General features: G+C 33.4%; 3 protein-coding genes across 4 annotated transcripts; 2 read left to right on the top strand and 1 right to left on the bottom strand.

Annotated features, from left to right (window-relative positions):
• Nucleotides 1-15,735: 15,735 nt before the first annotated feature.
• On the top strand, nucleotides 15,736-25,061 carry LOC111698353 (60S ribosomal protein L12-1). Its single transcript, XM_023468667.1, has 7 exons — nucleotides 15,736-15,745; nucleotides 17,214-17,278; nucleotides 17,664-17,780; nucleotides 18,501-18,548; nucleotides 18,826-18,908; nucleotides 23,552-23,657; nucleotides 24,975-25,061. Exons 1-7 carry the CDS (start codon nucleotides 15,736-15,738, stop codon nucleotides 25,023-25,025), a joined length of 480 nt encoding a protein of 159 aa, XP_023324435.1. The 3' UTR covers nucleotides 25,026-25,061.
• A 3,003-nt stretch (nucleotides 25,062-28,064) lies between these two features.
• LOC111698348 (epididymal sperm-binding protein 1) lies at nucleotides 28,065-29,333 on the bottom strand. Its single transcript, XM_023468662.1, has one exon. It carries the CDS (start codon nucleotides 29,156-29,158, stop codon nucleotides 28,106-28,108), a length of 1,053 nt encoding a protein of 350 aa, XP_023324430.1. The 5' UTR covers nucleotides 29,159-29,333; the 3' UTR covers nucleotides 28,065-28,105.
• A 19,984-nt stretch (nucleotides 29,334-49,317) lies between these two features.
• Nucleotides 49,318-68,914, top strand: LOC111698352 (collagen alpha-1(I) chain). Of its 2 annotated transcripts, XM_023468664.1 has the most exons (10): nucleotides 49,318-49,382; nucleotides 52,242-52,288; nucleotides 52,767-52,839; nucleotides 53,772-53,870; nucleotides 57,239-57,350; nucleotides 59,587-59,637; nucleotides 61,077-61,174; nucleotides 61,398-61,661; nucleotides 62,989-66,826; nucleotides 68,382-68,395. In XM_023468664.1, the coding sequence occupies exons 3-9, from the start codon at nucleotides 52,837-52,839 to the stop codon at nucleotides 66,823-66,825; spliced, it is 4,464 nt and encodes a 1,487-aa protein (XP_023324432.1). In that variant the 5' UTR covers nucleotides 49,318-49,382; nucleotides 52,242-52,288; nucleotides 52,767-52,836; the 3' UTR covers nucleotide 66,826; nucleotides 68,382-68,395. The 2 variants fall into 2 exon arrangements, with proteins under 2 accessions (XP_023324432.1, XP_023324433.1); XM_023468665.1 differs by lacking the exons at nucleotides 49,318-49,382; nucleotides 52,242-52,288; nucleotides 52,767-52,839 and adding an exon at nucleotides 53,095-53,112 and having other exon boundaries at nucleotides 68,382-68,914.
• Nucleotides 68,915-72,089: the final 3,175 nt, after the last annotated feature.

Below are 72,089 nucleotides of genomic sequence, written 5' to 3'. Positions count from 1 at the left end.
CGTTTTACAATTATGAATGTACGTTCATAATTACATGTACTGCATTCTTAAGGGGGACTTGAGCGTTATTTCAAGTAACCCTCACAAAGTTCACTAAGTGTCTATTTTACTTTTCTAATTACACTAAATCCTACCATTGCCTTATAGTCCAATAACCCCCTATCCCCGGCCTCAACCTCCCCCTTCTTGCCTAACAGTCCATTAACCCTATCTCTGCTGGGGTACTTGAAAACCAGGATATGCTGAGGGGGGGGGGCAATTTGACCCCCCCCCCTCTAANTAACCCCCCTTCTCTTTACTTTACAGTCCAATAACTCCCTTCCCTTGACTTTAAAGTCCAATAACTCCCTTCCCTTGACTTTACAGTCCAATAACTCCCTTCCCTTGACTTTACAGACCAATAACCCCCCTTCCCTTGACTTTACAGACCTATAACCCCCCTTCCCTTCCCTTAACTTTACAGTCCAATAACCTCCTTCCCTTAAGACTTTACGGTCCAATAACTCCCCCTTGACTTTGATATACTGCAGGTGTAGATTTAATGATAGCATGCATTGAGTTTCCTTAAATTTATTCTTTTTATCTCTTTCCTTCTTTTCAGTTTTTCCGACAGTTGTATTGCAGATAATAAATATATATTTATATAAATTACAAACAGGTTTATGTGGATAGATAGATAGATAAAACATATTATGCTCATATAAAGAAAAATGTGTATCACACCAAAAATTTTATAAATTGCACTTAAAGTTGAAATCCTTTATTTTTTCAATCATAATTCCTTGGATTATATAGAGTTATTTAGAGGAACAAAATTGGTTTAAATTTCTAATATGTAACCAAATAAATTTACTTTGACATACTTGTTCAACAAAAACAAAATGGAGGAGCTACGAGGTCACAAACTTTTACCGGTAATGTCGCCTTAATTTTACTTTCTCCTTGTGTCTTGTTTGCCGTGTTATATCATGTAAAACATTTAAAATTGCGTTTACCTTTTTGTTAGAAGTTGGGTCAAGTTATTTATTCCACTTTCGTGAGTCCATTATGGCTGATTAAGTTTATTTTGACCATAGTTTGACCTTAGTTTGACCTTAGTTTGACCTTAGTTTGACCTCAGTTTGACATTAGTTTGACCTCATTTTGAGCTTAGTTTGAGCTTAGTTTGACCATAGTTTGACCTTAGTTTGACCTTAGTTTGACCTTAGTTTAACCTTTGTTTTGGCCATATTTTGGCCTTGGATTTACCTTAGTTTAACCTTAGTTTGACCTTGGTTTGACTTTTGTTTGACCATTTTTTGACCTTTGTTTTGATCTTAGTTTGACCTTAGTTTAACCTTAGTTTGACCTTCTTCGACTTTGATTAGACCTTACTAAACATCCAGGAATGACAGTTTTAAACCTAAAAAACGTCGATATCATTCACATTTTTCATCAGACAAAGGTGTCAAAGGTACCCTGTCTCACTTAAAACTACGCTTACAGTCCCTTTAATATTGAAGGAGTATTTTTCCAAATCCTGAATCGTGCAGAATGTTTTTGGTTTAGTTGCCAGTGGTTTCTATATGTATAAAAATTCCTCCTCATTCTCTTGTACATTGCTAAATGAATATTCACCAGGGAAATCCTCAAAGGAAAATTTCTATTAAAGAAATTGGACTAATACAGGTTTATCCCCTACAGAGTAACAGAATAAGCCATGGGCAATGTAATTGTAAACATTTGTAGTAAAAAAATTCGCAGAGCTCTTCAAAACTATTTATCTTAATTGTACACTCAAGATGAATAGCGGGGCAGGCAGTTAACTACCAACCCATGATTACTGGCAAGTTTTTAAGAGATTGTCAAAAGTAGTTCGAGAGCAGGCCCATCATAAAAATCATAAGAATCATCAAATGGAAGCAGCGCTGACCAGAATTAAATTGAGAAAACATTAAGCTGGAAAAAAAACTAATTAAAATAGGTTCAAATCAAGATTCAGCATCCTTGAGCAGTTAAAAATCGTCATCGCAATTCGCAGAGCTAATGCTGCAAAAAGAAAGACGATTGATGGGACTCTATCCAAAGAAGCTGGAGGTAATCAGGAGGGTTGGAGTCAATATCCCTATTGTATTTATGTATTTTTAATATGAATTAATAATTACAATTAACAATAATTTATTTAATACCCTGGTCAATTTAAATGCCGGTTTCTGATTTCAGTATAGTTCAAGCCAATTTAAACAATCTATTTCTACATAAATAGATTTATCAATGTATTTCATAATATTGCTCACATCAACTAAACAAATGTTCTATTATATGTTTTGTTGCATTTTGCATTTTTATGCATTTTGCTAAAGTTTGTTAAAGTGTTAAATTCCTCATTCGGAGATAAGATTAAACTTTGATGAATTAATTCTTTTAGAAAAAGAAAATAAAATTTTTAGAGAAAATTAATTTTGAAAAGAAATTTTATTTTTGCTTTAACCCTAAACAGGCTGGGAGGGGGGGTTTGTCCTAGTACTCTCATTTTTGACACTATCTTAGTGAAACTTTGTGACTTTTAATGAATAAAGGATTTTTGTTAATTTTTTTTTAATGCAAAGGGTTGGGTACAGCGCGGAAAAAGTCCGGTCTTTAGATAAAAATATGAAGTAGGCCATACCTTTTTTGGGACTAAAGCTACATACCTGAAAACTATATTTCTGAAAAGCCCTTGAAAAATGGATAGAGAAACATGTGTCACACTTTCATATTTGTTTAAAACAAAAAAAATTTTTTTTTAATTTTTCTGACCCTTTTTTACGTTTTTTCAACCCTCCCTAGCACCCAAACTATTAAAGTTATCGGTCTAATTTTATTTTTCAATGAGCTGGCCTTGAAAAATTGGGCTATGAACATTCATTTCAACCCTATACATATTTTCTAGGGGGGCGCCAAACGCCCCCCCCAGGCCATGCATAGATTTAGCCCCCCAGCCTTTGTGGGGTTAAGAAGGAGGGACTTGCATTGGTTTTAAAGATTATTTTTATCGTAATAAGTGTTCTTAACTTTCAGTATTTTCAGCTCTATTTGGTCAAATGCCAAAAAGGCTTTATTTAAGACTCTTTTTAATCTGTTTTCCTTGTGCAAAAATGAAGAAAAAAGTTTTGTTGAAAAGTTCCAAGAGAAGCAGAAGAGTTTTATTGTTTAAACAGAATATAGAAAACTCTCAAAGACTTCACGAATTATATTAGAGTTTATAGAATTGATAAAACAACTCCTAATACTTGTCGTTTTGACGTCATCAGGAATTTAAAGGGACTGTAAGCAGTAACCTTCCATTTGAAAAGGGGCAACCACGATTCACAACAACAACAACAACAACAAACATTTGGCTGATTTAGGTTGGCACAAATAGATTTAGTACAATAGATGGCAATGAAGAATTTGTACACTCTCAGTACACTGTATTCTGACGTCACAAGTGTCAACAGATTAAAGTTATTAATAATAGTGATGATTTTAGAATAACGTTCTTATCTTACAGTAAAATAAGTGCTTTTTTATGTGATCTTTAACTTCTGTTTTTACACTTTTTTATTTAATCTTGGACAATAGTTCAACTAATTTTAGGACATTTCGTTTTTCTAGTTATATTTGACACTTGTGACGTCATATATAATTGGTCCATTTCTCTGTTGCCACCTATTATACTTTATAGTTTATTTGGGATGACAGGCTTTTCCTAGTTTATCTATAGACACGCTGGTGACTATAACCTTCAGTTCATTTTAAGTCCCCGGACCAACTTTTAACCAGCTAAAGCAGACTGTACAGTACAATTACAGACTATGTAAGGGAAACCAGAGATGAGATTTTAAAAGCTTAAACCCGACTAAAACCCAAACTCGGGCTTAGATAGAACCCAAGTCAGGATTGGTTCTGATTCGACCAATGAGAGACTGTTTTGCAAGCTTTCTCTCTGTAGCAGGCAGAATGCCGTTAGATCAGCTGTGACAAGGAGATGTAAATTTCGATAATTTCGATAATCATCAGCTGCTGAAGACTCGAGCCTTAGAGAGAGTAAAACCCAAGAGGGTTGGTTCTTACTAAACTCAAGGCCATCCAAAACCCGGGTCTTGACTTGAGCTTTACTTGGGTCTAAGCAGACGCAAAGACCGGGTTTTAGTCGGGTTTAAGCTTTTAAAATCTCATCTCAGGATAGTACGTAAAATTATTAATCCCCGTCTAGTGAAATTTGTGTGTTTTGTCTGTTGAAAACTTTGTTTAAATCTAAAGAATGATTAATCTCAGTTTAAGTTAGAAAACCAGTCTTCAAGCAATCTACCTGGATGATAATCAAGCTAGGCACACAAAGAGATTGAGGATTTATTTCTCTTCTTAGGATTAAAGCTAGCTACAAGATTTGCCTCAGCTAGCAAAGTACTTTAAAGTGCTCTAACCTAAATCTTATACAGACAATATTTATGTATTACAAATATTTTCGTTAATTGTATTCATCATAATTGTAAATCAGATAGATGTGAGAGAGATAAGAAGTTAATTCATGCAATCAAGTGGCCGCCTATTTTAAAACATACCGCCGAAAAAAAATATAACTGCCGGCCACATATCAAAATTTATCCACAATTGGTGCATGAATCTTAAATATTTATCCATATTTTATTCACTTTTTCTAATTCTTTTAAAGAACATATTCAAAATATATGTTGGAAGTTCTGAAAAAAGTCTCTAAAAATTGAATCAAAAGTTAGTTAAATTTGAGACGGTTTTGTTATATTTGAATAAAAGAGAACTGAAGGTAAACTGAAGGATTTTGAAATATCACAATTTTCTTTTATCTTAATTATGATTGCTCAATTGTCAGTCAAAATGTCAGAAATTTTTAATAATTAAAATTTTCTAGTTCTGGCTGTCAAACAAAAGCTGATGCAATTGTATATTTGTACATAATTACTATTTGGCTCAGAGTTAGTCAGATTTCAAATATTTAAAAGTTATAGCTCGGACAAAAAGGTAGACCTACGTGCAAAACCGTTAAAATGTTTTTAAAAGTTAAAGGGAGTGACCGGCTATGTAAGTTAGTCAAACTGAGTATTCAGTGTTGTGGAAAACTTCTTTCGGATTCATTTGAGACATATTAAACTTTTTAAAGATTTGTAAATCCTGAGTTTGAGCGCAAATTCGACGTTCAAAACTCCTACTTTGGGGGTCGATACGTTTACAGAATTAGTTTTTTTTCTAATTATTAAATAGCAACAACGAAAAATAAAGTAAAAATTATACAGTAATCTAATTAGATGGTTATGAATATATTTCTCAAAAGAAATTTGTCAATAAATCAATGCTAAAATCGATTATTTCGTTTTTTATTATTATATTGAATTTCTTATTTTCCTTGAATTTATTCGCAGATTTCTTCAAATTCTTCAAATGTCGTCTTTTCAAAAATAATTGTAGAAAATCTGCGAAAACCTTTGTGAATAATGAGAATCCAGAATAATGAGAAAATAGAAACTAATAATTGAACAAGATTACCAACTTTCGTTGATAATTTAAATTTTTATTTTCTCAACATATTCCTATACATGACGTCTGTAGTTTATTGTAGAACTTTTTTACATTTTATGTCGTTTTATTTTCAAATTCCTTACATAGCTGGTCACTCCCTTTAACTCTCTTTTTGGATCACCCTCTTGACTAACCTGGGCTAGATGCGTTCAGTTTCTTAAATTCAAATCTAAACGCTTTATTTCGTCTTCGAAAAATCGTTAATTTTACAGAATTGTGCTTTAATTTTTTCCCCCTATAAAACGCTTATATGCCAACATAAAATATAACAAAGAAGAGGTGAAGAATTTATGTTTGATAGGCCGGTCAAATTGTTTGATAGGCCGGTCAAATTGTTTGATAGGCCGGTCAAATTTTTTGATAGGCCGGTCAAATTTTTTGATAGGCCGGTCAAATTGTTTGATAGGCCGGTCAAATTGTTTGATAGGCCGGTCAAATTGTTTTATAGGCCGGTCAAATTGTTTGATAGGCCGGTCAAATTGTGACCCAAAGTCCGAATCTCTTTAAAAAGTAAACAAAAACAGATATACTAGTTTGGGAAATAAGCGTTGCACAGGGGAGTCATGGTTAGTCCGATCAATTACCCGCGCTTTGTCGTAAATTACGATTTATCTACACATTTTTCGCGATAAAACTCAACTTAGAATCTCAAAACCAAGCTAAGAACATTTCCATGGCTCTCAAATAAAAAAATGAGGCAAATCGGTTTATGGGTTTCTGAGCTATGATCGGACAAACGAACAAACGACTTTATATTTATAGATACCTAGAGTGGCACTGCCCACTAATCTGCAATGAGAGACTCTATTTTCGTAAATACAATGAAGTTAGAGAGGGTATACAATAGGGAATAGGAATAAAGGGAAAGGAAATGGAGCTGGTCTGGCATGAGAAAGCCAGTCGCACTGCTTAGCAGATAAGTTCGTTAAACTTTACACACACTCTTTTGGTTCAGACACACAACATGACCACAGTCAATGAAATTGCAGAACAATGTTGTCAATGAAAATTAAGCTTAAATAACGGCTAATTTATTGTAAACTTTAATCAAATTATATTCTTTGCGTAAAAAAATTGGCTTATAGTGTTGTTGACTTAAATATATAAAGAATATAATACATGTATATTAAACTTATTTTTAAGTACACAACTAACAATAAACAAATGTACTCTCCTAGACTGTACAAATACCGAGATTCGTAAGTACTGTATATACCTACAGTACACACCTTCTGTTCGGTAAACTTTATACACACCGTACTCTTTTGGTACAGACATACACACATTGACGTTTCGGCCCCCTGGTTTACAATTACATGTGTCTAAATTTCATGAGCTATTTAATAGATGTCATGTCCCTCTTTGAGTATCCTAAGACATCCTAATTCCCCCCCCCCTGTTTGTATTTCCTCATGTTAATTTATTACATCTGCATATATCTATAGACTAGAGTGCACTGCAATACATTCAGGTAAAAGTCCCATTGAAACTTTGTTTACTAACAATTTAACTTTAGCAGAACACTGCACCTCAAAGGACAATAAAGAGATTGTTCATGATTATTCAATAATACATACAGCACTGAAAACTCCTGGTTATTTGATGCACATGACCGATTTTCATGGTGCTAGAGCAAGTTGTACACTATGTACAGTATACATAGGTACTCACACTAAACGCAAATAGATTATCAAGCACAATAGGTCTTATTTTGCTGTAAGATAAGAACTTTATTCTAAAATCATCACTATTATTATTAACTTTGTCGGTTACATAAATCTGTTGACACGTGTGACGTCAGAATACAGTGTACTGAAAATGTACAAATTTTACGTTGCCATCTATTGTACTAAAATCTATTTGCACTAAACTAATAGACAAAAGGAGAATGTCAATTTTATGCCGCGTTACTGGTTCAACGTTGTGACCTCATAGACCCTCTAGTTTTAATTTTATACACATTTTCCGGTTACATATCATAAATAAAATCCTTTTTATTCTTCTCGATTGTTCTTAAATGAGATTATTTAAGTCTTTGGTCAGTGTACTGCAAATTACTACAGAACGCACTGACAGCTTAGTCAAGGGTGAAGTGCAATTTACTTTAGCTTGGCGTGTACTGTACAAATGACAAACCAGGAAAGTACATTAAATGATTTTAACTGAATCCGCCCCATCTAATTATATTACACGGGAAGCCGTAGTACATTTGAATTTCCTAGCCGGGTCAACCTTTCCGGTGCCAGTTTGTACTGTATCGCCCGGACATTGGGTATGTAAAGCAGACATTCAATAGGACTAGCCGGTGCAACAAGGTTGATGCGGTCAGACTTTAGATGCACTTTTACTTTCAATGTATTACTTTATATAAAATAAAATAAGATAATTAATTATGGACATCGGACAAATATTTTAGTGAAAAGAATGGTTTTGTGCTTTTCCAAGTACAATATATTTAAGTATTTTCCAAGTACAATATATTTAAGTATTTTCCAAGTACAATATATTTAAGTATTTTCTAAGTACAATATATTTATATATTTTCTTAGTACAATATATTTAAGTATTTTCCAAGTACAATATATTTAAGATTTTCCATGTACAATATATTTAAGTATTTTTCAAGTACAATATATTTAAGATTTTCCACGTACAACATATTTAGGATTTTCCAAGTACAATATATTTAAGATTTTCCAAGTACAACATATTTAAGATTTTCCAAGTACAAAATATGTAAGATTTTCCCAGTACAATATGTTTAAGTATTTTCCAAGTACAACATATTTAAGATTTTCCAAATAAAACATATTTAAGTATTTTCCAAGTACAACATATTTAAGATTTTCCAAGTACAATATATTTAAGATTTTCCAAGTACAATATTTAAGATTTTCCAAGTACAATATATTTAAGATTTTCCAAGTACAATATATTTAAGATTTTCCAAGTACAATATATTTAAGTATTTTCCAAGTACAATATATTTAAGATTTTCCAAGTACAATATATTTAAGTATTTTCCAAGTACAATATATTTAAGATTTTCCAAGTACAATATATTTAAGATTTTCCGAATACAATATATTAAGGATTTTCCGAATACAACATATTTATGATTTTCCGAATACAATATATTTAAGATTTTCCATGTACAATATAGTTAAGATTTTCCGAATACAATATATTTAGGATTTTCCGAATACAACATATTTAAGATTTTCCGAATACAACATATTTAAGATTTTCCGAATACAACATATTTAAGATTTTCCTAAAACAACATATTTAAGATTTTCCGAATACAACATATTTAAGATTTCCCGAATACAACATATTTAAGATTTTCACAACATATTTAAGATTTTCCGAATACAACATATTTAAGATTTTCCGAATACAACATACTTAAGATTTTCCGAATACTACATATTGAAGATTTTCCGAATACAACATATTTAAGATTTTCCAAGTACAACATATTTAAGATTTTCCAAGTACAATATATTTAAGATTTTCTTAGTATTTTTAGAAGGATGAACCTTTCATTTTACAAAAAATCTAGAAATGTTTGATTTTAAAATAGGATAAAATATGAATAAGCTTGAAAATCTACTATTACTCCTACCAGAGAAACCCCTAGCAAAGTTTTAAGTGTATTTTCTAACTTTGATTCTAAACTTTTCTCTGATAAAGTAGAGAAAATAAACTATAGAACAGAGTTTACTAAAAGAAGCATCTATCTAATAAAACAAAATTGGCATCTTTTTTTAATCTATTTTTAAAGCATTATTTTGGCTTCTAGGAGGCTTTATAAAATTTTTTTAAGATTGTTTGCTCTGAGCTGAAAACTTTAGAATGCGATATCCTTAATCCCGATTACTTAATCTGAGTATCCACTGAACACACTTTTGATTTTCTTCTTAAACCGTTCTTTCTTGGACAGAGTAGAGAAAAATCAAAAACCGGTTTTAAGAAAAAGAGAGTCCCTCCCGTTTCTGGAATGATATATACTTTGGAGAAAAAAACTCAGCGGGAGCGGTTGAACCAGCGGTTGAGATCTAGCCTAGACTCTACGCAGTTTAGAATAAGAAATTAAGAAGAAATTTACAATTTGCTCACTAAATCGCACTTTTTCAACAAATGAAATCTAATTTTTCATCAATAATGTTTTCAGCTTTTTAGCAACTTTTTTCCTTTCTCCCAGCGGTTGAAAGCAAAAAAGTGTGTTTAACTTCTAAAAAGTTTTAAAAAGTGAATAAAAATGTGAATGAAAAAAGCACGAATTTATTGATTGAACAAATTTTAAATTTGAGAAAAAAAGGCGCATTTCTTATTCTGAACTGCGTAGAGTCTAGGCTAGATCTCAACCGCTGGTTCAACCGCTCCCGCTGAGTTTTTTTCTCCAAAGTATATATCATTCCCGTTTCTGTATATTAATTTTAAATGGCGCGCAAAATTTCAAATTTATCGGCGACTCTGATTGTTTGAACTTTATACACTTTTCAGGATACAAGTTACAAGATTAGGTTAGTCTCGATATTAAGAACAAGAGAGGATCAAGCTTTAATCTTTATATCCACCATTCTAAAGTTTTGAGCTCTGAATGATTGATTTAATGAAATTATGCAAAATGAAAAAAAGCATTGAGCTCAACGAATTTTTAACACTACCTTTATCTATATTTCATAAACTTGTTAAATTCAATTTATTTGTTTGCCATCAAAGTAACTATTCTGGATCCATCGCGCCATGGAGAAAATACTTCTAATTTAATTGTATTGTATTTGACACAATGCAACCTGATAAGAACTCGATTGTCACATTAAATTCACAAGAAGGGGTTGATTTATTTGGTGTACCGTCCCCGTCTGCCAAATATCGTTCGTGTGTACACTTAAAAGTCTGACCGGTACTTGAAATGAATTCAAAATATGTTTCTAGTAAGCGTCAGCTTAATTGTTAAAATTCCCTGGTGTTGTAAAATGGAATATTTGAAATTCTGATTTAATTAATCTTTTCACTGTAATTAATCAACATTAAAACAGAATTGAATCAAAACATAATCATTCATAGTTTAATATCCTGGTATACTGGTTTTCTGGTATCCTGGTATCCTGGTATTCTGGTATCCTGGAATCCTGGTATACTGGTATCCTGGTATCCTAATATACTGGAAACCTGGTATCCTGGTATCCTGGATATCCTGGTATCCTGGTATCCTGGTATCCTGGTATCCTGGTATACTGGTATCCTGGTATCCTAATATACTGGTATCCTGGTATCCTGGTATCCATGGTATCCTGGTATCCTGGTATCCCGGTATCCTGGTATTCTGGTATCCTGATATCCTGGTATCCTGGTATCCTGGTATTCTGGTATCCTGGTATCCTGGTTCCTGGTATCCTGGTATCCTGGTGTCCTGGTATCCTGGTATCCTGGTATCCCGGTATCCTGGTATCCTGGTATCCTGGTATCCTGGTATTTGGTATCCTGGTGTCCTGGTATACTGGTATCCTGGTATCCCGGTATCCTGGTATCCTGGTATCCTGGTATCCTGGTATCCTGGTATCCTGGTATCCTGGTATCCCGGTATCCTGGTATCCTGGTATCCTGGTACCCTGGTATCCTGGTATCCTGGTATCCTGGTATTAACGGTATATTGGTATCCTGGTATTCTGGTATCCTGGCATCCTGGTATCCTGGTATCCCGGTATCCTGGTATCCTGTTATCCTGGTATTCTGGTATCCTGGTATCCTAGTATACTGGTATTCCGGTATCCTGGTATCCTGATATCCTGGTATCCTGGTATCCTGATTCCTGGTATTCTGGTATTCTGGTATCCTGGTATCCTGGTATCCTGGTATCCTGGTATCCCGGTATCCTAGTATACTGGTATTCTGGTATTCTGGTATCCTAGTATCCTGGTATCCTGATTCCTGGTATTCTGGTATCCTGGTATCCTGGTATTCTGGTATCCTGGTATCCTGGTATCCTGGTATCGTGGTATCCTGGTATCCTAGTATCCTAGTATCCTGGTATCCTGGTATCCTGGTATCCTGGTATTCTGGTATCCTGGTATCCTAGTATACTGGTATTCTGGTATCCTGGTATCCTGGTATCCTGGTATCCTAGTATCCTGGTATCCTGGTATCCTGGTATCCTGGTATCCTGGTATTCTGGTATCCTGGTCTTATCTATTTTCTAGATGATAGAATTGTATGTTTTATAAAGTTGTATAAAATGTAAGACAGCGACTAATGTGACAACATTTGTCTATAGGATGCAGTCAATAAACTAGTAGTGTACAGTGTGTGAGAAACTAGATCTTATTTAATGGGATCTGAGATATCATCAATTCTGCGGACTCTGGTATCTTATTACACGCAGAATAGGTTTTTCATTGTAAATTGGTTTCTCAGATCCATTAGATAGTTATTGATGTTTCTATAGATATATACCTGCACCGCGATCTATACATACTTAGATTATGATAAATTAATAATACGATATTTTTAATTTTTTACGTTTGGATTTTTAAATTTTTTAACAGTGCTGTATTTTTTATATTTACTAGCTTGGGAACCCGGTTTATCCGCACGTAAACGATTTTACCTGGAAATTTGGCCCAAAGTTGAGGCAAATTGGTATACAGGGGTTCCTGCGCGCCGTTGTGATCGGAAAAACAAACAGACAAACAAACAGAGTTTAAAACTTTATATATAAAGAAGAAATATATACGCAAAGTAGTAATAATCTTCGTTTATCTTATTGTCTCTGGGTTGGTTCGGATGACCTAAAATACTCATGAACTTATTTGATACAGAAATGACTTTACAATAAATCTAAAAATATTTGTTTGGTATTGTTTCATAATTCAAGAAGGAAAAATGTTCAAATATATCAAAAATTAGAGTTTAAAACTGAAGATGAATCCCCCTGGTCTCATAAAAAACTATGTTATCGAAAAATATGTAAATTTCCCCCAATTCCATTAATAATTATCCTTAAACTTTTAAGCGAGGAAAGTTCAAGATGGATCGGTTGAGAAGGCTTTTTAGATTCAATAGTTGATGATTGATATAGAGGATTAAATATAAAATATTTTAATCCCATTGACTGATATTTGATATACAGGGTTGCCCACCAAAGATTAAACTTTAATTACGACTTGAATTTTGGTAAATTTTGGTCTCTGCTGGTCTTTAGTTTGGTCTTTTTACAATGGGTATGCTTTAGAGTATCCTCAGGAAATTTCATTTCCGTTTCCGCGCCGGAAATTTGATTATTTTTTTCCGTCAGAAAAGAGTGCCGGAAACCCCTTTCCGAAAGAAATTCCGGACGAGTTTGAGTATCCTAGTTTCATCGATGATCTGTGGCGTTGCCATATATGAGAAATGTATCGAACATCCTATCAATAATATATGGTTTCTTTTATATCAAGCCTGAATCTTTCAATGGCCCTAGCGTGTAAAGGATAAAAAATGTAGTTAATTCTAAAAACAGATTTTATTATTCTTTATTTACAAATTTTTTTTTGTTTGATTATAGCAATTGTTAACCCTTTTTATAGACCGAATTTAGCTAAACAATGAATTAAAAAAATTTAGATTTAAAATTTTATAAAATTGTTCACGTTATTTTTTATTTTAAATTATTAAACATACACGTTTTAAATAACTATTTATAAAACTGTTATTTTGGTTCGCAGTGTTAGAAAGTTTTTGGACAGAAATTTTCTTCTTATCGAGAAGGTTCAAGCCTTTTTAGATTTGATTTTGTCCCTAGCTAAGGCGAGAACCTTCGAGATGTAGAGAAAATTTAAGTCCAAAAACTGTAAAGCTCGTCGTGCCAAAATAATAGTGTTATAGGTAATTTTAAAACAAAAGACCAAACAAAAGATGAAACAAAAGACGAAACAAAAGAAGAATCAAAAGACGAAACAAAAAACGAAACAAAAGACGAAACAAAAGACGAAACAAAAGACGAAACAAAAGACGAAACAAAAGACGAAACAAAAGACGAAACAAAAGACGAAACAAAAGAAGAAACAAAAGACGAAACAAAAACTAAACAAAAGACAAAACAAAAGACGAAACACAAGATGAAACAAAAGATGAAACAAAAGACGAATCAAAAGACGAAACAAAAGACGAAACAAAAGATGAAACAAAAGATGAAACAAAAGACGAAACAAAGGATGAAACAAAAGACGAAACAAAAGACGAATCAAAAGATGAAACAAAAGACGAAAAAAAGATGAAACAAAAGACGAAACAAAAGATGAAACAAAAGACGAAACAAAAGATGAAACAAAAGACTAAACAAAAGACGAAGCTAAAGATAAAACAAAAGATGAAACAAAAGATGAAACAAAAGATGAAACAAAAGACGAAACAAAAGACGAAACAAAAGATGAAACAAAAGACGAAACAAAAGAAGAAACAAAGTATGAAACAAAAGATGAAACAAAAGAAAAAACAAAATATGAAACAAAAGAAGAAACAAAAGACGAAACAAAATACGAAAGACCGATAGTTTTTTCAAATTTTTCCAAAGAAAATTTTAACGTAAATTAACACGGGTTTACCCGCGATTGGACGAATCTTTTACTTTAACAATTAGAGCAGTGCACTGGGCAGAAATCACATAACTTTATACCTACGTGTATTAGAATTTGTTTTTATGCCTCTTCTCAGGTAGGTTTTTAATGCAGCTGGATTTTTAACGATTGTTTACGACGTTACAATCGTTAACGAGCGTGGTAATTGTAAACATAACTTTGTGAACGAAATGACGATTAAAAATAGCTGCAACTTGATTTTTTATTTTAAAAAAAACATTCTTTTAAAAAAGATAATTTTTATTTGTTTTCGTCATCAAATGATCAATTTGTTTTCCCTTTGAATTCCTACATGCCCGTATTACTGCATTTAACTTCAGCGAAAATACGAAAATTAAGGCAGTGTTTCGACAGTTCCAAGAACTTTAAATTAATTTAATTTCGTTAGAATCCCTAGATTATATTAAACCATTTTTGACAAAGAGAGGGATATATTTATTTTGATAATTTAGTAAAATTCTTATAATTCTCTAATTTGACATTAAAGACCCTTAAATTTAAAGTTTGTTAATTTGTTAATGTGAATTTAACTGAACTTGACAACTCTCTCGTCTCCACATCCCCTGGAGGCAAAGTCAAATATATGCACACCTTACAGGGAGTGTCTGGCTAGACTTTGTAGTTAAGCTAAGAGTGCAGTAGTGTAGATCATTTTTTTAGAAATCATTTAAGACCCTTGATATGTTTGTTCGGTGAATAATTACTATAGTAAGAGCGCAAAATTGATCTTTAAAATCTACTTTGGCGCTCACCCCTTGGCAGGTTGTGACGCAGGTGTCCCACGAAACATGACAATTGAGAGAAAGAACAATGTGATCTTTGAAATTATTTCCGGCATTCATTTGGCAACATGATTTACCCTTTATAAATCTTGGAATAATAATAAAAATTAACTTAATCCTTGCATTTCCCAAAATACTTTTTGTGCTTTATTATTATTGGAGATTTTCAGAATTATTTTCAAATTTAAATTTATCAAATAAAACAAAAATTATTTAAAGTTCAAAGACGTGCTTTAAGTCGTCTATCAACTGTCATGTATCGTGGGACACCCTGTATAATCTTTTTCTACAAAAAAGAAATCATTAAAAGGGGTTATGTATTTTGTGCAGAAAGGAAAATACTTAATCCTATTTACTTTGTCTTTTTGCGTAGCGGACATCAAATAGAACAGTGCAGTAATAACCAGAAAACAATAGGAAGACGACTTTTAGAATCAACATATTAATTCAAAAAGTACAATTTGAGCATGAGAAACGTCAGTGTCTATGTAAACACACCCATTTCACAAAATTAGTGATTCAGTAAGGGTCTAGTAAAACATTTTCTGCCTAACAACATTAAATACACTGAAATACTGCTATAATGTCGTCTTCCTATTCCATAGTTTTCTGGTTATCACTGTATAGAAATTTATTAAAGAAATATCAGATGAAACTGCATTCACTGCATGTTATTTACTTTGTCTAACATCAACATTATTCAATATTGTGTCTGACATTAAAAATTGATATGTCACAAATGACGTAAATACCTACAGGGTTTCCAACGAAACATGACAGTTGGTAAATATTTTTGAATGTCGCCTTCCATACACTGTATTACATAGTAAACGCTTTATGCAGTTCATTTCGTTTAAAAATCTTTTGCTAGAATATATTTTACTTTGAGATTAACTTTACGATAATATGACTCCTACTTAACAAATTATGGAAGAAAACATTCTAAACTATTTACCAACTGTTATATTTCATGGGACACCCTGTAGCTGATTAAATGTTGCAAATTTTTCTCTTATTGTATATATATGTATAAGTAGTAATCTCTGTTTTTCTGCTTAATTTTTTTTATGTACAATCATAGCTCAGGAAACCCCTAACCAATTTGCTTTACATTTTGATTGGAAAGCTTGATTGAACCAAGTTCTTTGCTGGTTTTCACATTTTAAGTTGAATGGGCTGCCTTCTATAGAGAAAGTTTAATTTACAGGCAAGGCAAGGCAACTTCCTTATATGATTTTGTATAAAATTGCTAATTTTTAACAAAAAAACTATCTCAATGTTGTCTTCAAATTTCCATGTTTAATAGAAATCCTGTGTTTATTTTAACATTAAGGGAAACCTGCAAAAGCGAATTAATATATAATATTAACTTTTATACGTTTTCTATTTCCAAGAAAATAAAAATTGGATGCTAAAATAAAAATGATAATACAAGGGTTGGGTTATATTCAACCCAATAAAGACTTAGGGGTCTGAAACTATTTATAGAGGGGGGGGAGGTTATGGACTGACCCCCCCTTCGATCAAAAGGTATGGAGTTAAAAACTTGCAATACATGTTCAGCCCGGTAATTTAAAACGATTAGACAGCTAACTTTCGATGTTCAGGTGTTATGGTGGTATAAAAAAATAGTTTTTATCGGAGACTCCAGATTTTTATTGGAGATTGCAAGCTATTCATCGGAGACTCCAGATTTTCATTGGTTAACCATAGATAAAAATCTGGGGGTCTCCGATTAGATGAACTTGGAGGTCTCCGATGAAAGAGGGTCTCGAATAGTACTTAAATGATGATTATTTCTTCCCAAAGTGACGATGTAAAAAATAAAACGTATACATCACGTTGTAAACTTGTAAGTACAAAATACAAAATGTTTTGTGATACTTTTTACATTTTATTAAAAATATTAATACAGAATATTAGTAATATAAAACGACTAACGAGTATTCAGAAGTAAGTTTGTAACTTATTAAATATCTTTTCCTTACTTCGTTTCCGCCGACCTACCTCCTCCCTTAAACAAAGTTTGGCTTAAAGAAGATCTCTATTTCTAGGTTTTAAGTCTCCAAAGAAAATGACTTTCTTTAGGTTGCCGTTGGTCCCTTAACATATTATTTTGCTAAGATTGGTTCACTAGAACTCTCTCCTAAGATATTTATCTCTAGGTTGGTCCCTAAGGTCTACCCCCTGGAACTGCGTCATATGTTTAGGTTGGTCCCCTATGATTACTATGTATAGATTGGTCCCCTAGGTGTCCCCTATGATTACTTTGTTTTGGTTGGTCCCCTAGGTGTTCCCCATGATTACTATGTTAAGGTTGGTATCCTAAGTGTTCACTATGATCACTATGTTTAGGTTGGTCCCCTAAGTTTGTCCCCTATGATTACTATGTTTAGGTTGGTCCCCTAAGTTTTTTCCCTATGATTACCATGTTTAGGTTGGTCCCCTAGGTGTCTCCTAAGATTACAATGTTTAGGTTGGTCCCCTAAGATTACTATGTTTAAGTTGGTCCCCTAGGTGTCCTCTAAGATTACTATGTTTAGATTGGTCCCCTAGGTGTCCCCTAAGATTACTATGTTTAGGTTAGTCCCCTAGGTGTCCCCTCAGATTACTATTTTTAGGTTGGTCCCCTAGGTTTTTCCCCTAAGATTACTATGTTTAGGTTGGTCCCCTAGGTGTCCCCTAAGATTACTATATTTAGGTTGGTCCCCTAGGTTTGTCCCCTAAGAAGATTGGAGAAGATATTGCCAAAGCTACTCAAGAATGGAAAGGATTAAAAGTTACAGTTCAGCTCACTGTACAGAACAGACAGGCAACGGTAAGAGATTTTGTTAATTATTTGCTTAATTCTTTAATTTATTCCATTTTCTGTGATTTGTTGTTTTTTCTGTGATGTATTGCTCTTTCTGTGATTTATTGCTTTTTCTGAGATTTATTGCTTTTTCTGTGATTTATTGCTTTTTCTGTGATTTATTGCTGTTTCTGTGATTTATTGCTTTTTCTGTAATTTATTGCTCTTTCTGTGACTTACTGCTTTTTCTGTAATTTATTGTTATTTTCTGTAATTTATTGTTATTTCCTGTAATTTACTGTTATTTTCTGTAATTTATTGTTATTGTCTGTAATTTATTGTTATTTTCTGAGATGCATTTCTTTTTTTGTGATTAAAAATATTTTTGAGATTATCTTGAAATTAAAAATCCGACGTTAATTTTTACTTTTGTATGAATTATTTTTCAATAAATTTATGATCCTAATATTTTAACCAGACTGCATTTTTAAAGAGTATAGCTTTGCTCAATTACAGGTTTTTCATTTATTTACAAAAAAAAAATAAAAAACAATCTCAGAAATATTTATGAAAAAAATGAGATAACATTCTTATATAAGAAAAACTTCAAATTATATTTTAAACAATTAAAGTTTTTTTTTACAGCTAAAAAAGTAAATGCAAACTTCTGCACTTTTAGGTCTACTACCTATTTCAAAGTCTGGTTCCATTGTCTTTTTTTTTAGATTTTGATTTTTATAATTTTAGGTCTGTGTTGTACCTTCTGCAGCTGCTCTTATCATTAGGGCACTCAAGGCAGGCCAAATCAAAATTCTCATTATTTGGATTCTAAGACTGATTCAACTGTCGTCTTTGACACCTTGCAAATAGCGGATTCTCAATAAGCAGAATAAACATGAGGACAATGTTCTGGCAACTTGACTTTTCTAGGGCAGCAAGAGATTGATGCAAGGGTTGAAATTTTCTGTGAAATCTAAAAGATTATTTAAGGCCTTTTAAGTAGATGTCAAAAATATATTTGAAATTAAAATTTAAGATTTTTGAAATATTTTGAATATTTGGTTTGGTGTAGGAGCCTCCTAGGGACAGGAAGAAAGTGAAAAATATTAAACACAACGGTAACATCACCATGAACGATATCTATGCTGCCGCCAGGTTTAATCATAATAATAATAATAATAATAATAATACCTGCAAGCTTACAACCTTTTCATCTTTTTAACCCCTGACTTTCCTCCGTAAAGCGTGTGTATAGAGAATGTAGAAAGCTTGGCATGACTCCAGATTCAGCTGTGAATTGCTTTCCCCACGTGTAATCCTACTCTCTCTCCCTGCTGACCCTCCCGGCTAGTCTCACCATACAGTTCACTAGCTCTACCTTCATAACTTCAGATATTCTTATTGTCTTATTGTTGAATTATAAATTGAATGAATAAAAGGGCGATTCAACCTAAACCCAATACCCTCACATTTAAATTTTTTTCTTCAAAAATTGCATTTTTCAAAGTAATCTTATACAATTAAAGTCTTATAATTTGATAAACCTTAAATGAGACTGATCTCACAACTGATTTTATTGGTTGATTGAAAAAAGTTCATATATTTTATCCCAAATTAAAAACTGTATCAATCAAAATATTTCTAAAGAAAACTTTGTGACTTTGCCATTAAGCTGAACTTTTTAAATACGAATAAATTAAGGTATTTTTTGTGCTTTGGAAAAATTTCTTTTGGGGGTCTATTTCATGATTTTGTAAAGCAAAAAATACTAACAAATCTTTGGGGAGCCATACATGGAAGGCTGAAGTCTTATACTTAAACATGGATAACAAGGAGATCGACGATAAAAAATGATTAAACACATTATAACAATTTCAGAGAAGATGCCTCCTAAATTCGACCCATCCGAGGTTAAGGTGATTAAACTGAGAGCAGTTGGAGGAGAAGTTGGAGCAACTTCATCTCTTGCTCCTAAGGTAACAATTTAAATTCCCGACTCCCGTCCCTTTCTTTTATGGCCTAAAGGGAGGGCTTTGGGTATGTAGGAAAAGTTAGAAAATTACAACAGCCTCAGACCAATACTTTTTGAGTTATGTAAAAAAAACTACATGACCCCCCCCAGCAGGAATAGGGTTAATAATTAATAAAACAATGCAATGTTTAGCCGGTTTCAAATATCATGGTCAAGGTCTGTTCATAACTATTTAAACTATCATTATTAACAACTTTTTTGCAACAATTTTAACAATAGTTACAAAACTAAGTTTTTACAATTCTTATAATTTCAAAAAAATTTTAATTTTTCTTTTTGAAATTTATTTTTATTTTTGTTAATTTCTTTGATTGTTTTTTAGGGATGAGTGCTGGTCATTTTCATGTTCTTTATTGAATAATTTTGCTTGTTATTCTTTAACAATAGTTTGCTTTTTTTGTTGACATTTTTTGTGTCCCTCCTCTGCCAACCAACGGCCCAGAGAAAGATGAGCTCTAGAAGAATGTATGTCTAAAAGTTTAAATAAAATGACGAGAATGAGGGCTTTCAGTTTAACTTTCAAACAAAAATACTAAAGTCAAACAGAACAAGAATATAAATGGTGTTGAAACTGTTTAATAAATAATGTTTAAATACACATTTCCATTTAACAGTTATAGAATAAAAACAAAACTATATAACTCAACAGAAATAAAGAAAATTGAATGAATGATTGTGAAACTATATTGAACACAATTTATTGTATATTTTTTTATTACTAAATATTTAAAGACAAAAAACTTTGTAAAAATATTAAATATATTTATTTATATACTAGCTTGGGACTCTAGCTCTGCCTGGAATATAAGTCGACCAACTCAACTGAAAATTGTTGAATCAACGTACAAGATTCCTCTAGTTAAAGGGACAGACCGGCTATGTATGGTAGTTGAACAGAGTATGCAGTGTTGTGGTAAGCTTCTTTAGGATTCATTTGAGACATATAAAACTTTTTAAAGATCTGTATATTCTGAGTTTGAGCGCAAATTCGACGTTCAAAACTCCTACTTGGGGGTGGAACTATTAAATTCCTAAACAAATAATTAATTTACTGTAGAGCTTTGTTTTCATTTTTTGTCGTCGTTATTTAATAGCTTAAAAAAAGTGATTCTGAATACGTATCCACCCCCAAAGTAGAAGTTTTGAACGTCGAATTTGCGCTCAAACTCAGGATTTACAGATCTTTCAAAAGTTTTATAGTCTCAAATGAATCCTAAAGAAGCTTTCCACAACACTGCATATCAGTTATTTTACCTTACATAGCCGGTCTGTCCCTTTAAGCCGAGTTTTCCAATCCAAATTTGAGAAAATCGGCTCAACGGTCTATGAGTTATGATGGGACCTCCAAACAGACAGACAATTAATAAAGTATACTGCTTTATAGATGTGGAAATTCTAAATACTTATAGAACTTGAAATACATAAAAAATAATGGAATTTCATATTTTTTTGGGGGGGAAGCTATAATACATAGATAATCATACTGCGTAAATGTTCTTAATTTCAACCCTTATGAAAACGTTCCTTATGTGTTTCTGAGATGTTCTTTTACATAATTACCATACTGTCGATGTTAATGAAACCAGCTTTTATTTATTAAACAAAGCAGCTTAGAGTAAAACATCAAAGAACTTTATAAATAAATAAAGAAGTATTGATTTAATTATTCATTTATTCATTTCAATATCTTATTCTTTCTAAAGATTGAAAATACAAATATTTAACAACGGGGAAAGGGGAATATAAAACAGTATGAAATGAACTAATCTATGTATAAAGAGGGGGTAAAACATTTAATAAAGCAGGACAAAATATTAGAAAACATATTTATTTAATTTAAAGATTTTATCAAATTAAGAAGGTTGACTTTCTTCATCCATGAAAATAATTGCTGGGTCTTCTATCTCTACATTAAAAACTATTTTAGTTTCAGTTTCTTCAACTCCGGCCTGGTTTTCCTTTGTGCCAAATCTAGGATCAATATCAAAATCAAAATCATCATCACTATTGATGCAAGAACTTGGACAGAACCCGTAGTAGCCACCACCGTTGACATGGTTTCCATTGATATCAGTTCTTGTACTGCACCATAGTTTTCCTTCATTTTCTCCAGACCAAATCCATGCAGCACAGTTTTTATACTCTTGTCCAGCCCATCGGAATGGAAAAACACAGGTTTGACCAGAAGCCGGGCCTGATGTTGTTTTACAAGATGGTAAGCATGCCTTTTCGGTACATGCCGGAAATCCAAGCTCTGAACATGTACATGTGTTACATCCATCCCTCCAAGTTTGACCACGAGTACATGTTCCACAGTTCTGAATTACTGTACAAGTAACCTTGCCTTCTGAACAGATGCAAGAATTGCATCCTTGAATGAAGGTTTCTCCTTCATTACAGGTTTGATTTAATGTTCTCTCTACTCCAGGGCAAGAAAGTGGGCAAATCCCGTACTTTCCTTTCCCACTAACATGGTCTCCACCAGATGTTGTCAGTGTAGAACACCAGGGTTGGTCTAGTCCTACAGTTGTACACTTGTTGTACACAACACCAGCATGGCGGAACGGGAAAATACATTGCTTAAACGGGTCTGGACCGGATACCGTTGTGCAGGATGGTACATTTATGTTCTCGATGGGGCAGCTAAATGGATCACAGTCCTCCCACTGATTGGTTATAACTGTGTCATCAGTGTCTACCCTTGTAGCGCACCAAGGTGTAGGAGACTCCGTGTAAGTACACTCTGTATACCGTTTTCCTTTGAAAATGAATGGGAACCTGCACAGAGAACCGGAAGTGGTTAAACAAAGATTGGGTATCCTCACCCCGATTTCTTGTGGAAAAGACATGATTCCCGGTAGAAGGCTAATAAGTACGAATCCTAGTGTCATCATTATTTCTGACATTTCAATCAGAAAGAGTTCTATTCAGCTGTCTTCTTTTATATAATTGTGTTTTCTTTCAGATGTCCACTCTCTCAGAAGTTGCAGAATTGACTCAATGCACAAACTTTGATTGAATGTCTAAAATTGTTTGATTTGGAAATACCAAAGATGCAGGGAGGTGGAACCCAGGCCTGAGATGTTTTACGGTTTATGGTTGAAATTTATTATTCAAGATTCTGGAATTTCTATCCAATCCTCCGCATTAATTAATTATGCAATCAATCAGTCTGTGTTTAATTTAACAAGCAAGCTCCCTACCATCGTAAATGGAGTGTTCACAACAACAGAACATAAAATAATGAATCGTGACATTATATATTTTTAATATCTGTCAAATGTGTCAGTAAAATATAAATATCAAATCAAATTGTATGCTGTCCTACCGTTGTAATGTTTTGAGAAACTTCCTGTATCTCCATTTCTCACTTGTAAAGTAAAAATACACTTTTCTTGTTAGATGCAACGTAATTGTTTATAGGGTATATAGCACTAGCTCTCCTGACACTTTATTGATATTTGTGTCGATATTTCTATTTGAGAAGGAATACTTCTTTCAGGGTCCAGCTCACACCAACCAACCAAGGATTGTAAAATCAAGGATAGAACTATACTTCTTTCAGAGTCCAGCTCACACCAACCAACCAAGGATTGTAAAATCAAGGATAGAACTATCAAATAAAGACTTAAAAATTGTACAGCTGCACGTGCGCCAACAGAGAGAAAAAAGTCGGAAAGGTCCCATTACTGTGACGGGACTAATTATGGTCTGTTTTTAAACTTTTCAGAGGCCCCATTTGAATATGATAATAATAATCTTGTAGAGTAATGCGTCCAAGATCTTTGGCGAAAGATTTCTCAGGAACTGTGCGCGAAGTTTTGGGAACAGCGCAGTCCGTTGGCTGCACCATTGACGGAGAAACACCACAGGTAATGTTAAAATGATTTCATCATTTTGTGAAGTTTCCCTCGGAAAATGAAAAAAAGTTTTAAATGTTTTCTTGTAAGTCTTACAGATATATTTTTTTGGGAAATGATTTTTTTCATGTTTGGAGAAAAATTACTTTAATTGTGAAAGGCCAGGTGTCTTTTACTATTGAATATTTAAAATGATGAAGATTCGACAATTCTACCCTCACAGACATATTTGAGCATATATTGCCTTTGTTATGCTGCTAACTCCAAAATGGGAAACATTGTAGATTTCGAATTTGAAATCTATTCCTTTAAAATCAAAATAATCCTATTGCTGAGTAAAAGATGAAAGAGTATACAAAAATAATCAAATTTTCTAAGGAGCCGCAATTGAAAAAGTAATGGTCTCCAGATTTTCTTTAGAAACTACAAATTATTCATCTCAATAGAAAACCTGAATGCATTTCTTCCAAAGAGTAGATTAGTATCCAAATTAGTTTAAATACAGAGAGAACCAGAACACTGTGAAATAGGCATTTAAAGCATCTTTAATGTTGTTACAGTGCAAATTGTCGTCGTATATATCAATACACTCAAGACGAATTTCAACTTCAAATTTAGAATCAAGCTTTCAAACAGCATGGATACACGTAAACATGGAAACAAAGAGAAGCTGTCAATAACAGCTTCAAATTAGTTTGCTTGTAAACTATTGATTTGAATATAGCTTTCAAGCAGCATGGATACACGTAAACATGGAAACAAAGAGAAGCTGCCAATTAAAAGCTTCAAATTAGTTTGCTTGTAAATTATTGATTTGAAAAAGTTTGATGGTAAACAAAACTGAAATAAAAAAGTCATCCTTATTGTATTGATACAAAAGCCGACCACTCTAGTAACTTATATATCAATTAATAAGTGAAATGGGTCTGTTTGCACTGCACAATTGCAGAATCTCATATTCATTCGGACTATTCAAAGTATAAAAGCCGTCTTCCTATTCCAACGTTTCCTTGTTATGACTGTTTTTGATCATAACTAGTTCTCAATGGGACCTATTATTTGAAGATTTACATATTCGATTCTTACAGGTTCCCTAAATAGCTTGGTATGATCAGGAATGAATGAGCGATTCATAATTTTCTCTCTGAGAATCGTTAATGTTGAATTGTAGTTTATATGCAAAAGTGTCTTTTGAATTATTGATTCTAAAACAAAAAACGTTTTCAAACATGGGTCACTTACAAATAAAAGGACAGTCCTTTAGGAAACCAAAAATAGATAGAAGTTAACTTATCATTATTTTATTTTTCATTGAAATTATTATTTTAGGATTTGATTCAGCAGATCAAGGATGGAGAATACGAATGTCCATCAGAATAGATAAATTAATGAAATATATTTCAAGCAAACCGTTTATACATATTTTTTTTATTAAGTACAGTTTTTAAGTCAGTTTTAAAGTCAAAAAGTAGGTACAGTGTGTCCCTAAAATACTTTGGAATATATTTACGACTTTCGTGTTTTTCGTTTTATTGTCCAACGGAACTATAAAGTCTTTGCGTTTCAAAATGGTACCTCTGCCATGTCAAAATGGATTCTCTGCCATGTCAAAATGGACGCAAAATTTAATGTATTCTAGAGATCGCTGAACTTCCAACCACCGGTTTAAATCCTTAAACTTCGATTCACTCGCTAATTTATTAACAAAACCTACCCTCATAAATTTTTAACTCAGAATTGGTGATTCAGAATTTCAATCGGTGGTAGTTTACTAAATCAGATTGTAAATGATGAAAAAATATAAAAATTATCTAAACTTCTAATATCTCAGATAAATTAGTCTATTTATTAAATATGAAAAATATGTTAAAACAAATAAATTTTTCACGATCAAACTGTTAAACCGTTTTGTCACCTTTTTAAGTAAAATCAAAAGAGGTTTTAATTCCTTTATTAAAGGACAAGTAGGGATGGGCAATTTTCACTTTGAGCATTTAAACACCGAGGAACAAGACGCAAAACGAAACAATTAAAAATAGATCAGAGACAGTTTTAAAAGTTAAAGATGGAACGATCGTTTTCAAAAGATGGGGGGGGGTCAATTTGGCCCCCCCCCCTCTAAATCCCATGTTTGATGTCCAAATATGACATATGATATATCATTGGAAAGCTCTTGTGCTCTACATTTAGAATCTGCAAAAAAATTGCAAATTTGCAAAAATTGAATTTTTTATCGCAAAATCCAGTTATACAGTAAAAATGTTAGCAAAAAAGAAATTTGTCCAAAAAATGAAAAATTATATATTTTTGAAAATATGCAAAAATTTGTGCAAAATTTTAAATAACCTGATTTTTAATCAAGAAAAACTAAAAATGTGCAAATTTCCTTAGACAGGTTGTTTGCAAAAAATTTGCAATTTTTTTTTCGCTATTCGTTTCCTTATGTCAAAGGCTTTCCAAAAAGCTAAATTTTATCAAAATCTGACAAGTGGAAGTGGGTCAAAACAAAGATTTAGTTTGTTACAGTAAAAAGCAGTCATTCAGGCAGTGTGCCTGAGGACTCAGGCAGTTAGTATTAAAGCCCGGCTTTAGGCCTAAAGGGAGGGCTTTGGGTATGTAGGAAAAGTTAGAAAATTACAACAGCCTCAGACCAATACTTTTTGAGTTATGTAAAAAAAACTACATGACCCCCCCCAGCAGGAATAGGGTTAATAATTAATAAAACAATGCAATGTTTAGCCGGTTTCAAATATCATGGTCAAGGTCTGTTCATAACTATTTAAACTATCATTATTAACAACTTTTTTGCAACAATTTTAACAATAGTTACAAAACTAAGTTTTTACAATTCTTATAATTTCAAAAAAATTTTAATTTTTCTTTTTGAAATTTATTTTTATTTTTGTTAATTTCTTTGATTGTTTTTTAGGGATGAGTGCTGGTCATTTTCATGTTCTTTATTGAATAATTTTGCTTGTTATTCTTTAACAATAGTTTGCTTTTTTTGTTGACATTTTTTGTGTCCCTCCTCTGCCAACCAACGGCCCAGAGAAAGATGAGCTCTAGAAGAATGTATGTCTAAAAGTTTAAATAAAATGACGAGAATGAGGGCTTTCAGTTTAACTTTCAAACAAAAATACTAAAGTCAAACAGAACAAGAATATAAATGGTGTTGAAACTGTTTAATAAATAATGTTTAAATACACATTTCCATTTAACAGTTATAGAATAAAAACAAAACTATATAACTCAACAGAAATAAAGAAAATTGAATGAATGATTGTGAAACTATATTGAACACAATTTATTGTATATTTTTTTATTACTAAATATTTAAAGACAAAAAACTTTGTAAAAATATTAAATATATTTATTTATATACTAGCTTGGGACTCTAGCTCTGCCTGGAATATAAGTCGACCAACTCAACTGAAAATTGTTGAATCAACGTACAAGATTCCTCTAGTTAAAGGGACAGACCGGCTATGTATGGTAGTTGAACAGAGTATGCAGTGTTGTGGTAAGCTTCTTTAGGATTCATTTGAGACATATAAAACTTTTTAAAGATCTGTATATTCTGAGTTTGAGCGCAAATTCGACGTTCAAAACTCCTACTTGGGGGTGGAACTATTAAATTCCTAAACAAATAATTAATTTACTGTAGAGCTTTGTTTTCATTTTTTGTCGTCGTTATTTAATAGCTTAAAAAAAGTGATTCTGAATACGTATCCACCCCCAAAGTAGAAGTTTTGAACGTCGAATTTGCGCTCAAACTCAGGATTTACAGATCTTTCAAAAGTTTTATAGTCTCAAATGAATCCTAAAGAAGCTTTCCACAACACTGCATATCAGTTATTTTACCTTACATAGCCGGTCTGTCCCTTTAAGCCGAGTTTTCCAATCCAAATTTGAGAAAATCGGCTCAACGGTCTATGAGTTATGATGGGACCTCCAAACAGACAGACAATTAATAAAGTATACTGCTTTATAGATGTGGAAATTCTAAATACTTATAGAACTTGAAATACATAAAAAATAATGGAATTTCATATTTTTTTGGGGGGGAAGCTATAATACATAGATAATCATACTGCGTAAATGTTCTTAATTTCAACCCTTATGAAAACGTTCCTTATGTGTTTCTGAGATGTTCTTTTACATAATTACCATACTGTCGATGTTAATGAAACCAGCTTTTATTTATTAAACAAAGCAGCTTAGAGTAAAACATCAAAGAACTTTATAAATAAATAAAGAAGTATTGATTTAATTATTCATTTATTCATTTCAATATCTTATTCTTTCTAAAGATTGAAAATACAAATATTTAACAACGGGGAAAGGGGAATATAAAACAGTATGAAATGAACTAATCTATGTATAAAGAGGGGGTAAAACATTTAATAAAGCAGGACAAAATATTAGAAAACATATTTATTTAATTTAAAGATTTTATCAAATTAAGAAGGTTGACTTTCTTCATCCATGAAAATAATTGCTGGGTCTTCTATCTCTACATTAAAAACTATTTTAGTTTCAGTTTCTTCAACTCCGGCCTGGTTTTCCTTTGTGCCAAATCTAGGATCAATATCAAAATCAAAATCATCATCACTATTGATGCAAGAACTTGGACAGAACCCGTAGTAGCCACCACCGTTGACATGGTTTCCATTGATATCAGTTCTTGTACTGCACCATAGTTTTCCTTCATTTTCTCCAGACCAAATCCATGCAGCACAGTTTTTATACTCTTGTCCAGCCCATCGGAATGGAAAAACACAGGTTTGACCAGAAGCCGGGCCTGATGTTGTTTTACAAGATGGTAAGCATGCCTTTTCGGTACATGCCGGAAATCCAAGCTCTGAACATGTACATGTGTTACATCCATCCCTCCAAGTTTGACCACGAGTACATGTTCCACAGTTCTGAATTACTGTACAAGTAACCTTGCCTTCTGAACAGATGCAAGAATTGCATCCTTGAATGAAGGTTTCTCCTTCATTACAGGTTTGATTTAATGTTCTCTCTACTCCAGGGCAAGAAAGTGGGCAAATCCCGTACTTTCCTTTCCCACTAACATGGTCTCCACCAGATGTTGTCAGTGTAGAACACCAGGGTTGGTCTAGTCCTACAGTTGTACACTTGTTGTACACAACACCAGCATGGCGGAACGGGAAAATACATTGCTTAAACGGGTCTGGACCGGATACCGTTGTGCAGGATGGTACATTTATGTTCTCGATGGGGCAGCTAAATGGATCACAGTCCTCCCACTGATTGGTTATAACTGTGTCATCAGTGTCTACCCTTGTAGCGCACCAAGGTGTAGGAGACTCCGTGTAAGTACACTCTGTATACCGTTTTCCTTTGAAAATGAATGGGAACCTGCACAGAGAACCGGAAGTGGTTAAACAAAGATTGGGTATCCTCACCCCGATTTCTTGTGGAAAAGACATGATTCCCGGTAGAAGGCTAATAAGTACGAATCCTAGTGTCATCATTATTTCTGACATTTCAATCAGAAAGAGTTCTATTCAGCTGTCTTCTTTTATATAATTGTGTTTTCTTTCAGATGTCCACTCTCTCAGAAGTTGCAGAATTGACTCAATGCACAAACTTTGATTGAATGTCTAAAATTGTTTGATTTGGAAATACCAAAGATGCAGGGAGGTGGAACCCAGGCCTGAGATGTTTTACGGTTTATGGTTGAAATTTATTATTCAAGATTCTGGAATTTCTATCCAATCCTCCGCATTAATTAATTATGCAATCAATCAGTCTGTGTTTAATTTAACAAGCAAGCTCCCTACCATCGTAAATGGAGTGTTCACAACAACAGAACATAAAATAATGAATCGTGACATTATATATTTTTAATATCTGTCAAATGTGTCAGTAAAATATAAATATCAAATCAAATTGTATGCTGTCCTACCGTTGTAATGTTTTGAGAAACTTCCTGTATCTCCATTTCTCACTTGTAAAGTAAAAATACACTTTTCTTGTTAGATGCAACGTAATTGTTTATAGGGTATATAGCACTAGCTCTCCTGACACTTTATTGATATTTGTGTCGATATTTCTATTTGAGAAGGAATACTTCTTTCAGGGTCCAGCTCACACCAACCAACCAAGGATTGTAAAATCAAGGATAGAACTATACTTCTTTCAGAGTCCAGCTCACACCAACCAACCAAGGATTGTAAAATCAAGGATAGAACTATACTTCTTTCAGAGTCCAGCTCACACCAACCAACCAAGGATTGTAAAATCAAGGATAGAACTATACTTCTTTCAGAGTCCAGCTCACACCAACCAACCAAGGATTGTAAAATCAAGGATAGAACTATACTTCTTTCAGAGTCCAGCTCACACCAACCAACCAAGGATTGTAAAATCAAGGATAGAACTATACTTCTTTCAGAGTCCAGCTCACACCAACCAACCAAGGATTGTAAAATCAAGGATAGAACTATACTTCTTTCAGAGTCCAGCTCACACCAACCAACCAAGGATTGTAAAATCAAGGATAGAACTATACTTCTTTCAGAGTCCAGCTCACACCAACCAACCAAGGATTGTAAAATCAAGGATAGAACTATACTTCTTTCAGAGTCCAGCTCACACCAACCAACCAAGGATTGTAAAATCAAGGATAGAACTATACTTCTTTCAGAGTCCAGCTCACACCAACCAACCAAGGATTGTAAAATCAAGGATAGAACTATACTTCTTTCAGAGTCCAGCTCACACCAACCAACCAAGGATTGTAAAATCAAGGATAGAACTATACTTCTTTCAGAGTCCAGCTCACACCAACCAACCAAGGATTGTAAAATCAAGGATAGAACTATACTTCTTTCAGAGTCCAGCTCACACCAACCAACCAAGGATTGTAAAATCAAGGATAGAACTATACTTCTTTCAGAGTCCAGCTCACACCAACCAACCAAGGATTGTAAAATCAAGGATAGAACTATACTTCTTTCAGAGTCCAGCTCACACCAACCAACCAAGGATTGTAAAATCAAGGATAGAACTATACTTCTTTCAGAGTCCAGCTCACACCAACCAACCAAGGATTGTAAAATCAAGGATAGAACTATACTTCTTTCAGAGTCCAGCTCACACCAACCAACCAAGGATTGTAAAATCAAGGATAGAACTATACTTCTTTCAGAGTCCAGCTCACACCAACCAACCAAGGATTGTAAAATCAAGGATAGAACTATACTTCTTTCAGAGTCCAGCTCACACCAACCAACCAAGGATTGTAAAATCAAGGATAGAACTATACTTCTTTCAGAGTCCAGCTCACACCAACCAACCAAGGATTGTAAAATCAAGGATAGAACTATACTTCTTTCAGAGTCCAGCTCACACCAACCAACCAAGGATTGTAAAATCAAGGATAGAACTATACTTCTTTCAGAGTCCAGCTCACACCAACCAACCAAGGATTGTAAAATCAAGGATAGAACTATACTTCTTTCAGAGTCCAGCTCACACCAACCAACCAAGGATTGTAAAATCAAGGATAGAACTATACTTCTTTCAGAGTCCAGCTCACACCAACCAACCAAGGATTGTAAAATCAAGGATAGAACTATACTTCTTTCAGAGTCCAGCTCACACCAACCAACCAAGGATTGTAAAATCAAGGATAGAACTATACTTCTTTCAGAGTCCAGCTCACACCAACCAACCAAGGATTGTAAAATCAAGGATAGAACTATACTTCTTTCAGAGTCCAGCTCACACCAACCAACCAAGGATTGTAAAATCAAGGATAGAACTATACTTCTTTCAGAGTCCAGCTCACACCAACCAACCAAGGATTGTAAAATCAAGGATAGAACTATACTTCTTTCAGAGTCCAGCTCACACCAACCAACCAAGGATTGTAAAATCAAGGATAGAACTATACTTCTTTCAGAGTCCAGCTCACACCAACCAACCAAGGATTGTAAAATCAAGGATAGAACTATACTTCTTTCAGAGTCCAGCTCACACCAACCAACCAAGGATTGTAAAATCAAGGATAGAACTATACTTCTTTCAGAGTCCAGCTCACACCAACCAACCAAGGATTGTAAAATCAAGGATAGAACTATACTTCTTTCAGAGTCCAGCTCACACCAACCAACCAAGGATTGTAAAATCAAGGATAGAACTATACTTCTTTCAGAGTCCAGCTCACACCAACCAACCAAGGATTGTAAAATCAAGGATAGAACTATACTTCTTTCAGAGTCCAGCTCACACCAACCAACCAAGGATTGTAAAATCAAGGATAGAACTATACTTCTTTCAGAGTCCAGCTCACACCAACCAACCAAGGATTGTAAAATCAAGGATAGAACTATACTTCTTTCAGAGTCCAGCTCACACCAACCAACCAAGGATTGTAAAATCAAGGATAGAACTATACTTCTTTCAGAGTCCAGCTCACACCAACCAACCAAGGATTGTAAAATCAAGGATAGAACTATACTTCTTTCAGAGTCCAGCTCACACCAACCAACCAAGGATTGTAAAATCAAGGATAGAACTATACTTCTTTCAGAGTCCAGCTCACACCAACCAACCAAGGATTGTAAAATCAAGGATAGAACTATACTTCTTTCAGAGTCCAGCTCACACCAACCAACCAAGGATTGTAAAATCAAGGATAGAACTATACTTCTTTCAGAGTCCAGCTCACACCAACCAACCAAGGATTGTAAAATCAAGGATAGAACTATACTTCTTTCAGAGTCCAGCTCACACCAACCAACCAAGGATTGTAAAATCAAGGATAGAACTATACTTCTTTCAGAGTCCAGCTCACACCAACCAACCAAGGATTGTAAAATCAAGGATAGAACTATACTTCTTTCAGAGTCCAGCTCACACCAACCAACCAAGGATTGTAAAATCAAGGATAGAACTATACTTCTTTCAGAGTCCAGCTCACACCAACCAACCAAGGATTGTAAAATCAAGGATAGAACTATACTTCTTTCAGAGTCCAGCTCACACCAACCAACCAAGGATTGTAAAATCAAGGATAGAACTATACTTCTTTCAGAGTCCAGCTCACACCAACCAACCAAGGATTGTAAAATCAAGGATAGAACTATACTTCTTTCAGAGTCCAGCTCACACCAACCAACCAAGGATTGTAAAATCAAGGATAGAACTATACTTCTTTCAGAGTCCAGCTCACACCAACCAACCAAGGATTGTAAAATCAAGGATAGAACTATACTTCTTTCAGAGTCCAGCTCACACCAACCAACCAAGGATTGTAAAATCAAGGATAGAACTATACTTCTTTCAGAGTCCAGCTCACACCAACCAACCAAGGATTGTAAAATCAAGGATAGAACTATACTTCTTTCAGAGTCCAGCTCACACCAACCAACCAAGGATTGTAAAATCAAGGATAGAACTATACTTCTTTCAGAGTCCAGCTCACACCAACCAACCAAGGATTGTAAAATCAAGGATAGAACTATACTTCTTTCAGAGTCCAGCTCACACCAACCAACCAAGGATTGTAAAATCAAGGATAGAACTATACTTCTTTCAGAGTCCAGCTCACACCAACCAACCAAGGATTGTAAAATCAAGGATAGAACTATACTTCTTTCAGAGTCCAGCTCACACCAACCAACCAAGGATTGTAAAATCAAGGATAGAACTATACTTCTTTCAGAGTCCAGCTCACACCAACCAACCAAGGATTGTAAAATCAAGGATAGAACTATACTTCTTTCAGAGTCCAGCTCACACCAACCAACCAAGGATTGTAAAATCAAGGATAGAACTATACTTCTTTCAGAGTCCAGCTCACACCAACCAACCAAGGATTGTAAAATCAAGGATAGAACTATACTTCTTTCAGAGTCCAGCTCACACCAACCAACCAAGGATTGTAAAATCAAGGATAGAACTATACTTCTTTCAGAGTCCAGCTCACACCAACCAACCAAGGATTGTAAAATCAAGGATAGAACTATACTTCTTTCAGAGTCCAGCTCACACCAACCAACCAAGGATTGTAAAATCAAGGATAGAACTATACTTCTTTCAGAGTCCAGCTCACACCAACCAACCAAGGATTGTAAAATCAAGGATAGAACTATACTTCTTTCAGAGTCCAGCTCACACCAACCAACCAAGGATTGTAAAATCAAGGATAGAACTATACTTCTTTCAGAGTCCAGCTCACACCAACCAACCAAGGATTGTAAAATCAAGGATAGAACTATACTTCTTTCAGAGTCCAGCTCACACCAACCAACCAAGGATTGTAAAATCAAGGATAGAACTATACTTCTTTCAGAGTCCAGCTCACACCAACCAACCAAGGATTGTAAAATCAAGGATAGAACTATACTTCTTTCAGAGTCCAGCTCACACCAACCAACCAAGGATTGTAAAATCAAGGATAGAACTATACTTCTTTCAGAGTCCAGCTCACACCAACCAACCAAGGATTGTAAAATCAAGGATAGAACTATACTTCTTTCAGAGTCCAGCTCACACCAACCAACCAAGGATTGTAAAATCAAGGATAGAACTATACTTCTTTCAGAGTCCAGCTCACACCAACCAACCAAGGATTGTAAAATCAAGGATAGAACTATACTTCTTTCAGAGTCCAGCTCACACCAACCAACCAAGGATTGTAAAATCAAGGATAGAACTATACTTCTTTCAGAGTCCAGCTCACACCAACCAACCAAGGATTGTAAAATCAAGGATAGAACTATACTTCTTTCAGAGTCCAGCTCACACCAACCAACCAAGGATTGTAAAATCAAGGATAGAACTATACTTCTTTCAGAGTCCAGCTCACACCAACCAACCAAGGATTGTAAAATCAAGGATAGAACTATACTTCTTTCAGAGTCCAGCTCACACCAACCAACCAAGGATTGTAAAATCAAGGATAGAACTATACTTCTTTCAGAGTCCAGCTCACACCAACCAACCAAGGATTGTAAAATCAAGGATAGAACTATACTTCTTTCAGAGTCCAGCTCACACCAACCAACCAAGGATTGTAAAATCAAGGATAGAACTATACTTCTTTCAGAGTCCAGCTCACACCAACCAACCAAGGATTGTAAAATCAAGGATAGAACTATACTTCTTTCAGAGTCCAGCTCACACCAACCAACCAAGGATTGTAAAATCAAGGATAGAACTATACTTCTTTCAGAGTCCAGCTCACACCAACCAACCAAGGATTGTAAAATCAAGGATAGAACTATCAAATAAAGACTTAAAAATTGTACAGCTGCACGTGCGCCAACAGAGAGAAAAAAGTCGGAAAGGTCCCATTACTGTGACGGGACTAATAATGGTCTGTTTTTAAACTTTTCAGAGGCCCCATTGGAATATGAGATGCAAAACTATGTTCAAAATTGCATCCAGAGAAGTTTGCTCTTATTTATTTTTTTACATTATGCTAAATTTGTACTCTAGCTAAAAATGAAAACAATTTTTTTGAACAATTAGTAAAATCGTTTTCCGTGTTTGTTTTAAAAAAAATCTTTTTGGTAATATCTTGAATAATATCAGAGAAAAACTTAACATAAAGAGATAAAAGCAAACTTATCGAGAATTCAGGTTTGCAATGAAAGATATAACTGACATTTTTTTGGATCACTTTTAACGTCCAATATTTCAAAACGGACCTCAAAAATTACCTCTATGAATGTATGCATCTGAAATTATTTATCCTTATTTATAGAGTCCTTGGTCACTCTCGGCTACTTACCAAGCTACCAACCAATCACAGAAGTAAAAAAAAGATAACGGAGAGTAGTAAAGCTGCAGATATTTATCTCTCTATGGTATTCACTGATCAATCACGGTGATATCGTAGAGTAGTATAATAATAACAAATATTTATCATATTACAGTGAATCCCAGATATATGAATACATAGCAAGAGTTTTGTATAATGTATAATTCTAAAGAAACTTCTTTTTAGTTTTAATTCAATGCAATTGATATATTAATATTAAACTCATTTTTCCGCGGAATTTGATCTTAAATATGTAATACGACATTAAAAAAAAACTCTTGCTATGTCTTCATATATCTGGGATTCACTGTAGGATATTAGATACCCAACCACAGAGTTACAATATAAATATTGTAGAGTAGTAAACTGGAGATATTTATCTATCTATGATACTCACTGAACAGTTACGTAAATATCATAGAGTAGTTAAACAACAGACAACAGTATTACATAAGGCCAATTATAACGTTACAACTTCAATATCGTAGATTAGTAAAACTGCAGATATTTTTCATATTAGGATACTAGATAGCTAATCACAGAGTTAAAATATAGATATATATAGATTAGTAAAACTGCAGATATTTTTAATTTTTGGCTACTTATTAGAAAATCTAGAGTTTAAATATAGATATCGTAGAGTAGTAAAACTGGAGATATTTATCTCTCTATGATACTCACTGATCAATCACTGATATATCGTAGAAAAGTTGAATAACACAGACAACATTATTATATAAGGCCAATTATAAAGTTACAATATAGATATCGCAGAGTAGTAAAATAACATATTATCATATAAGTCTACTAAATAGCCAGTCATTAGGTTCAAATATGTATATCGTAGAGTAGTAAAATAACATATTGTCATATTAGTCTACNATCATATTAGTCTACTAAATAGCCAGTCATTAGGTTTAAATATAGATATCGTAGAGTAGTAAAATAACATATTATCATATTAGTCTACTAAATAGCCAGTTATTAGGTTTAAATATAGATATCGTGGGGTAGAGATGGGTGTGTTCGGTTTTTTTCATTTATCCATTCGTTTTTTCAATCCTTCAAAAAAAAAATTAAGTAGCTGTTTAAAAAACAGGAAAACAACTATCGTTGTTTTTTCCAAATATTTCTACACATTTCTACCACGATAAGAAAAAATATCTCTTTTACAAGTTCGTTCGAACGAACGCTTTAGCTATCGTTTATGAATGATCAAGATTGTTTAAACAATTTTAACCCTATTCGTGATGAAAATCTATAACATTTGATACATTTGTTTAAAGCCCTTGGGCTCTACTTTAATAATCTGCAAAAAAATAGCAAATTTGCAAAATGTTGCATATTTATTATTTTATTATTATTATTATTATTATTATTACATATAATAAATTTGGACAGCTTCAGACCAACACAAAAAAACGTCAGGGGGGTCTCTGGGAAACCACCCCCCCCAGGCGGAATGGGGTTAAATTGTTGTTCTTTTATTCTTTTTTTTTAAACTATTGTTTTTTTCATTTCTCTGAACGATGCAAGTCGTTTACAAAAAAATATGCCAATCTTTATCGTAGAGTAGTAAAATATTATAAAATATTAAAATATTATTATATTGATTTTTGAATTTGGATTTAAACCCTCTTTTTTCTAAGGCAGTATGACACATGTATGAATTCTTGAATACCTAGAACACAAGGCCGAATGTTCAGCTGAACAAACAGGCAAGCTCAAGCCATATGTAGACTGTTTACTCCAGCAATGGGTAGAAAACATACTAATGCTGAATAGACTTTTTTTCAATAATAATTTAATAGTTTTAGGTGCTAAGGTCAATTTTCCCTTTATAATGGAGATACAAATTTTAAAAAACTTATTTTTTTCTGAATTTAAAATTTATATTGACTTAAAGATTAATTTTATTTAAAATTTGCATCACACTTCCCTATCTCATCTATGTTTGACAAAAATAGTCAAATATCACCTTTTAACCAAATTTTTGTTGGCAAAATTGCTGGCACGCGGCTATGCTAACTATTGTATTTTTAAAAAAGTTTTTAGAGAAAAGGATTGTTTGAATTAAAACATGAAAGGAAATTAAAAGAAATAAATTTATCTAAAATAAAACATGAAAAGAAATTAATAAAAATAATTTCATTTAAATTAAAACATGAAAGGAAAAAAATAGAAATAAATTTGATTTAATGGTATGAATGGTCTTGTCGGTGTTATTTTATGTAATATCAGTTAAGCAAGTAATTCATTTGCGTACATCTCTTAACTATATTTTGAATTAATGTTAAGTTTTGTGTGTTTATCGCGGAAAAAACTCTAGATTGTAATTTACAGATTTATGTTATGAACTTTGATCAGCAAAACTACTAAAATTTGGCAATTTAAATAAAAACAGTCTCTTGAACTCCTTGAACCAAGGTTATAATGCAAGGAAAGTTATTTCAGAGGTGAACGCATCTTTTCTTTTGTACTGCAGTGTACTGTGTGTGGGCTGTAATGTAAACACAAGACGGATGTCAAAGCCTGACATGGGATCCATCTTTCACAATGAAAAAATCAATGAAATGTTTTGGTCATATGAAACTATTATGTGAATTATCAAAATTATCAAAATTTAACGCTTTTAACCTCCTTGGATACTAAACGAAACTGATGCATCTATTCTTGTTTACAAATTCCGCTAAGAGAGAACTGGTTTCAATATGTACGCAGTGTATACGCAACTGCAATTAACTTTCCTTGCATTATTACCTTGACTTGAACCTTCCATAGAAAATCAGCATATGGGATAAAATAGGCCACATGCTTTATTCATCAGATAGATTAGATAGATAGATAAATACATAGATATATATAAAGATATTAGATAAATAGATACATGGATATTGGATATATAGCTAGATAGATATGAAGATAGATAAATAGATAAATAGAAAGATAGATAAATAGATAGATATATAGATAGATATATAGATAGATATAAATTTAGCTCGTCTGGGTGGGTGTTTTTTTTGTATCAAGAACGTCAAAACGGCTGAACCGATCGGGCCCAAATTTTGTGTGGGACTTCATGTGACCCCAGGGATGGAAGGTTTGTGAATGATCAAAATTTTAAGAATTTGTGTTAGAAAGTGTTCTATTTTTGTAAAATTTTGAAAATGCGCGAAAAATATTATGAAATCCGCAAACTTTTTGTTTGTTTTTGTTTTATACTGTACAAAGCGAAGATGCTCACAGATAAAGCCACAGTTAAAAGTTGAAATAGCTAAGCCTAGTATAGATGGATAGATAGATAGATGGTCATAGATATAGATAGATAGATAGATATATAGATAGATAAATAGATATATAGCTAGATAGAAAGATAGATAGATAAATATAGATCGAAATACATAAACAGATAAACAATTAAATGGACAGATAGATAGATAGATAGATAGATATATAGATAAATAAATAGATATATAGATAGATAGAAAGATAGATAGATAAATATAGATAGAAATACATAAACAGATAAACAATTAAATGGACAGATAGATATATAGATAAATAGATAGATAAAAGGAAGATGAACGATAATTCTTTTTTTTCAGAGCTTCTTCTTTTCTATTGAGAATTTATTTATAAAAATATTTTATTTCCAAATAGCATTCTATATTATAGAATACTGATTACATTTTCTTTTTAAGTTTTTTTATATATCTAAAAGAAATTTTATTTTGAGAATTGTTCCCCTGAAAGATAGTTTTGAAAAACGTTTACCCTCTGGGTATAATATTTATATATAAATTAACCCCCAAGGGGTAATAATATATTATATGTACCACTAGGGGTCAAAATATATATCCCTGAATTTAATCTAAGTTTAATTTTCTTATTTGACGAATAGACCTGTAGAACCATTTAGATTTCTTCCCTAGACAAGAAAAAGGCGAGAAAACTGGAAAAAAGTGACAAGGCTACAGGCAAAAGATTTATGAGGAGAATTTTCATGCAGACTGAGCAAAGTTTTCAAATATAAATCACAGGGTGATCCAAATTTTTTTAACTATAAATTACAGGGTGATATTACATTTTCAAATATATATGGGTTTCCAACATAATAGATTATTCAATTACCCGAAATAATTTTCATTTTGTGTAATTTAGTGTAATTTCTAGAACGTAATTTCGCGAAATTTTGTAATGATTACAAATAATAAGTGAAACTTCAATTTCGCAAAATTAAGGCATAATTTTGCGTAATTATGACTAGGTAATTTTGCGAAATTTTGTATTAATTATAGGTAATTAGCAAAACTTTGATTTCGAAAAATTACGCCGTAATTTCGCAACATTTCTTCAAGGTAATTTCGCGAATTTTTGTAATAATTACTCGTATTTAGCAGAACTTTGGTTTCACAAAATTACGACATAATTTCGCGTAATTTCTGCAAGGTAATTTTGCGAAATATTCTAATATTTAAGGTAATTTGCGAAACTTCAATTTGAAAGTATTAAAATTATCCAATCAGATTGGATTGGACATGGTTGTAGCATAATCGCATGGGGATCTTTCTTTTTTCAAAAATATATCACGGGGTGATCATTACCTTTTTAAATATATATCACAGGGTGATCATTACCTTTTTAAATATATATCACAGGGTGAATATTATGTTTAAAATATTTATCACAGGGTGATCATTATGTTTTAAAATATATATCACAGGGTGATCATTATGTTTTAAAATATATATCACAGGGTGATCATTATGTTTTAAAATATTTATCACAGGGTGATCATTATGTTTTAAAATATTTATCACAGGGTGATAATTACCTTTTCAAATATATATCACAGTGGGATCATAACGTTTTCAAATATATATCATAGGATGATCAATACATTTTCAAATATATATTACTCCGGAAGGTCATTCTGTTTTCAAATATATCACCGGCGGGTCATTACTTTTTCTAATATTCATCATAGGGGGATCATTATTTTTTTTTAAATATACATCACATTTTTAAGTATATATCACAGGGGGATCATAACTTTCAAATTTATATCACAGGCTGATCATTACGTTTTCAAATATATATAACAGGGTAATCATTACGTTTTTAAATATATATCACAGGGTAATCATTACTTTTTCAAATATATATCACAGGGTGATCATTACTTTTTCAAATATGTATAACAGGGGATCATTATTTTTCAAATATATATCACAGGGGATCATAACTTTCAAATTTATATCACAGAGTGATCATTAATTTTTCAAATATTTATCACAGGGTGATCATTACTTTTTCAAATATATATCACAGGGTGATCATTACAATTTCAAATAAATATCACCGGGGGTCATTACGTTTTCAAATATAAATCACAGGGTGATCATTACTTTTTCAAATATGTATCACAGGGGGATCAATATGTTTTCAAATATATATCACAGAGTGATCATTAATTTTTCAAATATACATCACAGGGTGATCATTACGTTTTTAAATATATTTCACGGAGTGATCATTATGTTTTCAAATATATATCACAGAGTGATCATTAATTTTTCAAATATACATCACAGGGTGATCATTACATTTTCAAATATATTTCACGGAGTGATCATTACTTTTTCAAATTTGCATTACAGGGTGATCATTACATTTTCAAATATATATATCACAGGGTGATCATTACTTTTTCAAATATATATCACAGGGGTATATTACTTTTCTCAAATTTATATCATTCACAGGGTGATCATATCTTTTTCAAATATATATCACAGGGTGATTACAGCTTTTTCTAATATTTATCAAGGGTGATTACAGCTTTTTTTAACATCATCCCCCCCTCGCTCAAAATTTTTCCAGCATACCGTAAACTGTTAAATAGTGTAAGCATGAAGAGCTTACAGCTTATGCAAATATGCCTGTAATCTATGTTAGCAGTAGGGCCGTTGAAAATGAACAAAAGATCACGTTTTGTATGAGAGAGCTCGCCAAACTAAAACCATGCGTTCTACTTTAAGTCCAGGCCACTGATCTGACTTCACAAGGTAAAGCACAAACACTGCCCCACCCTCCTAGAACACACTGATTTGAGGAAGAAAAGTTGAGTTGGGGGCAGGCCCTCTTCAAGAGAGGATGGAGAAAATTCAACTCCAACTCCCCATAATGATATGGCATAAAGCCTAAGTCCTGAGAATAGGAAAATCTCAGGGATCGGAAATTCAGATGAGCTCCTGTCCATGGTTTCAGCAAGGATGGCAGGGAAAGAGAACCTGTGGATATGAGGAAACTCTAGTAGCAGTATAACTACAATTCTTTAGTTGTATTTTGTGGTTTTGAATCTGGTTATGCCATATGCAAAGAAAACTAAGGGGTCATTGAGGGCAGACAGAATTAAACCATACCGCCAAACCTCAGCTGCACACAGGAGAGGTCTTCCTATTATTGGAGTACAGTTCACAAGCAAGGCCGACAGGGAAAGATTGTGTGAGATCTCTGAACCAGTTCAGATAGCTTGATTGGTTTCAAGATCATGGTAGAGGATGGACGCATGAAGATGCTTACAGCTTATGTAAATGATGGTGTTATGATGGACAGTCTGAGTCCTGAGAAACAGTATTTATCAGGGACGGTACTTCAGATAAGCTCCTAGCCATGGGCTTAACAAGGTTTGCTAGGAAAGAGAACCCGTGGATCTCAGAAAACTGTGTAGCAGTATAACTACATCACTTTAGTTATATAAGCCAAATTGATTGGCAGTATACAAGAAGGGTCGGAAGACAGAAAATTAACTAGTCGTAAGAAGTGAATGAAAGGCAGAGTCTGCCAGAGAGCTCTGGCTTTCCATGATTCTTTAGTATCATTTTATTTGTTCTTTTGTTTACCTGTAAATACATTTCTTCCTATACTCTGCATATTAACTCACATTAGTTTCAGGCTTTAGATTTCCTTTATTTCATAACACTTTTAAATGGTAACAATAGCTTACTAAAAACTTCTCATTGTTTATATCAAATTTAATTCAAATACAGCAGGACATAAATCATATTTTTGCAGAGTTCTGATTCTAGTTTATATATCCCTTAATAAAAGCCTATATTGAGCTACTGCAAATACAGTAGATTTCGCTTTCATAAAATGTCTAAAATGAAATTTTATTTCCTAAAATTGGCAATTAGTTCAGAAATCAAAAAAATGTAAATTGTTGGTCACATTTAAATTCTCTTTTAGAGATTTAGCTCCCTAAAAACATTTTTAATTTTTGTTTTTAAGCTTTTCATCACTGCACTTTAGAAACACATCATATTTAAACAAATTATATCTCTTTGTAATGCAAATCTGTCAAATAATTGATTTTTTCCGACACAATCAAATTTTTTACTCCCATGTTTCGTTTTGATTTGTTTTAAACTTTTCTACCAGCCCATCTAACTGTCTGTAACAAAAATGATAGGTTTACCTCTGCTTCTAATTCCACAACGCTTCAAAAGACAAAAGATGAAGATAAACTTTGTGGCGACAAATATGTTACATCAATTTCCAGCACACTTACATATGAGAGAAGAAAATTAAGTTTGGAACCAACTATGAATTCAAACCATTATTGTTCTTCTCAATAGCTCTTTAACAAGTATAGTTATGACTGAAAACAACTTGTATAGTGATGATCTATCTTTGCAATACCAGTTATACCCTCTATTTGGATAAGATTGTTATTTCGAGCTATGTATGATGTTTTTTCCATACCCCAAGTGGTTTCAGCTAGTACTTTCAGTATGTTGTGCCTGGATTGAACTTTTGTTTTGATATTTCTGGCATGGTGTTTTAATGAAATAGGTTGTCAAAGGTGACACCGAGAATTTTAGTTACAGTAGGGACCTTTTCGCCATTGATGATGATTTTGAGGGAGAAATAAATAGAATTTCTCTCTTTAAACCAGTTGTATAGTATGAACAGGTAAAGATTTATTTCTTGGCAGATTGGTTCATGTTTTGGTCTAGATTTTTGGACAGTGGTGTCATCAGCAAGGGGTTGTGGCACTTTGGCCATGTATAGATTGAAGAGTAAAGAAGATAAAACTCCCCTCTGGGGAACTTCTCTTGACGCTTTTTTCTAAATTTGAACTTTGAGCCTCTGAATTAAACATAGGTCTGACAACCTCTTAAATAGGCACAGAGAAACCGTTTCATATGCCCATTGAGCTGGATTCCCACCGTTTACCCGTGCTTTGTCGTAAATTATGATTCTAGATATTTTTTCTATCTAAGGTATGTCCACTTAACTTAGAATCTCAAAACCAAGCTGAAAAATTTGTGTGGCTCTCCCAAGTTCCACGATCACATTTGAGGCAAATCTGTCCAGGGGTTTCTTAGTTAGGATCAGTCAAACAAATAGACAGACAAACAGAGATTACAACTTTATATATATTGGTTGTCCACATTGATGAGTTTGAGTTAACATTGAGCAATCCTTGCAACAACTATTTCCACAATACCACCTGACAAAATGTATGTGATATTGCTTGCCGGTGTGCATTTCAACCAATTCTTGGTTAAGAGGATTTCTCATCTGCTTTTCTCAAGTTTTTGTTTACATATTTTTGAATTTTAATTTTTAACATTAGATGATAGTAGATGCAAATTTGTTTGACATTTCTATATTTCTTGTTCTCCTTTCTCTTCTTGCTCATGCATCTTCCATGGTGTTCGGCTAATTTAAAAAAAATATATTTGGGACATACTGTAAGTTGCCGGGTGAAGAGGCCCTGCCTTCCTACTTTTCTAAACTCTGTATTGCCTTTCTCAACTTTAAATCTCCACTTTTTGCAAATAAATTGTAAATATTTAAAATGTTTTAATATTTGCGCAAAATCTATTCCGTGAATTGAGCACTTTGTATCATCAATACATGCTTCACAGGGTTTCATTTTAAAATCAAGTTTTTGTTTTGAAAACGGAAAATAAGTTGGACGGAATTTCAGAGAACTTTACAGGCAAGCAAGAAATAGTCAACATTTTTCCACATGCAGCTTGGGATGGATCGTTTACACTTTTTTAGTTTTCAAAACAACAGGGTGTCGCACATAGGGTTGTTAATCATTTTTGTAAAAGATCGTTAAACGATCGTTTTTTGTTTCGTTTTCAAAACGATCGTTTAGTTTTCGGAAAAAAACGATCGTTTTTAAAAACGACCCACTCGTTTTTAACTTTTAGAAAACGAATAGCAATCGTTTTTGAAAACGATCTTTTTTAATAAAACGATTTGCGACCGTTTTTTATATGATTGTTTTAAAAAAACTATCGTTTTTGAAAAAAACTATGGTTTTTGAAATCTTTTTTATTGACAATTATGTTAACGATCGTTAAAGAAAGGTCGTCGTTAACGATCGTTAACAAAGGGTTTTTGTTAACGACCATTACAAAAACAACGAACTTTATAAAAACAGTCGTTTTTGGAAAAAATTACATGCAACTTTATTGAATATTGTCTTACATGCAGTTTAACAGTTGTGGGGGAGTAAAAACTCCTTGATATTTTCTTAAAAACTACTCAATTATAAGTACAGATGCCCTTCAGGTTGGTTTCCTCTCTTTGTTAACGATCGTTAAGAAGGGGTCGTCGTTAACGATCGTTAACGAAGGTTGTCGTTAACGATCGTTAACGAAGGTTGTCGTTAACGATCATTAACGAAACGACGAATTTTATAAAAACGATTGTATTGAAAACGATTGTTTTTAAAAACGAGCGTTTTGAAAAACGATCGTTTCAAAAACGACCATTTTTAAAAAACGAACTTTTAAAAAAAAAACTATCGTATTCGTTTTCGAGTTTTTGTCGTCGTTATCATAACGAAATGATCGTTTTTCTGAAAAATGAAAACGTTAACATCCACATCATATTAGATCGTATTTATAGTTTTAAATTGCGATATTTGGGACTAATCAGAAAATTTAAAAAGAATGAATATTTTGAGGACATAGCATGAGTCTAATTTGAAAATTCGCATGCAGAAAAACTAGGTTTTTCGTGAATTATGCGCGTATTTTGATATGAAAGTTTGGAGATAATCCAATATGCTAAAAGACGCTCTGTCGGCACAATTTTTTTTGTTGAAATCGTCTTTTTTGTTAAGTTGATTTTTCTAAGACTTGAAGGAGAGGAAATGCATATGTTGAAACTTATTCATCTATTATTCTACATTCTAAGTTTTGTTTCATGAATGTAACTGGGAATTCTTTCGCTTTAAAATTCTAAAGACACGGCTAACAATTGTAAACAAGGGTTTTACATTCGAGGGAAATGGTTAGAACTTTACAATTGTGTTTAGAGTGTTTGACAATAATGTTGGCTGAAAGCTGAAAATCTAGATCCAATTTTAAACCAGAATTCGTTCAGGGATTTCAGGGTACACAGGAGTAATGTATTGCTTTCTACAGGGATTTCAGGGTAAACAGGATTAATATATTGCCATCTACAGGGATTTCAGGGTAAACAGGAGAAATATATTGCTTTCTAAAGGGATTTCAGGGTAAACAGGAGTAATATATTGCTTTCTAAAGGGATTTCAGGGTAAACAGGAGTAATATATTGCTTTCTACAGGGATTTCAGGGTAAACAGGAGTAATATATTGCTTTCTACAGGGATTTCAGGGTAAACAGGAGTAATATATTGCTTTCTACAGGAATTTCAGGGTAAACAGGAGTAATGTACTGCTTTCTTAAGGGTTTTCAGGGTAAACAGGAGAAATATATTGCTATCTACAGGGATTTCAGGGTAAACAGGAGTAATATATTGCTTTCTACAGGGATTTCAGGGTAAACAGGAGTAATATATTGCTATCTACAGGGATTTTAGGGTAATCAGGAGTAATGTATTGCTTTCTACAGGGGATTTCAGGGTAAACAGGAGTAATATATTGCTTTCTACGGGAGTTCAGGGTAAACAGGAATAATGTATTGCTTTCTACAGGGATTTCAGGGTAAACAGGAGTAATGTATTGCTTTCTACAGGGATTTAAGGGAAAACTGGAGTAATACAGTGCTTTCTACGGGAGTTCAAGGTAAACAGGAGTAATTGCTTGGTTTCTACAAAGATTTCAGTGTAAACCGGAGTAATTGCACTGTTTTCTATGGGATTTCAGGTGTAAACAGTATTAATTGCACTGTTTTCTACGGGATTTCAGGGCCAAATATATTTCTTTCTACAGGGATTTCAGGGCAAATATTATAAATGCATTGCTATTCATATGAATGTCAGATTTCCTAGTTGCAAAGAAATCCCAAATAAATAGTTTTATTTTAATTCTTTTTAGTAATAAATTATTTGTAACAAGTTAACATTTAAAATAAGTTTTTAATTTCCTTAATTAATTTATCTACAGAAATAAAGCATTGTTTTTAAAATTTATCTGTGTTCTTAATCCAGGGGGGAAATTAACGGCCTCTAATTATTCTATAAATTCTAAATTGTTTTTCGTCTCAACTTTTTGTACAGGGTGTACCAAACTAAACTTTACTTGACGATCGAATTTTATCTAATGGCAAAAGTTTTAAAAAATGGGGATTATGAAAAGCTTTAAGATTATTTAACATTTTTGATACTGTAATTTAACAATTGTGAACGATCAAAGACTATTTTTAACCGTCTCTCTTTCATGTTTAGTAGGGGACACCCTGTACTTCAAGTTTAGAGAAAATAATTATATTTGGTTTGGTTTCAACGTAATGGGGGCCATTAATTACAAATAAACACTAAGTAGCCATTTTCCTTTCAGAATTTATCCAGTCAGATTAAAATATGGTTGGAACCTTTTGTTTTTAAAATCCTTCTTGCAACTCTCCTTAAGGAATTGAGTCTTTGCCGCAAACACTGATTTTCTAAGATAAACCCTATTCAACCCAATGTTGCAGATATTTCAAACTATGAATTCTATTGGGTCAAATAATCTAAGTGTGAAATAGCAAAGCTTTACACTATTATTTTGCAAAGATATAGGGATTAGAAAGTTTGAGTAAATGTGTCTCAATTCCTTTAATTTTATACAACAGAAAAACTATAATAAGTTTTCATTTTATTTTACAGTCAAATCTTCATTCAGCGATTCTGAGTTCTAAGTCTAAGCATAGATTAATAACAATACAAGATTTAGGGGTTTTACGTTCACAATAACCCTGAGGCAGAGGCCCAAAGGAGTTACGCGCACACTTTCTTTCTGTCTTGTAATTCAACGCTGCCTGCGCGAAACTTTTTGGGTTTGTACCTCAGGGTTTTCGCCCTAGAATCTTGAAAAGACGACATCTAGTGTTCGATCTGCATTGTTATTAATCTATGCTAGCTCTGTTAAGATTAAAACAGCAGTGCAAACAAATAAAAATCTTGAAAATATATTGAAATGGGTAAGCACTACGCATATCAAAACCTTTCCATGCTGAAAAAAAAAACATTAATGTTTTTCTTAAAATTTTCTTGAACAGTTTGATTATTACTCTCGCAATGCAACTTTTCAGAGTGTTTCATTTCTCGTGATTAACTATGCCTCGAATGGGAATTGAATAGTAGAGCATATTTAATTATTTATAACATACATTAGTAAACTTTTTAATTTTGCAAAAAGTACTCAAGTAACTTCAACACAGAATAATTATTTTGCTTCAAGCCTGAAGAAAATGAAAACTTACTGATTGCTAATTGTGGACATCTTTTCTTCAGGGGTTTAAATAAAAAAGTGTAATTTGCCAAATTTGGATCATCTTTGCAAAATGCATTATGATACTGGAGAAAAATAACATGAGAAAAAACCAAAATTGTGAAAATTCCCTTTAAAACCGTCAGTGTGCAAAAATCTATGCAAAAGTCCTTAGCAAAAATTGTGCAATCTGCTTTCTTTGGTTATCTGCTTTTCAAAGAGCTACAGTAATAATCTTAAAACTCTGGAATAGGAAGTCGACTTTTAGACTCAAGTTATGACATTCATTAACCAATGAACTCGAGGTCCAAAGTTATTTGCTTTGAAATAACATCAAATGCACATAAATAATGCTTTAATGTCGTCTTCCTATTCTACAGTTTTACTGATTATAACTGTATAAAATGTTGAAATCTAGTGACTAGGAGTAGGTCTAAATATTTGGTCCCTCTGGTTGGTCCCTCTGGTTGGTCCCTCTGGTTGGTCCCTCTGGTTGGTCCCTCTGGTTGGTCCCTTTGGTTGGTCCCTTTGGTTGGTCCCTTTGTTTGGTCCCTATGGTTGGTCCCTCTGGTTGGTCCCTCTGGTTGGTCCCTCTAAATAGAGTGTAATACAAGTCGAAATCGCAAAAATCCTCAAATTGAAAATATTCGCAGAAATCTGCGCAATTCCACACAAACAGCATGCACATTGTAGTGAGATTACAGAAACAAAAGATTTTTTGCTTTCACTGGAATCAATAGTGTAATGTATCAAAAAATCCGCAAAATTAAATCATCAGAAATTTGAAAAGGACTTTGAGTTTTTTATGGCGTTCTGGTTCTGGTACATGACAAAGGGTATGGAACATTCAATAACACACATCAGCGTAATGTAGATTTAATTGTGATCCAAAGATTGAAAAACTAGGAAACTTTGTGCTTTTTGAAAACTAGGAAGAATCGCTTAAGAATATATTTTATTATCAACTATTCTTTAAAAAATGTAAATTTATAAAGGTTTTAATATAATTTTCATATACTCTAGATAAAGATCCATTTTCCTGACAGCCCCCTTTGAATTTCCCCCTGTGTTCCCCTTGAATGTTATGGTGGCCTAAATCTTAATATTCCCCTGTATGTGGCGCACATGTGTTTAAATCAACTAGACAAGCTCGTCTCCGAAACTAAACTCAATATCTCCGTAACGGAGCTAGCTATAGCAGTGAGCAGTGGGCCAGGCGGCCGGAAGGTACAATGCTGTATAACACTGTTAGAAAAAAACTAACATTTAGTTACTATGTTACAGTTCTTTCGTAATTTAGAACATTTTGTTAGAATTAGATATTAAAATTTTAGGAATATTTCTCACAAAGATTTAGATGAATTTTCTAAAATGTGCTCCGAATACATGACAAATTAGTTTACTTTTTACAGAAATGTTCTAAATTGGATGTTTTTTCTAACAGTTTATATCATGTGTTTTTTAGCAATCAAGGTTTTTATGCTCTTTTAAAAAATTCTCGAGGTTTATCACATATAAATATATATATAATTGCTTATAGTAAACATTATGATAACCTTAACTCTTAAAAAAGTTAGGTTTAAAACTTTTACTCTAATTGAACACAAATTAGAGAGAAGAAAAAGAAGAAGATTTTTTTTCAGAATTAATATTTCTTATTGTAGAAAAAAAAAGAATTTTATCAGGACATAACATTTTGTTAGAATCAAAGAACACACAGTTCAGAGAATTTTCTAAAATTTGTTCCGAATACATAACAAATTAATTAATTTTTTTTGCAGAAATGTTCTAAATTTTATGTTTTATTCTAACAGTTTATGCGCTAATTCGCATATATATATATCTTTATATCATGTGTTTTTAGCAATCAAAGTTTTTTGTTCTCTTTAAAAATTCTCGAGGTTTAACAAATTATAAAGTGTTTTAAAGATTAAGGCCTTAAACCTTTTATCTAATAGAAAATAAAGAAGAAAGAAAAAGAAGAAATTGTTCAGAATTGTATGTTCTACTAGAATTAATATTTGTCATAAAAAAGAAAGTTTTAGGATATAACATTTTTGAGGAGCATCTTGAAATCCAAATGATAAAAAAACGATAACCTACACTTAATACAATTACATACTGAATAGTGTATATCTACTGTGTCTGTATAGCACACTAAAACCCAAAAATAAAAAAAACTGAGAAAAGTTCTTAATTTTAAATTTCCAAAATGAGCTAGAGACATTTATTGTTTTGTTTGATATTTTGAATAAAAAAACAGCTCGTCCTCTAGTCAAATATAAGAATTTATTTGAAATATGGTTAAGAGGAGTAAAGGCTGAATCCATAGATAAAGCTGAACAATGTATTACTGATAAAAGTAAATGAACAATTTTGGAAATTGAAAATGTAAATTTGAACAATTTTTTTACAATATATTATTAAAGTATCTTATTCTCTTGTTAAAAGAATTGTTGTAGCAAATATTTGTATTTTGTTTTGGATTAGTTAGTTAGGACATTTTGCCACAAGTACTTCGGAAACATGTTCAAAAATAATAATTTTTGCTTTTGATAAATATTAACATGAGACACAAGTTCTTACATTCATGTTTTATGGGCTTTTCAATTATATATTTTTTAGCCCTGTAGCTTAACTAATAAAAATATATTAACCATTTTTTATTTTTTTGAAACACTGACCCACCGTTTATCTGTTCTGCATCTTAACCTATGCATAAAAAAAACAATTTCTTTTAAAATTTGTTCACAATTTTGATGTTGAAAAATTTCAAGAGATTTAGCGTTTTAATGTGAGCCGTTTTTGAGTTATTTAGAAAAAACACGGTGGAGTGGAACCCTCGCCCCCCTACCCCCTATGGTGAAAGGGTTAAACTTTGGCAAAATGAAATCACGAAAATTTTCGAAAATTGAGTAATCTTATTGTTTACAACACTTTGCAGCGACAATTTAGTCCACAGCAGTAATATCACTAGGATAAACCCCAATAATTGAAGAAACTTCATACAAGTATCAAAGTGCTATTCAGCTAAACAATTTGAGGTTTTTTGTTTTTCAATCACAATGTAATATATAATTATGTGAGGAGGTTTATGTTATTCCGTTTAAGACCTAATGCAACCTAGGCTTTGAGTCTGAAAGTCTGGTACATTTTTGATCTGAATTTTATCCGAGTAAATACTGGGATCAACTCGGGATCAAGGTCTTAAAACCAGTTCAAAACCGGTTCAAAGTAGGTTTAAAAAGTTAACTGTACATCTGGTCTTGTAACTATGAATTATGAATTTTATAGTTATTATAAAGAAATTATCATTTGATTTTGCTGAACCAGGAAAAGAACGTAAATATTTATTTCTTTTAGAACATTTTTATAGTTCCTACTTGGAAGGATTTACAGTGAGCAATTTGCTTTTATTTGGCTCAGAAAAATTGATAAGAAAGGGGTTTATAGATCAATAACCAGGGGCTTCTTCTTGTTTGCTAGAGATGGGCAAAATAATCATATGAAAAAAATTAAACATTCGATCTTAAAATATTAATTTAATTTTTTTTTTGTAAATTAGAATTTGAACTTTTCAAAGAGAAGATTTCATTGAAAAACTTCTGAAAATTGTTATCGTGGTATCTTTAGAGATCAGAAAAATGCTAAATAAATGTTCCCTTTTTTAGATTTTCGAATTTATTTCAAGAAAAAAGTTAAACACAGCTCTAACTAATAGAATTTTATTCTTTTCTGCAGCTTGTACAAACCATATAAAAATATATCAAATTGCATAGAAATCAATTTATTTACAATAAATAACTTTTCTAAAAATACACTACAAATCCTTTTATTGTTCGTGCATTATAAAAAATATACTTAAAAGTTCCCGGATTAACTATTTTTCTTTGTGAATTTAAAAAAATAAAATCTATTAAACCATCTCCTGAAGTAAAATCTAAACAAACCAAAATCTATTACTTCATAATTCAAACCCTTTTTTTTGGATCAAAAATAGATTTACATTTGCATTGCTCTGTCTTGGTTATATACTTTGCTAAAAAAAAAATTTACAGATTCTAAAATATTATTTTTTGGTTTCAGGGCCGACCTGATTTCCGGAGAGTCAAGAGTTTCCCGGACATGTCCAGGTATATACTTCCGGGCATAATTTACATCACTTCCGGGCATGATTTACATTATTTCCGTTTATAACTTCCGGGTATAGTTTATACTTCCGTTTATAGAAAAATTTTTGGGCATTTATAGAATTAGAATCATAATCCTCAAGTACGTTTACTCCTGCTAACAATCTTCTAAATCAAGGAAATTGAATTTCTACCACAAATTCATCTTTATAACTTTGCAACATATTGTTAATCTTTGACATTTAAATCGGTGAATTCTGTTATAACCAATAATCTAAGTATAAAACATCTAAGGTTTTAACCATCAGGTTGAAAAACAATTCGGGTCCGCGGCAAGTACGCAATTCTTGTGCTCAATAGTTTTACGCATTTTCGGTTTCTTTAAACCCATCAAACACGGATTTTCAGTATTTTCACTTTTTTAACATTTTTAACATTTTCTGGTCGAATCCTTCCTTATTCAAACTTTTGTTTTTATTAGGGCGAACTTTTTCTCTCCTTCAAGAGCTGATATTTTTCCAACAACACCTCCTCCTGGCTGATAATCAGTCATGGTAAGTAAATTCAGTTAATTAGTTTACTCATATGGCTGATAATCAGCCATAGTAAGCAACATCTATTAGATAATTAGTTTACTTATATGGCTGATAATCAGTCATGGTAAGTAAATTCTATCAGTTAATTAGTTTAATCAAATGGCTGATAATCAGTCATAGTGAGTAAATTCTATCAGTTAATAATAGTTTACTCAAATGGCTGATAATCAGTCATGGTAAGTAAAATCTATCAGTTAATTAGTTTACTCATAGGGCTGATAATCAGTCATGGTAAGTAAATTCTTTCAGTTAATTAGTTTACTCAAATGGCTGATAATCAGTCATAGTAAGTAAAATCTATCAGTTAATTATAGTTTACTCAAATGTCTGATAATCGGTTATGGTAAGTAAAATCTATCAGTTAATTAGTTTACTTATATGGCTGATAATCATTCATAGCAAGTAAAATCTATCGGTTAATTAGTTTACTCATATGGCTGATAATCAGTCCCATGGTAAACTAACTCTATTAGTGAATTATCAAACTCATGGAGCTTATAATCAATCTGAGTGAGCAAAATATATTAGATAATTAGTATGCTCATATGACTGATAAATCAAAATATGTCAGCTTGCTAGCATTACTAATAATGAAAGTGGTAGGGGAAGTTTATCAAGTAAGCTAGCTGTGACTTTTGATCACAAATTAGCCATTAAAGCATACATTTTCGCCATATTCTTCGCATATTAAGTTTGTTAGTTTTTAGTGAAAAGTATTAAAAACCAGTTCTGTAAATCTAAAAATTGTTGAAACATAGACCAACACGCGATTTAAGTCAAAAAGAAGACACCGAAGCATCTAACCCTGGTTACTCCAGGGAGGGGGGCTGATAATTTATAATTTAAGTTTCTAACTTTTCCATAAAAATACTTAATTTTTTTTTGCTTAGGCAGGATGGCAGACACTTCTTCTGGTGGTCTGGCTGGGAGCTTTAGGATCCGTTTTAGCTGATCCTGCTCCTAAACCTAGACCTAGAGCCAAACCCCAGGTAAACTTAAGCTTGGAGCTAAACCTGAATAAAGCCTAGACCCAGACCCAACCCCGATACATGTGGTGACCGTTTTACACGTTGGCATGTGTTAACTGTTTTAAACCTTGACATGTGTTAACTGTTTAAAACCTTGACATGTGTTAACTGTTTTAAACCTTGATATGGATCCTTTAAGACCTTGATATATTCACTTTAAACTAAGCTTATGGTGCTGACTACAGTGATCTGAAGTACACTGACAGAAGAAATATTTTGTTTTATTTGATAGTGAATTGAGTATACTAGTTTGACCACCTGAAAAACATTATTTTGTAATACAGGGGCTAAAAACAGTGTGTTTTTGTAAAAACATTTAGTAGAAAGTAAATCTGTTTATCCAGATCTAATCCTTTTCATTATTTTCCGTCCAAAAACAAAAACAAATATATTTGTAGAATATTTATCATAAATTTTATAAATATATTTGTAGTATATTTATCATAAATTAAAATATATAAATATATGCGATTTTTTTATTCCACACAGTTCAATTATATTTGTTAGTTAAGTTCATCGTAATTTTGTTTAAGTTTTCCTAGTATTAAGCCTATTAGCATTCCTTTTCTTATCCTTATCCCTCTCAGCCTTTTATCATCTATATAATATAGCTCTTATATTCAAGGTGTATCTACTCAAATATGTGAATGAAAATGTAATTTTTTTATTTATTGGAGAATTACCGTTATTATTAGCTTGTTCGTAAGGTATAGTTCAACAAGTGCAAGAGCCGGACCAGCAGTTTTTTTAAATGCTTAGATAGTCGGCCATTTATGAAGATGTATAAATAAATAAGCACATTTTAGAAATATTACACAATACAGAATACAGAAAAAGCGAAGAAAAAAAACACCTTTTTTATTGCCAAGTTGGTGGTCTAAAGGTGTAATTGCGAAGTAGATAATTCGACAATATTGCAGCAAAAGTTGCTAATAAATTGACGAATTTTCAAACAATGTCATTTTTAAGAAACTTGTCTTTGAGAACAGGTTTTGGGATTTTCAAAAATATATAAAACATCATTTTAAATTTAAAACTGAGGATTTAGCGAACAATTTAATTCTCAAATGTTCAAAAATGGCCAAAAAATGACGATTTTTGTGGCGGCTTCAGAAATAATGGTCAAAATAGTTTTTTTGTGGGGATTTTTTTGCTTCGTATATATCTTTTCAATAGAAAAAGAGCACCTCTAAACAATTTTTACTGGGCCGCCCTAATTTGCCTGGCTCTTGCACTTAATTTCACTCAATTGCCGCTGGAAAACTGGGTTTTATAATCAGCTGATTTGTTAATGATGCAATCAAACGTTAACAACTATACCTTTCCAACAAGCAAGTAATCACAGAAATCATTCGCATTCTTTCGAATAGATAAACCTCGATCGTATCTATATATTTATATTTTCGCAATATCTGGCGAAATGGCTGAACCGAATTGCTGAACTTTTTTGAGGAAACTAATGGGTACTCTGGGGGTAACACAGGCTAATTTTTTTGGGATTTAATGATTTAATGATTTAATGATTTAATACCAAGCGCGGGTAAACGGCGACAGTAATTATGAATAATTATATAAACCTGGGCAACTCCAGGTACTCCAGCTAGTGTTTATTATTAATCAAATTGTAATTATTCCTGATAATATTCCTATTATTATTCCTATCTTATTCCTATTATTATTCCTATTATTGATCCTATTATTTTTCCTATTAATATTCCTATTATTTATCCTAATCCTATTCTAATTATTCATCATAGTAATATTACTAATAGTTTTATTATTATTATTTCTACTTTATTACTATTATTCTATTATTATTCCTATTATAATTCTATTATTATTCCTACTAATATCCTATTATTATTCCTATTATTATTCTTATTATTATTCCTATTATTATTCCTATTATTATTCTTATTATTATTCCTATTATTATTCTTATTATAAATCCTATTATTATTCCTATTAATATTCCTATTTTTATTCCTATTATTATTCTTATCTTATTCCTATTATTATTCCTATTATTATTCCTATTATTATTCCTATCTTATTCCTATTATTATTCCTATTATTATTCCTATTATTGATCCTATTATTGATTCTATTATTATTCCTATTATTATTTCTATTATAATCCTATTATTATTCCTATGCATATTCCTGTTATTATTCCTATTATTATTCTTATTATTAATCCTATTACTATTCCTATTAATATTCCTATTATTATTCCTATTATAGTATATGAATAAAAATCAATAAAGCAATGCACTGAGTTTCCCAAATATTCAACGAGTCGGTTTTTCTTACAATATATTTATATACAAAAGATACAAACTTTAAATCGAACGATACTAATACAAACTAAATGTTATGAATCTAATCAGTTCTATTAACGGGAGACATTTTACATTCTCATTTTCATCGTTTCACTTATACAAATTAAATATTGATAATCAAATTAGTTTCATCAAATAGGGGAATTCTTCAAGGGAACCTTAATTCAAGGGAGCTGAATCACAACTGTATTATTATTCCTATTATTATTCCTATTATTATTCCTATTATTATTCTTATCTTATTCCTATTATTATTCCTATTATTATTCCTATTATTATTCCTTTTATTATTCCTATTATTATTCCTATTATTATTCCTATTATTATTCCTGATAACATTCTTCCTTTTATTATTCCTATCTTATTCCTATTATTATTTTTATTATTATTCCTATTATTATTCCTATTATTATTCCTATTATTGATCCTAATACTATTCTAATTATTGATCATAGTAATATTACTAATAGTTTCATTATTCCCATTATTTTGTTTTCATTTGTATTCTTATTTCTATTTTATTACTATTATTCTTTCATTCTTTCTGTTCTATTCCTATTATTCTATTATGATTCCTATTATAATCCTATAATTATCATATTATTATTCAAATTATATTCATATTATTCATGTTTTTCCTATTCTATTTCTATTTCTTTTATGTTCCAATACTATTCCTTTATTCGATTATTTTTCCTATCATTATTCCTATTATATTATTATTCCTATTATATTCCTATTCTATTTCTATTCTATTCCTATTCTATTCCTATCCTATTTCTATTCTATTCCTAGTCTTTTCCTACTCTATTCCAATTCTATTCCTATTCTACTTCTATTCTTTTCCTATTCTATTTCTATTCTATTCTAATTCTATTTCTATTCTATTCCTATTCTATTTCTATTCTATTCCAATTCTATTTCAATTATATTTCTATTCTATTTCTATTCTATTTCTGTTCTATTCCAATTCTATTTCTATTCTAGGACCCAAACGAGAACTATGATTACAGCTATGGCGATTATTCTGAAGGAGAAGGCCAAGGGTACTATGATGAAAATAATAATAATGATTATGGCGAACCGAGTGAACCTGAAGGTAAGCCAGGTATATAGATAGATAGATAAATAGATATATAGATAGATAGATAGATAGATAGATAGAAGAATAGATAGACAGATAGAATAATGAGATTGATGTCAGCAATCTGTCATATCAGAAGAATAGATGAGATTAAAGGATGATAATAAATGATGAATATTAGAACAGTTTTTACAAAACCGTCTTTTAACTATCGAGGATTGGAAAAATTTTCGCGACAAACTCTACTTTTTAATGACTTTACTTTTGTCAACTGTATGTTATCTATGGTAAAATTATTGATTTTCAAATAGTAAAATTCTAAGTTTAACATATTCTATCAACAATTTTATTCCTTTACCTGTTTCTCTGAAAGTGGTCATTTTTAATTGAATTCGATATTTATAGGTTGTAATGTCTAAATGATTAAGTTTATATTAATTGAAATATTTGCGATCTGAGTGACTCCGTGGATTTGTAAGGGTCATACGTTCTTCGATATGAGTCGTTTCAACTTTTTTTCTCCTTATAGACGCAACAGATAAAAGTAAGATAATAAGCGATTGATATCGAATTCAATCCGATACCAGCCTATATACCCTCTCATTTTTTATGCGAACATGCCCATTAAATGTAGGGTCACTTAAAATTGCGTCTACTTTCCCTTTAAAATAATGAAGAGATGAAACAGAAAAGATAAATGGAAACGTAAATAATTGTTTTATCTGATGTATTAATGTGAAGTGTAGGAGAACTAGGGAACTAAAAGAAACCATTGAGCTGGAAAAGTAATCTGCCAGGGGCGTAGGAAGGGGCATGACTCCGCCTCCCCCCCCCCCTTTAACAGATAAATCAAACTACGAATCTTTTTATGGGATTTCTTCAATTATTGACTTGAAACCCCCCTTTAAATATAGAATACCCCCCTTGGAATATGTCTGTTTCTTTTAGTATTGCAATAGATAGTATTCAAGAGAGATATATTCTGAAGAATATTTATACTAAAATCATATCTAACTCAGAAGTAACTCTATTGGACTGGATCTGTTTTTTTTTAGATTTCCAGGTTTTAATTATTGGATTATCTTATCTCTCATTAGATCCCTAGGATATCTGCAGTGCTCCACATTACATGTACAATCTATAATGAGAACCAGAAACCGTGGATTTGTCATCTTCTTTTTCTATTATTATAAAATATATTTTTTTCAAATTAAACTATTTATATGAAGTGTCTTGAACTGGGAACTTTGCGTTGATCTCGATATCTGGACTATTGGCACTTTTAATTTAAGTATCAATGCTTGAAACTCTGTTTCCCCTAACTAAAGCTCCCGCCAACCTCTGACTGGGTATGATTACTATGCTGTATATCAAATAAAGATTAGATAACTTTTCAGATTAACAACCAATCAACAAATCAACCAATGATCGTGATATCTACAATATAAGAGTTTCCGGCTCTGAACATTTCTAATACGTTTTCTAATACAATTTACAATTGTTACGTCTAAAAAGTAAAAAACGCACAACCTTTAAATGGAATATAGAAAAATGCCGGGAAAGATAAGATTAATTTATCTAAGTTAAGAGAACTAAGCGAATCTTCAAACAATGTTCAAGAGTTTAAAATGTATTTGAAATTATCGATTAATTATAACTTGCAACTTGACAGTCAAGTAATTTGAAAATTACAAGTAAATAAATTTGAAAAAAAAGAGTAAAATATCTAAGAGATAAATCTGAAAAAGTAATGCACGCAAAATTAACACGAAAAAATAAAAAAAAGGTAGTTAAACGAGGAATACAAAGCTATGAAAAAAAAAGAAAAAATGGAAAATGAGATAATTTTGAAAAATTGATAAAAAAACCGAATTGAACGGAAAACTAGATTCAGTGCTAGATCATTAGAAAGAAAGTATTATTGAAACAAAAACCAAAAAAGAAGGAAAAAAAGAAACATGAAAGTTTAAGCATAAAAAAAAGAAAAAAAGAAAATAAGATAAAGAAGCAAAAAATGGAAGGAAAATTTTAAAAGAAGAAAATTAAAATTAGAAAATTTATTTTTTGTTGAAGTTTTTTGTTTGCATAACTCTTAGTTAAAACATTCCAGATATTTTTTATTAAAATAATTTTCCTTTGGTGGAAAAGTTCAAAATTCAACGAATTTCTGAGAAAAATTCATTTAATTTTCACAATTTGTTTTGAAAATTTAAAATTTCTAAATATTGATCTTACCTGTCTTGATGTACAGGATATGGACCAGCTCCATCTACCGGTCGTGTAGAGGTGGACTACAGCATAGGTAAATCACATATTTATGTACCTTGCACGTTTTTTGTTTGTACCGTAGTTTATGTACAGTATGTTCAAGTACAGTTTGTGTAACCTCCCCTCCCTCCCGTACAAGCTGACATTCTATTATCTGAACTTATTCTTTTATATGACTTTATTACGACTTTTTTGACGTTTTAATGGCTCATTTATAAGAATCAATAGATATAAATTCATGTTATTTTCCATTAATAGATTTGCATATTAGATTAAAAACTGCAAATCTGTAGGATCAAGGTTGAAGAAGATAACCATGTTTTTCCGGCTTGAAATTGATTATTTTTATCGTGGTTTCTCTCCTGAATTAAGTTGCGGATTTTTAAGAAATTTGATATCAAACATGTCATTCAGGGCTAATCATAATCTTATGAAATGATTTTTTATCATGTTTTTTTCTTTTCTATTTATTACTTTTTAATTATTTTTACAAAATAAATAATTGTGTTTCCTTTTTCTTTCTTTTTCTTATTTTCTACATACAACTGCAAACCAACTAGGAGGAGACGGTCAAATTAAATTGATATTACTGTTGTGACTTTGTGACTCCGTTGCTCCTCTAGTTCTGATTTTACGTATTTAAGTATAAAATTTATATATTTATTAGGTAACATATAATAAATTAACAACCTTTTTGTTTTTCTCAACAGTACGGCTGGGCAAAGTTACGTTAACAAAAGGGAGGTTTTCGAAAATTAACGGAAGAGTTGTTAACAAATGGCAAAAACCTTAAATTTTATAATCGGTAACGAAAAGGTTTAGCCGTTTTTTAAAAAAACATTTCGGTTTAAAACTTAAACTAAAAAGCAAAAAACGATATTTTTTCTGATTAAAATTGCATGAAATCTTTTAAAAATTGGAAGATTTTACGCGTTTTAATGTTTCTAAATGTTGTCTTCTGTGTTTATAAACCGTTAACGAAATTATTTTCCACTGTTAACGCTGTTAATACTGTAATATATTATTAACGGCTGTGCTGTTAACAATTTTTTTTAACGTAAACGTAATTTTTTTCTGCCGTTAACGCTGTTAATTTTGTAATAACGGTACCATTAATGAATAGAGCCGTTAACAATTGTTAATTTTCTGTTGACGGTGTGAATAACATTGAGATCGTTAACTAACATTAAGTTTAAAATACGAAAAATGCCGTTCACAGAACAAATCATCAAATGTACCTTTCTATCTTTAAAATTAACGGCTAACTGAAATTTTTATTTGTTAACGGTTGAAACTAAACATTAACGAAACGGCTAGTAAAAGTTGGAACATGTCCAGCCCTACTCAATAGGTCTTCAATAAAATGAGTGATGAAAAAAACACGTAAGAATTCAATTGTACGTTCATTTTACTTTAGTTTGACTTGCTGGAGGTCTGAGAAAGCTGATTATTAATCCCTGGTTTCTATTTCAGATGATTCTGACGGTTGTGCTGAAGTTGATTGTCCCAATGTACAAGAATGTCCTGTGCAACCTTATGTACCACTGGGAGAATGCTGTCCTATCTGTCCGGTACAATTTCAAATATTTTAATTTCACTAGAAATATTTAGAAAACACATTTTAAGCATTGCAAAAAATGATGCCACATCACTAGTCACCTTGTAGCTGATCTAGTTTTGAATTTACGCAGAAGTATGGGGAAAGCAAGTTTATCCGATTGAAAACATATCAGTTTTCAAGATCAGTATTGACAGTAGTGACTAGGGACACATATTTTCATTTATGCTCTTCAGGTTCCCATGGAGACTGTTCGTCCTCGTACTGAGGTTGATGCCCAGGGATCTATAGGGTCTGAGGGGGACCGAGGACGGGAAGGAGATGAAGGGCCTCGAGGTCGACCTGGTTCTCCTGGTATCTCAGGTACCCCTGGTATACCGGGTATGCCAGGACCTCCTGGACCTCAACCTGACATCCAACCTTTCCTCAACCAGATTCAACAATCTCAAGGATCAGAAAAGGGGCCTTCACCAGACCCATTTACATATATGCAGGCTCAGGTAAAAAAGAAACATTAACTGCGCATTTTTATCATATAATTTTCGGACTTTTTCTTAGAAAAGATTTCACGATTTACGGACAGGACTGAATATATATTAATCAAAAAGATCAAAAAACTTTGATTTTTGCTTCGCTGAATTTAAACTTCAAAAGATCAAACATGAATTATGTTTTAACGTTTGAAATGTTGTACTGCAATCAAATTTTCCTAAGCTTTTAACCCTATTTACCCTGCTCAAGGCCTGAGGGGGTGTCAATTTGATCCCCCCCCTTTATCGTTTTTTTTGCGATAACTCAAAAAGTATTTGAGCTTGGAAGCTCCAATTTTCTGACTTTTCCAACTAACACATGCCCATCAATTAAGGCTAAAAGCTGGGCTTTTATAACTACTGCCTGAGTCCTCAAGCATACTGCCCTAATGCCTTATTTTACCTTTACCAGACTAAATCTATATTTAGCCTTACTTCCAGTCATTGGATTGCTACTTTTTATAGCTCTTTGAAATGCCTATAACATAAACAAATTTGGTCAATTTGACCCCCCTCCCCCTCCCAGGGAACTAGTCATGAAACCAGACGTCAGGGTAAATAGGGTTAAAGAATAGTAGACGAGACTTCAAGTGATCCTTCATTCAAAGAGTACCACGACCGATTAACAACATTACCCTTACAAGCTCAACCAGATCAAATGAGACATCCATGTTTTTCTAATTGAATATTAATTTGTTTCATTTATGGGTACTTTCTAAATTGCGAACTTTTGATGTAGAAACAACAGATAATAAAACTTAAAGGGGAAAAAATGACGATATAATTCGAGTTATCGTTCAGGGAAAAGTTTAAAGGGTAACTTAGTGAATCCAGAATCGATCCCCCCTTTTTTAATGGACAGTCATCTTAAATTTCATCTCTAAAAATTAACAAACCTTATCTATTTGTTTATTTGCTTATAAGAATATGGGGACCTGGTATGATCCCAGAGCCGGATGGCTTTTAACTTCTTTAATTAGAAATATTTCCCTCAAAAGATAACACTGTAAAAAGTTAAGAGAAATAAAAAAGGGCTGCAGGGAAAAAATTGTTTGTGAACTTTTTTGGTTTCATAGATATGGAAAGGTGGAAACTTGGTTCTTAAATCTATTTAATCCTATCCTGTCTCCAAGCTAAACAGGAGAATATATATTATCTCTGTTTTCAACCAATAAAAGGTTTAGAATTTGTTGAGAAAAAGATAATAAATAACTTGAAGAAGAACTCTCTAGGACAGACAAGAAGATATATTCAGACAAACGAAATATAATATTTTAAACTAAACTTTAAAATTTAGGTTGGACCCGTGGGACCCAGAGGATCTCCAGGTATGCGTGGACCTGCTGGCCCACAGGGGTTTACAGGTCCTCAAGGAGAACCAGGAGATGCTGGTCCCTCCGGCCCACCTGGCAGTATCGGAGAACGGGGTCTGACAGGGTTACCCGGTAAAGAAGGAGAACCAGGGCGGGACGGAGAACCAGGTGCATCAGGTCCTCCTGGACCCCCAGGCCGGAGGGGACTTCCTGGTATGCCGGGTATCCCAGGTCCTAAGGGACATAGAGGATTTCCAGGTCTTGATGGAGCTAAAGGAGAACTAGGAGGACCAGGGTCCAAAGGAGAAGAAGGAGCCTCTGGGCCAATGGGACCAGGTGGACCTATTGGTCCATCAGGCCCAAGAGGAGAAAGAGGTAGAGATGGGCCTCCTGGTCCCCCTGGCTTAAGAGGTATAGATGGAGCTATGGGACCCCCCGGAGAACCTGGTGGTGTTGGTAAACCAGGTCCACCAGGATTCCCTGGTACTCCAGGAGCTAAGGGAGACATGGGCGCACCAGGAGACAAGGGTAGCATTGGACTTCAAGGTCCTAGAGGAGAGTCTGGAAAACCAGGAATGTCTGGTGAACCAGGAAAGATGGGACCACCTGGTAAAGATGGAAGCAATGGAGAAAAGGGCGGACCAGGAGCACCTGGTGCTCCAGGTCCACCGGGCTTCCCAGGACCCAGAGGACAATCTGGTCTCAATGGAAGTCCTGGACCACATGGACCAAAGGGACTGAATGGAGAGCCTGGTATGGTTGGTATGAAGGGAGAAGGTGGGCTGAAGGGAGAAATGGGAGCCCAAGGGCCAAGAGGTCTACCTGGACCAACAGGAGCAGCTGGAAACAGAGGACCACGAGGCATTAGGGGACCAGCAGGACCTCAAGGACCTATTGGAGAGCCTGGTGCTCCTGGAGGTAGAGGTATGCCTGGACCTGATGGACCTGCTGGTCCAAAAGGCCAAAATGGGGATCAAGGCCTAATGGGTCCTCAAGGGGATAAGGGCAAACCTGGAGATATGGGAAGACCTGGCCCTCCTGGACTTCAGGGTTTGAGAGGACCCCCAGGTAGATCAGGACCAAGAGGAGCAGGTGGGCCAACTGGTAAAACCGGAGAACCTGGACAGGATGGTAAAAATGGAGAACCTGGACCGCAAGGACTTCAAGGTCTTCCAGGTCCTATGGGATCACCTGGAGATAAGGGTCCCATGGGAGAGCAGGGACATCAAGGAAATCCTGGTGTAACTGGTCAACAAGGACCTAGAGGGGACCCTGGTAAGGATGGGCTCCCCGGAATGAATGGCCCACCAGGGCCCTCTGGACCTGCTGGAGAGAGAGGAGCATCTGGAAGTCCCGGACCCAGAGGATTCCAAGGTATGCCTGGACCTCCAGGTAAGGATGGTATGTCTGGTAAGGATGGAGAGACTGGTATCCAGGGTCCACCTGGTATGATGGGAAATGAGGGTAAAAGAGGATCAAGAGGATTCCCTGGAGAGAGAGGATCTCTTGGACCCCCTGGACCCCCAGGACTCAGAGGACTTGATGGTGGTCCTGGTCTAGATGGCCCTCCTGGACCTACTGGACCTAAGGGAACTCCTGGACACAAGGGACCTCCTGGGCTAGTTGGATTGCCAGGGCAGCGTGGCATACCTGGACCTGAAGGACCTAAAGGGGGGCGGGGTAACCCTGGACTTCCTGGACCAGAGGGCAGTGTGGGTAAACAAGGAGAGAGGGGCCCTCAAGGTATTTCTGGACCACCAGGGCCTCCTGGAGAAGCTGGTAGCCCTGGAGATCCTGGACAGGCAGGACCTGCTGGAGAAACTGGAGCTGCTGGAGCCATGGGTTCCCGTGGACCACCTGGACCCCAGGGAATGCAAGGTTTTCCTGGTCCTCCAGGTATACCTGGTATGCCTGGAATCAAGGGCGATCGAGGGCTTACTGGTGACAAAGGGTCCCAAGGAAATCCTGGACCTGCTGGTGGACCAGGAGAGCCTGGACCACCTGGTCTCACAGGTTTAATGGGTCCAAAGGGAGCCAGAGGTGAAGCAGGACCAAGAGGAGAATCTGGAATGATGGGTCCCCCTGGAAGACCTGGAGAACCAGGTATGCCAGGAGAGGCAGGAAGACAGGGTGCGCCTGGACCATCTGGATTACCTGGCATCAAGGGGAGTGATGGTCTGAGAGGACCACCTGGAAACCGTGGTCCACCTGGAGCACAGGGAATGCCTGGTTTAGAAGGACCCAAAGGATCTACAGGAGCTGATGGTCCTCCAGGACCTCAAGGACCTGTCGGCTCAAATGGACCACCTGGAGATAGAGGATCGCCTGGACTTCCTGGACCAACCGGACCAGTTGGGGCTCGTGGACAACAAGGAGCTCAAGGTGAAAGAGGAGATTCTGGATTACCAGGAAAAGAGGGACCAACTGGACCTCCAGGTCTTCAAGGACCTCCAGGACCTATGGGTCAAAGAGGTGAAAGAGGAGAAGAAGGGCCTCCTGGATCACAAGGAACACCTGGCTTGGGAGGAAGACCTGGAGACAAAGGTCCACCTGGATCTGCTGGACAAATGGGACCACCAGGAGCTCCTGGACTTCCTGGAAATGTTGGTAAGACTGGACCACCTGGACCTACTGGAGAGAGAGGTGAAAGAGGAGAAACTGGACCTCAAGGAATTGTTGGTCAGCCAGGAATGATTGGGAAACCTGGACCACCAGGCCTTCAAGGACCTCCTGGAGAACTTGGAATGTCTGGTGAAAAAGGCTCCAAAGGACATAGAGGACTTATTGGGTTGCAAGGTCTTCCTGGACCAATTGGTCCGCCAGGGGAGAAAGGACCTCCAGGAAACCCTGGAAATAATGGTGAACCTGGAACACCTGGGTCTCGTGGACCACCTGGTATTGATGGAGCTGTTGGATCCCCTGGTCTCCTTGGAGCACCAGGCCCTAGAGGACCTCAAGGAGAAGAGGGTAAACGTGGACCTCCTGGAGAGCTTGGTCCACCTGGACCACCTGGACCTCCGGGAGAATCCTCAGGATATGATGCTGCAGCTCTTTCTGCTTTGTTAGGACAAGGAAATTCTAAGGGACCAGACCCACTGAGTGCTGATGAACCAATGAGAAACTTTGGTCCTGAACTCTCGGATGAAGACAAGAAAAGCCTTGTCCTAAGAGCTTACAAGAAGTTAAAAGCTTCCTTTGAAGAATTTTCCAATCCTGATGGAGGCAAGAATAGTCCTGCCAAGACATGTAAGGACCTCCATGCATCTTATCCGGAGAAGAAAAGCGGAGAATATTGGATTGATCCTAATGGAGCTGACACCAAGGATGCCATCCTGGTTTTCTGTGACATGGAGAAGGATGCAACATGTGTTCAACCCAAGCCTGTTTTCTCTCAGGAGTTCAATATAGAATCTGAAGAGAAGGAAATATGGATTGGAGAGGTCCCAGAGAGCCCCTTTGACATCAACTACAAAGCAGACAGCAACCAGATGAGTTTCCTTCAACTTCTGTCTGCCAAGGCAGAGCAGGAGATTATCTACCATTGCTTCAACTCCTTTGCCTTCGAAAACATCAGAGGCAACAACAGAAAGTCCTTGGCGTTCATGTCATGGAACGATCTGGAAATCAAGCACAGAGGAAAGTTCAAGTATGACGTGATATCTGATGGATGCAAGGACAAGAACAACAGTTGGGACAAGACGGTGTTCCGTATAGAGTCTCAGAAACCAACCAGGCTTCCAGTTGTTGACGTCAAGGTTCAAGATTTTGGAAATCCATCACAGAAATTCAAATTGGAGATTGGGCAAGTCTGCTTCAGTTGAGGTAAACACAAATTAAAAATAACAACATTTACAATTATTTAAAAATTTCAAAGAACTGTACACAGGAATCGGGGCCACTGCAGGAGCAGAGTAATAGCCGACATTTTCCTATATTATGGGAGACCTTAGCCTCTTTTCAATACTTTGTATTCGCCCTAACATCAAGATCAATATATTAGTTTATTATTATTTCGAAACCTTTATCAAAATAGCAGTCCTAATTTTTGCCATATTTTATCTAAAATTGACAAAAAGTCTAAAATACATTTATTTCTGGATTAAAGTAATGTAGTAAAAGCGTAAAAACAGAAAATATTATCTTCTATATTTGATATTTCATGTCCCATTGACTTTTATAAACTGATGCCTATTTCATTTCTTTTTATAGAGAAGAAATGTAATTTATTGAAATATGAAGGATCTTACAGAAATCAAATGGAATCAAACAGATTTTTATTTTCTTTAAAACTTGATGGTGCATAAAGATTCAATATAAACTGCAAATATCTTCAGAGCTATCACTTAACTCTCATTAAAACTAACCTTATCAATAGGATATTCAGTTGGTCAATACATCTGATATGAAATATTTTAAATTTGCTCAGAGTTGTCAGGAATCGCTAAATTTCTCTCATTTCCCCCACTTCCCCAGTTACGAGGTTGAAAACTTGTAATTCTGCATAAAATAAACTTCTTATGTGGAGATTTGCATGAGAAATATATCTGCAGTCGGTATCATTAACGTTTCTTATTCTCCACAAAGGTTCATTTAGTCGGATCATAGCTTTGTAGATCGGATAAGATAAGTAATTGTTGATTTTTAGTTTTGAGAACAATGACTTTGTTCTCAATAACCTCTTTTTTTAAACTGCATTGTGAACTTCAATTGAGGTGTTTTACAGAACAGTAAAAAAACATAAAAATTTGGAATGTGAAGACGACTTTTAGACACAAATTAAGACTTTAATAGTCCATTGATCAGGAGACACAGAAGTTGTACAGTGCAAACAGAACCATTTTAGTTAATAACTGATTAGACAAGTTACTAGACGAGTTACTAGTAAAACTTTTTGCTTTGTAAGTTTTAACACTGTAAAGTACCTTAATTATTGCTTGAATGTTGTCCTCCTATTCAACAGTTTTCTGGTTCTCACTGTACAGATTCAAATATACTCAGCTCACTTGGTCTATTCAACAGTTTTCTGGTTCTCACTGTACAGATTCAAATATACTCAGCTCACTTGGTCTAATCCAAACAATAATTCAACCAATAATAAGAAACCAATGAATGTTCACCTTATGCAAGATTAAAAACGTTTTTTTGTTAAAAAAAAGCTGTGAAAAAACCTTATAAGATTAAAATGCTAGAATTAAGAAGAAAATAATAGGAATACTTAGCAGTATCATATTAGGGCAAAAAAATTTAGATTAAGTTTAAAAAAACCAAAACATATTTATCAACGTCCTGGAAACAGAATGTTTTTAAAAACGTTCTACCATATTTATTTCTTTTATTCTAATTTTCAAATTCTAATTATTAAATATATATATTTCAGGTTTCTACCAAACAAGAAATAGTGAACTAACTTACTAACCAACCAACCATAACCCAGATGGTTTAAAAGGACTGGAGAATATGGTTACCCATGTAAACGTTGCAATCTCCCTCATTTATTGCTTTATTATTGCAACCTCCTGCAACTTTAAGTTACCAAATTTTCACCGTTATATCTTCGGCTTGTTTTTGTAACTAAGAACACAATTCTATGTAATGTTTTAATTTTGTAATTCAACATTACAATTAAATTTGCATAATTACTTAATATCGTATCACTGCCACCTTCGTAGCTAATGAAAATAGTACAAGAATTCTATTGGTTGATAACACAAGTGGCAGGGTTCGCTTAATCTTTGATTGTTTCTCAAGACTGTGATATTACTTTGTACTTAATGTAACATGGCGATGTAGTTTGTAATATTTAGTTTGTAATATTTAGTTTGTAAGTTAAGATCTCATGGTGTTGTCTTTTTTTTACAATGTTTCATAGTTTTATATATATATATGTATTAGATTTAAGATTTTTACAAATAAATTGTTTTATGAAAAATAAATTTAGGATTAAAATGACTAAACAGAAAAAAAAAGAATATTGAAGCAAAAGGGATAAAGTTGGTAAATGGTTAAAGAGTTAAAAAAGTTAAATGAACACTATCCCTGCTAGGCTGGGGGTACTTGAAAACCAGGATACGCTGGGGGGTACTGTATATGGAAGTTCAAGTAACCCTTCAGTAATATAATGTGGCCTTTAATTTCCTATTTTTAACGGTCCTGAGGCCGAATTAAAAGAATTTGAGCCGCGGCTTTAATTGGAGACGCAGCTCAAATATGGTTGGTTCCACTAAACCTTATTTATCCTGACGTCTGCTTCAATGACTGGTTCCCTGCCAAAAAAAACGGCAAATTTGCAAAAATGCAAATATTTATTGCGAAATCTAGTTAATTAGAAAAAACTGCTCAAATTGCAACAAACTAAACATTTTTGAAAAGCTTTGACCCAGCGAATTCAAATATGCAAAATCATTTGCAAAATTATTAAAACCTGAATGTGTATTCAAGAAAAACTGAAAATGTGAAAATTCCCTGTAATGGCGTCTGTGCAAAAATCTGTGCAAAATTTATTTGCAAAAACTGTGCAAACTGGTTGCTTTTATTATAGGCTTTCTAAAGAGCTATAAAATGTTGAAATACATTAATTGGAAATAGGCCTAAATATATATTTATTCTGGTATAGGTAAAATAAGGCATTTAAGCAGTACGCCTGAGGGCTCAGGCAGAAGCTATAAAAGCTTTAAGCTTTTAGTGATGGGCATGTGTTGGTTAGAAAAGTCGGAAAATTTGAGCTTCCTAGCTCAAATACTTGCCCCCCACCCCAGAATAAATAGAGTTAAAATTGTATTCAAGATTTCAAGATTTAGGCCAGCACTGAATTGAAACCGGTTTTTGGCGGATTTGAGACGAGGCTTAAATTCATTCATTTCGGATTCAGAACAGTTTACATCTTGCAAATTGCTTTAAATATTTCTCGAAAATCTCGAATTATCTTAGACGAACGCGTTTTGTTTTGTTCTGCGACTCACGGATAATGCATGCGTAAATTATACAATTTAGCCCAGAACTTTAAAGACATCGAAAGAATTTATAAAATGTCGTTTTATAAACCTGCTAGTCTGATAATGAAATTTTGCAGATATTTAGTTTTTAATTGAATAATTATATGAAGGCCTTTAAAACTGTTTCCCGCATATCAAGGCTATTTAGTAACTTTGAACATTACTTAGATTTAGGCATAATAGAATAAAACCAATCAAAACATTGTCAAGACAACATTTTATAAATTCTTTTAATGTCTCCGAGGTTCTAGATTCAGCTGGAGTACTTTATTCTAACATTAAAGAGAAGTTTTCCTTGTGAACAAACCACATGACGTAGAACTTATTATATTTCAAATTATGACTTCTGCTAGTGCAAATCATCGTAGTTATAAATATCAATGATTTGAACAATCAGGTTGTAGAGATATAGGGATGAGACAATTTAAGTTTGGTGTTAAGACTATTCATTTGCTTGTTATTAGTATTTTGGACTAATTATAAATACAATACTTACGATGCAGTTCTTGTTTTTAGTGGAAACAAAATAAAAGAGAATGAGACCAAGAGAAATATCTGCTGAGTAACATCTGCTGAATAATATCTGCTGAGTAATATCTGCTGAGTAATATCTGCTGAGTAATATCTGCTGAGTAATATCTGCTGAATAATATCTGCTGAGTAATATCTGCTGAGTAATATCTGCTGAGTAATGGTGGTTTCCCGCACTCGAATATTATTGGTCCATTCAGAAACTGCAATGAAAGGTTAATTTAAACTTATGTATATATGGTTAAGGTTTAACCATACACGGCCACCCGTAGTACATTTGAATTTCCGAGCCGGGTCAACCTTTCCGGTTTTAGTTTGTACTGTACATAGCTCTATGGATATGACTAGCCGGTGCAACAAGGTTGACGCTGTCAGACTTTATGCTTCATATAGTTGAATTTACTTTTACTAAAGGGGCAGAGGTGCGTACATATATATTATTACAAATATACACTAGCTTGGGAACCCAGCTTTGCCTGGTAACTAAACTTTTGCTATAGATATTTAACAATTTCAATTTTGTTTAACCAAACTAAGAACATTCCCACGGTTCAACCGTGTTCCTTTACAAACTTTGTGGCAAATAGGTCAAGGGGATTTATGATATATGATCAGACACATGTACAAACAAACAACCTGGTATAACAAAAGTTTCAATGGTTCAAAACTTTTTTTTAATTATTCGACAATTCCGTTCACGATTATAGTTTTTTTCCTGATGAGTATCGTAATGAAACCCAGTATCGGATCTCGGTGTCGTGCATACGGTCAAACAGATTTTTTGTTTACTAATTTCTTAAATTAAAATTTACGCAAATATCTAAACTCCTAAAAGGAAACTCGGGAGCAAGGAACTATATACAGGAACGCCAAACTCAGATATACGCAACTTGTTAACTGTACTGTACTCTGTGAGAGGAATGTAAACAAACCCAGTGCCCCCACAGAAGTTGAAGGGAAAAGACCACAGCTCTGATGTGATATTACAGTCCAACAAAAAACAAGTTAATATATCAAGTTAGAGCGAATAATTATGATTATTGGCTTTCTGGTTAATAGCAATATATTCTTATTCCACCCCTTGGGCCCTTTTCCCTCAAAAATGATGCGTTGCCCCTGAATTCTTTGTTTTGATCTCCTCCCACTGCAGTGCACAGATTTGTCGCATCAGATAAGGCGGTTCCTGGTCTATATATTTTCGCTATAAAAGTCAACCTACTTAACTTTTAATCTCAAACCCATGCTAATACCATTCCCTTGGGCCTTCCGAGTTCCCAAACCAAAATTCGAGGCAAATCGGTCGAGGGGTTCCTGAGTTTTGAAAATATATGTTTAAACATCTAAAATGTTTATTAAAGTTGAGAATACCGTATATATATTATATGTGTAGATAATATGTAAGGTTGAGTGGTCAGGTTTGTATAAAAGTTTCACTGTTCAGTAAAATACAAGGAGTATAGAATAGAAGGGAGTTACAACTGACGTTGCCCGCCCTACCATATGGTTACACATGCTTTGCAGACGGTACTTCATTTGTGTAAGAAATATTCAGAATAGATTAT

This window comes from Eurytemora carolleeae, unplaced genomic scaffold, assembly GCF_000591075.1.
Source record: "Eurytemora carolleeae unplaced genomic scaffold, Eaff_2.0 scaffold295, whole genome shotgun sequence".
Taxonomy (NCBI): Eukaryota; Metazoa; Arthropoda; class Copepoda; order Calanoida; family Temoridae; genus Eurytemora; species Eurytemora carolleeae.
The sequence above is the reverse complement of the archived record's forward strand: the minus strand, read 5'-3'. Positions and strand labels throughout refer to the sequence as shown.

Excerpts from the sequence above, each read along its gene's own strand:
- LOC111698353 (XM_023468667.1), top strand. Across the intron at positions 17,781-18,500 it reads TACAGAACAGACAGGCAACG|GTCTGTGTTGTACCTTCTGC; the intron begins GTAAGAGATTTT and ends TTATAATTTTAG. Across the intron at positions 23,658-24,974 it reads TTGACGGAGAAACACCACAG|GATTTGATTCAGCAGATCAA; the intron begins GTAATGTTAAAA and ends TTATTATTTTAG.
- LOC111698348 (XM_023468662.1), bottom strand. The coding sequence starts at position 29,158 with ATGTCAGAAATAATGATGACACTAGGATTCGTACTTATTAGCCTTCTA.
- LOC111698352 (XM_023468665.1), top strand. Across the intron at positions 53,871-57,238 it reads GACCTAGAGCCAAACCCCAG|GACCCAAACGAGAACTATGA; the intron begins GTAAACTTAAGC and ends TTTCTATTCTAG. Across the intron at positions 57,351-59,586 it reads CGAACCGAGTGAACCTGAAG|GATATGGACCAGCTCCATCT; the intron begins GTAAGCCAGGTA and ends CTTGATGTACAG.